The sequence below is a fragment of the Gossypium hirsutum genome, chromosome D01 (genome assembly GCF_007990345.1).
Source record: "Gossypium hirsutum isolate 1008001.06 chromosome D01, Gossypium_hirsutum_v2.1, whole genome shotgun sequence".
NCBI lineage: Eukaryota > Viridiplantae > Streptophyta > Magnoliopsida > Malvales > Malvaceae > Gossypium > Gossypium hirsutum.
The window spans coordinates 51,106,593-51,178,681 of NC_053437.1; the positions used below are offsets into that span (position 1 = coordinate 51,106,593).

The window sequence follows — 72,089 nt, forward strand, 5'->3', positions numbered from 1 at the left end:
CAGTTGAGATTACAAACAACACAACATGACATACCATACCAATATCCTAAAAGCAACCAACCAATGTGCCATTCATAGACACCACAATTATATTAAACATCAACAATTAAAACATGTAAACTTTGATCCATTTCTATCATAGCACTTCATTCATTCACAAGCCAAAACAAACCACAAGTGATCAATTCCATACATTTCTAATTGTACTTAGAAGATACCTATTTACAATCTTAATAAAGTACCTAACATCTTAGTTTAGTATTTTTGTCCTAATGTACCATAACAACCTATATAGCCACATATACATGCCACGACCCTAAAGAGAACAAGAACTACCAACAACGATGGATAGTGTGAGCCGTAGATTCGATCCGTCCAAAAGTCAGCAAAAATGATCTACAAAATAATGCACAGAAACATATAAGCTTAAAGAGCTTAGTAAGAACATAGCATATCTTTTAAATTAACATCAATTTAGTACAACACCTAATTTACTCAATTTGAAGTTACCCGAGTGTACACAGGGGCACGAATATGCTATTTAGGGGTACCAAAGTACAAACAGGGGCACGTATGTGCAATTTAGGGGTACAGAAGTACAAACAAGGGCACGTATATGCAATTCAGAGAATAATTAAATATAGGCATTGAGTTACATAACTATAATGTGAAAATACAAATAGAAATTCAATTACACATTTAAATACTATGAACTTACTTTGACAACTAGAGCGTAGAAGTATGATCGAGCTAATATGTGATCTTCGCCTTTTCTCAGTTCAGAGCTGGTTGAGATTTATCTTGATCTAAATAAATAATTATATTTAATTAAGTGTTTCAATCAATCTCAATTATTCAATTCAATCCAAAATTCACATTTATGCATAATTATAATTTTACCCCTAACGTTTTAACTTCTTTACAATATATTCCTTAACCTTGTAAATGGAAATTTATGCAATTTCATCCAAATTTCATGCTAGATGGTTCACCTAAGGACTCATATCAACCCACATAAATCATCAATTCAACATTTTTTCATGATATTTTACTACTTTTACAAATAAGTCCCTAAATGATAATTTCATCAAAAATCACTTTACAAAAGTTGTTTATTTAGCAATCAAGATTTATTTTCATCTATCAAACTTTAAAAATCACATAAATAAATTCATAGAAAAACCCCAATCCTTTAACAATTTTTCAAATTAGTCCCTAGGCTAGCTAAATTAAGCTATAACAACTTCAAAAACATAAAAATCATTAAAAACGGAACAAACTTCACTTACATGCAAACAAATTTAGCTTGGCAGAATGGAGCATTCATCCATGGAAGTCTTCTTCCTCAAAAATCATTTTTGGTTAAAAAATAAAGATGATACTTTGTTTTATTCATTTTGTTTCAAGTTTATTTACTTATTTACCTTATTAACCTTTAAAATCTTATGAAATTTCAATAAAACCATGCCATGTATGTCCACTAACCACACAAAGGGTTTAGTTACCATCAAGTCCTTTCACTTTAAAGTTTCATAGCTATTTGATACCTTTAACTAATAGAAATCTACTTTTGTATCTTTTACAATTTAGTCCTTTTTACTTAATTAAGCATGCAAACGTCAAAATTTCATAATACAATTTTAATACGATCCTACTAACACACCAAATTCATTAAAATGATAATAAAATAAATATTTTCACGTCGGATTTGTGGTCTCAAAACCACTATTTTGACTTCATTGAAAATGGGTTGTTACACAAACAAATTCTTACTCATATTTGACCACTGCCATGTTTCCCTATCTCAGTTTCATGAACTCTCTTTTCGTATTTTCTAGATATAATTGGCTAATATATTTATTTTAAAACTCGACCTAGAAGAATTTCAATTCACTTGATCTCTTGAACTTACCGATGTTAGAGTTACCCACCATTGATAGGCTTCCTCTTTAAGCATAGACATGACACATTTCAAGTAGTCTTCAACAGTATACAACAATTCACCAAGAACTCTCAAGGTATTTTCTAGCCAATACTCGACTTTGCAGGATCATCATCTTTCTTGCCTTTAAACTCTTCCACTCCGAAGTACATAGTAATTCATCAGAGGATGACTTACAAGCATCGTATTAGGACCTTGAGGACGAGGGGGTGCCACGGGAGGCACTACTAGAGGAGGAGGGTGCATTTGAGGTTGTGGAGCTAAAAGAGTAGCTCCCACAAAATGAGTGAACCATTAGTTCATCATTTGAAAGAAGGCATATTTTGCTTCACCCCTTAGCCCTTGCGAAATGGTCAAACTATGGGTAGCTCCCTATTCAGAAGCGGGAATATTACTTTCAACTTCATCATATACAACTCGATTGGATTTGATCGACATGATTTATCTATATAAGAAAACAGAGTCAATTCGGATCAGAAGGCATCACACTACCACAGGTTATTGTGGCATGTATTTGTAGACTCAACACAGGCTATGCTTAGTCCTAGAATTGACTAAACCGTAGCTTTGATACCACTAAATGTAACACCCCTTGCCCGACCTGATCGTTGGATTTGAGGTAAAGGTTGCTACATTTATTGACGGAGTAACTACAGTCAAATTCATGGTAAACTAATCATTCACACATACAATTCAATGTCAAACACATTCATTCCATATTAAACAATCCATTTTGAGTCTTAATCGAGCTTACGAAAGCTTTTTTGCCAACCCAAGCACGAAACATGACCAAATTGTAAAGTTTTAAAAGTTCAAGGCCAATGTCGTGACATCATCTCTTCCACATCGTGACGTCGCCAAAACTTTATGTCATGTTATGATGTCAGACCACTTGACATTGCGGTGAGGAAAGATGCTCATTAGGATAAAGACCCTGTTTTTGTTAAAATTGTACCATTTGCTACCTATTTTATAACTCTAACTATAATCATTCAATAAGTGCATTACATACCATTTCCAAATTACTTAAAACTTACCTAAAACATACTAAATAGGTTCAAACATACAATTTCAACTCCATATCAACTTCTAATATCAATTCATCAATTATGATTAAACATTTCGATACCATAAACCAATACCAACCAAATCATTCAAACACCTATATTTACCTATGTTACGTCATATTCAAACGTACCATTTCACCATAATTTCAAACACATATGTTCATTTTACAACCTAAAGCCTTTTAACCCTTAAACATGAATCAAATCAACCAATACATATCTCAAACATATCAATCAAACTTACCATTTTAACTAGGCATCATTTTAGCCATTCAACTTACCTCATCTTACCAATATAACATACTAAGTTGAAAAGGTTCAAATATCAACTTCCCAAAAACATCGAACATTGCTAATTCATGCATTAACCAAACTATTTTTCATGAACAGCATTCAAAATCATCACAGGCACCATATTCATCAAAAGTTACCAAAACTCATCGAGACATCTTATACATTAAGGTATATACCAAAACACTTATATACATGTCACAATTCTTGACACAAGATGACCAAAAAGCTACCGCAAAGAGGATAGTGTAAGCTTCAAGATGATCCAGCTTGACGTGTTTCGTAAGGTAACGATCTACAAGGAAAAGGGAAAACAACTAGGTAAGCATATAAAATGCTTAGTAAGTTCATATAGAAACTAAAAGCTTACCTTGATCACTTCAACATAAAAAATTATTCTATTTGACTACCAATTTAACTTTCCTTGGCACAATAAGACATATCTCTACATGCAACATCATCACAAATCAAATACGTTGGTTACGTTCTTAAATCGTAAACATTGTCAACATTCAAAATAAAATCATATAACAATTTAACATCAAGTATCATCAATACCATTTCATTATCATTTCATGAATTAAATTTCATTTCCAATCATTTGAACATCGTTGGGTGAAACTATAGTAAAATGGACTCAGATACACGAGAATGTAATGTTCACACAAGCTGGCAGTATTTTAGGGTTGCTCACACAAGCTAACATTTTAACAGAATTGCTCACACAAGCTGACATTATATCGAGGTTCCCCATTTGGGCTAAACCTACGATACATATAATTTGAGAATTTGCAAAAAATTCTAGATCTCATAATAACATGTAAAATCTCAGATTAATCGCGCGTATAACCATAATGGCTTGTCATACGTATCCTAACCATTTACTAAGTTCACTCAGGCATCGTTTCTGTATAACTGACATTATTAATTCCTGTACACAATTTCATTTCTCATTATGAGACATATATTCAGTCAACCATCTCATGTACATCCAGTTTTGTTTCCATATAACCAATATTCACATGAATTTACAAATCAGTCCATTTCGAGCCATTAGTGCCAAATTCACTAATTCACTTCCATCTAACACATAAATGTAATAGAACAAACTTTAACATAGTATAAAATAATGTAGTAAGTTTCATATGAACTTACTTGGTTAAAACACCAAACAAGCTGAAACTTTAAGAACTAATCTACAACTTTTGCTTTTCCCCGATTATCTTCACTTTGATCCAATTCTCGATCCATATAATTATTCCATTCAATTCATCAATATTAAACATTTATACATTATATCATGACATGAATTAACCTAGAAAATTTCATTTTTGATACCCCTAAAGTTTTACATTTTATTCAATTTAGTCTCTTAAACTGAAATAACCAAAACTTTAAATTTTGAGCTTCAACTTGAAAACTGACCTCAATTAAATTCATTATAGACCCTATACTACCTACTATTACTAGAATTTCACATCAATTTTATATTTTATTCACTTTAGTCCTTATGAAGAATACTAATTATTAAACTTTACAATCTAGTCCTTTTTCATGTTTTAAGCTTAAAATCTATCAATTTATCACCAATTTCTTCAATAGATCAACAATGGAAACTTTCAAAAACTTTAACAATTTTACAAATTGGTACATGAGCTAGCTAAATTAAGCTCCCATGACCTTAAAAACATACAGATTACAAAAAAAAAAAGACTTAGAATTCTTACCTAATCTAAAATTTTTCTTCTCATCTGGACTGAATGAGGTAGAAGATAAAGTTTAGATTCTTCCACTAACTTTAGTATATATAGTACAATTAAGCTTTAATTAAGTTAGGTTAATTAACTTAATTAATGACTAATCCCATCTTAGTGCATAAATCATCATTATCCACTAACACATATTTCAAAATGGTTAAATTGTCATTTTGGACCTTTGATTAATTAGAATTCAAGTCCCTAAATCTTTGGCCAATTAAAAACCTATAGCGATAAGACTTTTACAATTTAGTCTTTGTACCCTAATTAAGCAATTAATTCAACAAATTACTAAACCAAACTTTAATAAAATTTTATACCAACTCCGTAAATATTAAATATACAAACTCGGTTTACGAAAATGAGGTTCTGAAATCGCCTTTTTTGACACCACTGAAAAACCAAGATGTTACACAATCATGTTAGACGAAATTAGTTTTCGGCGGTTGGTGTCATAAATGGTGGTTCAGTAGGGCCCTTACATGGTTTATGTACAGATGTGCCTGAACCAAGGGGTTTTGGAGGAGTTCTCATATCGTGGTCAAGCGAGATGTTTGGCATGGAGTTCACACATTTGATGCTCCAAGAGGTGGTACAGGAGGGGTTTTCTCAAGGTGTAGTGCTTGGGCCTAGTTCATAAGGAATGGTGCTCTAGGGTATTTATCGAGGTGTTGGCCATGATTCTCAAGGAGTTGTGCCCAAAGGGTTAGGGGGTATAACAGTTACAAATTAAAAAGTTAAACTAAATTGTTGTTTCTATTTGGCATAATGATAAATTCAACTCTTAACATTTGCATCTTTTATCAATTTGACACTTATTCTTTTTTTTTAGCTAAATTTGGCCCTTAACCTTTTAAAAAAAGTTAAATTTGACTATCAACATTTAGAAAAAGAGTAAACTTATTTTTTAAAATGAAATACCAACTAAAACATTAAATTTTTAAACACCATAGTCTACATGACAATCCATGTGTACTTCATGCTAATTTTTTGAATTTTTTTGAATATTTATAATTTTTAAATTATTTGGTGACATGGCATATAAGACAAATAGTGTCATGTTAGCATGAAGTACATGTAAATTCTCTCGTGGGTTGCCACATTAACATTGTTAAAAACATAATGTTTTAGTCAGCATTCCGTTAAAAAACGAATTAACTCTTTTTATAAGGTTGAAGGTAAAATTTAATAAGTCCAATTGACAAAAAATACAAAAGTTAAAAATTAAATTTATCATTATACTTTTCTACTTTTATTAAACTTAGAATCATGAATCATGCTTTATAAGATCTTCAAATTAACTGCTTTGTAATAAATATAAGTCACAATTATAAATGTAACTTTTTTTAAATACTAGCTTTTATTACAAAAGTCCTACCAATTTCTTCCTAATTTTGTTGCGGCTCATATTGGTCTTCTCTTCTTTTTGATTTTCAATCCCAAATTCATATTTTCCATTGAAGCCAACAGAACAAGGTTTTATATTTGATTTGTTTGCAAGTGATAAAAAAATCATCCATTGTTATTGGCTAATAATATTTTTTCAAGTCCTTAATATAATATAGTTGCTAAGATTTGTGTTTGTGTGAATGTAGTGGTTGAGCTTGTGACAACATTAATAACCACAACATTCTTATACGACACTAATTTTTAGTTGATAGTTTGTTTTTTTTTCTTATTTCTTATAATATGTAGCAAAAATAGGTAATTAGATTAAGCAACAGGTACTTATTGATGGAAAAAACATGGTGGATTGCACGGCGGGATTTTAAAAATTTTAATGCATTTAGAATCACATTCGATAGTTAACATCAATAATCTAGTATTTGGTTGTGTTTTGATTTACTTTGACAAGTTAAAGAAATTAATTTGTAATTGAATTTAAACTACTCGTAGGGAATCGTACTCATTTAGGGAAACAACCATATTTTGAGTTATAGACTTCAAAATTAAGTGATTCAAAAACCGTTTCTAGGAGGACTCAAATATAAATGATATGGGACAAGTATCGCTTTAAAATATGGTCGGAAGGTCATGAAAATTCAAGTTAAAGTTACTCTTGTGAAACCCAACAATTAATCTCAAATATCTCGTAGGGGACTGCATTGCATTACGAAAACAATCATATCTTGGGCTACAAACCTAGAAATCAAGTGATTCAAAAACCATTTCAAAGAGAAACCGAAGATCTATGATTTGGGAACAAGAACTGTAACGTCCCTTACCCGTATCCGACACTGGAATAGGGTACGAGGCATTACTAGAACACATACACTTGTAAACGTATTTAACCGAGTTATAAATTTTCATCTAAATTAAAATTTTCAAAATTATTAACATGCTTTTATAATTTTTCATAAGATATCATCAAAATATTATGATCATAATAATTAGGGCCTACGAGACCCGATACATACTCATGCAATTTAATGCTTCATTTCTATTTCATTAAATTCGCAATTTCTCATGCTCACAATTTAAATCATATCATTAGCAATTTTCATTTAATTCGCGTACAATTTAATGTCATTAAGTTCAACACTAATACGTATTTACTATTTAACTCAACTTTTATCGATTATACCATTCTAACACATTTATGAAATTCTAAATTTTGCAATGAATATATCATTTTAGCTTATATAACAGCATCATCCTGGTATAAATACACTATCACTTATCCATTTTCTTTAATTCTTTTGGGTCCATTTGTCACTTACCATCCTTAATCAAATTAGGAAACGATTACGGAAAATTGAGTACTTCACTTTCACTTTGCCATAGTATAACTATGGTCTTACGTATGATCACTTATCACTTGTCCCTGATCAGATAAGTGTAGCTAGGCTACCACTTATCACTTTGCCACTTGATCAGATAAGTGTAGCTAAAGTTACCACTTATCACTTTGTCACCACTTATCACTTGTTCCTGATCAGATAAGTGTAGCTAAAACTACCACTTATCACTTTGTCACTTGATCAGATAAGTGTAGCTAAGGCTACCACTTATCACTTTGTCACTTGATCAGATAAGTGTAGCTAAGGCTATCACTTATCACTTTGTCACTTGATCAGATAAGTGTAGCTAAGGCTACCACTTATCACTTTGTCACTTGATCAGATAAGTGTAGCTAAGGCTACCACTTATCACTTTGTCACTTGATCAGATAAGTGTAGCTAAAGCTACCACTTATCACTTTGTCACTTGTCACTGATCAGAAGTACTCAAATCCGGCATTCCGCTCATTTTGATCATTTATTCAATTTTCGTATTTTTATTTTATTCTCATTTCAACACTAAATGTGTTAGCCAAATACACATATAGCATAAGCATTATAAGCATGGATGAGCACAACATTTATTCATGTATCACGCTTACCAACATGTGTTAATTCATAAACCATTCATGATATTTTTTTTATGCCAAATCATATACCAAATATACCATACAAACATACTATGAAACTTTATTTTCATACATGAGCTTAGACCATGACCAATAATGCACAAATATAAGCATCATTTCTATTTCATCGTTTATCAATTATAATCAAGAATATAACCAATTATACACAATTCATTCATATACTTTATTTTCCTCCTCCTCCTCTCCGTCCCACATCCCTGATGCATATAACACACTTAAATAGCATTATACATAATTTCACTATTCACTTATATTTAAATTCAAAGCTGTCTAGTCGAGTTACAGTCACTAAATTATTTTTATCTGGAGATAAAGAGCTCTAAACTAAGATCTGTAAATTTTCCCTGAAACTAGACTTATATATATTATTACCATAAAATTTTCAGAATTTTTGGTTCAGCCAAATAGTACAGTTTATTCTTTAAAGTTTCCCCTATTTTGCTGTCTGACAGTTCCGACCACTCTTCACTAAAAATGAATTATCTAATTGTACAGAATTCAGATGATATTTCCGTTTATTTACTTTGAAAATAGACTCATTAAGGATTCTAAGAATATAAATTATAACCCTTAATTATTTTTCTTAAATTTTTGATGATTTTACAAAGTCAGAACAGGGGAACCCGAATTCATTCTGACCTTGTCTCACAAAATTTATTATATCTCATTATTTAAAATTCTATTTCTTACACCGTTTCATCTATGAGAAACTATACTCAATAATATTTAATTTCATGTTTTATTCATCCTCTAATTCGATTTTCACAATTTATGGTGATTTTTCAAAGTTAACCTACTGCTGCTGTCCAAAACTGTTATAGTGCAAAACATTGATTACTAAGTCTATAACACTTACTTTCCTTCTCTACACTATTTCTCAACACTTGCTCTTATTTTCTCTTCACTAACATATCAAGAACATATAACCTTATATAATAAAACCCTACTTTAACATCAATCTCATACTTTTTCAATAATATCAAACTCAAAAATATATTGAAATCACGATGTTCTTACCTTGCTCAATTGACTTCAATCTTTAACTTTATTTTCTCTCTTCTCCAACCTCTATTTCTTGAATCTAACTTGATATTCTAGCTTCCCATAGTCTCCTTGTCAATTTTCTCTCTTGATGGCTATGGAAATTTCTTTGATTTCTAAGTGAAAATGGTAGATTTTTGGTGAAAAGACCAAATTGTAAAGAAAGCAAAACTTTCTTTCTTTCCCTCTTCTTCTCACGTTAATGCATGCAAAAATGGTGGGGATGGTTGCTTTTCATCCTTCTTTCCACATATATATATACTAAATAAATTAATAATAATAAAATAATATCATTTAAAAAAATCAAATTAAAATATTAATAAACTAATATTTATTTATTTATTAATCTAAAATATCTCCAACATCATCATTATCTTCTAGATTTCTCTCTCTTCTAATTGACCATTTTGCCTTTTATAATCTTTTAAAATTCTATCGTTGAGTCATCACTTAATTTGGTAAAATTGTGATTTAGTCCCTCAAACTTCTTCACCTTTTTCAATTTGGTCCTAATCCATCCATTTTTCTTAGTTTCTAGATCATTCCACCCTTAAAATATTTACACCATTGGTCCTTCAACTTTTTCATATTTACACTTTAACCCCTCAATTTTTGAGTATTTACTTTGGGTAACAAAACTTTTCTCACTTTTGCGATTTAATCCTTTCTTGAATTAATATGTTATAATATACTTCCCAATATTTCCATAACTCAAAATTACCCCTTTTTAGCACTTTATTTCCTTATTTTACTATATCAGAGATATTATATTATTTTCCTTACTGTAAAAATTTTCGGAGTATTACAAGAACCACCCAAAAATCTATCAGAGCATCTCGAAAAGTCTAGTCAAATTTGACCTACAAAATACTACAAGATTGATTTTGGATTCTCATGTAACTTCAATCTTTGCTCTTAACAAATGTTAACTTTGCTAACATTGCAGTCCATGTGGATGTCACATCAACAATTAATTAATTTTTTTAATTTAAAAATATATAATTTTTTATTTTTTTAAAAAATAAATTATATTATAATTTTTTAAAAAATTTTAAAAAATATCAAAAAATTAATTAATTGCTAATGTGGCATCCACATGGTAGTCACATATATGTTCATATCTATTTTAGGGTGATTTGACAAAAATCGCAAATTCAAGAGGTAAAAGAGACGAAAATTAAATGAATGACTAAAATGATTTTTTTGTAAAGTTAAAAGGTCAAATAAGACATTGTGCCTTTATTTATTTATTTGAAAGGCTGTAATCTAGGGCTAAGCAAAAAAATCAACCAAACCAAAAACCGACCCGAACTGAGGTATTTAGATGGTTTATGAAATGCAAGTTCAAAAACCGCGATTACTCGAAACCAAATTGAATTCTATTTTTTATTTAAAATATATTTAATTTTAAATTTTATGGTATAAAAATAAAAATTTTATATTTAAAATAATAAAAATAATTTAAAAGTTCTTGAAAAATTATTGTTTTTTAGAAGTATTTACGAAAAATACCTTTGAATTTTTGTCAAATAATAGTCAAAAGCCATAAACAAAGCTTATTTTATCAAAATAAGTTTAAAAAATCAAACCAAAAATTAATATGGGAAAACCAAGAACTGAACCGAATTATAATAGGTGGTTCAAAAAATCTAAAAATCTCGACTGAACCGAATCGATATCTCCTCTACTAGGTTAAATTCTGCTATTAGTACATGTACTTTGCAAAAGCTATGGATTTAGTCCCTATGCTTTTATTTGATCAATTTTAGTCCTTGTACTTTTCTAATTTTCAAATTTTGGTCTTGCCCTAAACAGTAGCATTTAAATTCATTTAGTTAAATTTAATTACTATTTTTGTACTATATGTACAGTTGTAGATTTAGTCCATTTTCTTCAACTAGGTCATTCTAATTCCCTATACTTTTCAAATTTTAAAATTTCAATCTTAACAAAAATGACATTCGATAATTCATTAACTGAATTTTAATGAGTATTATGTGGAAATAATAAGTTGACATGACATTACATATATAATAATATGTTTTGCACACCAAAATTTGAAAATATCATAATTTTACTTAATGAATTTAACAATTATTGTTTGATGAGAATTAAAATTTTAAAATTTGAAAAAGTAAAAAAAAAAACTAAGAAATGACGAAATAAAAATAGACAGGAGTTTTTATGAAAAATTGACAACAGTCCAAGCATCCGTGAAGATGATGGGCTTGGTCTCAACTTAAGCCCTAAATAGTAATGGCCTGATTTGGATCGTCGGTATTTAGAATGTACGATTAAAAGATAAAAAGACGTAAAAATTCAGAACTTGAGCAGACGAAGAACAGAAAATGCATTCTCTTCAATTCTCAGTTCCACTACTACCAACTTCCCGGTTCAAACGCCATTCCGTTCGTTGCGCTAGCGACCGCCAGCAGCTTTTTAACCGCATTGCCCCTGTTTATGATAACGTAACCCATCTTTCACCTCTCTATCCTTTTATTCAACCAGTCTTCTTCTTCTCGTAATTTTTGCCTTTGGTTTTGATAACATTTGCAGCTGAATGATTTGCTGAGTTTGGGTCAGCATCGTATATGGAAACGCATGGCTGTATCATGGAGTGGGTTGGTATTCAAATTTCTCCCCCTTTTTGTTTCGTTGAATTTTTATTTACCAAGCACTGAAACAGGGCCAAAACGGGAGATTCCCTCTTGGATTTGTGCTGTGGAAGCGGGGATTTAACCTTCCTCATGTCTGAGAAGGCCGGTGCCGACGGCAAAGTATGCTTGTTTTGAATTGTTTTATACCAAAATACAAATAGTATCTGAGGTGCTAAGTGTGTAGGTAATTGGCCTCGATTTCTCGAAAGAACAACTATCAATTGCTTCATCACGCCAATACTTGCTTTCAAAGGCTTGCTACAATAACATTGAGTGAGCACTGGTAAATCTTGTCGTTAACTAACTAGTATGAAAATGCTCTTTCAATAATGGAGGTCATAGGTGAAGTATTACAAACTTATCTTCTATTGTGCATAAAACCATTATAAGTTTTGTCTTATCATGACATAATTTGTGTTTGGAATTGAATCTAGATGGGTTGAAGGTGATGCACTCGATTTGCCATTTTCTAATGGTTACTTTGATGCTATTACTATGGGTTATGGGCTGCGCAATGTGGTTGATAAACGTCGAGCTATGCAGGAGATGTTCCGAGTTCTAAAGCCTGGTCTATAGACTATATACTCAAATCTTCTGTTTCTCTTGTTGGCATATAGGTTTTCTTTTTTAATTGAACTTGATGGAAAATTGAAAATACTTTAAAGGTTGCTTCTTTCTGCAGGCTCAAGGGTATCGATCCTCGACTTCAATAAAAGCATGCAGCCATTTACTGCATTGTTTCAGGTATACAGCACTGCCCCAACTTTTTAGATATTTGAACATCGTAAAGAGTTGCGGTAGTGACGAATGTCACCTTGCACTTGTTGCACATTAAGTTCAATTCTGAAAGATGCCATTGACGATCAAAAGTTTTTCTTTCGGAAAGGAATGGATGATTGATAATGTTGTAGTACCAACGGCAACAGTTTACGGCCTTGCCAAGGAGTACCAGTATTTGAAAACTTCCATTGATGAATTTTTAACAGGTTCATTCCTTCAATTGCCTATGTCTATTCATGCTGAATTATTTTCTTTTCACTGATGATTCGTTTTTCTAGATGTTATCAAACTAAGTCTTTGAAATCTAACTTCATTTAATCTTTGTTTAGAAAGTTGTAGATTCCCGTAACTAAAGTGTCTATTAGATCTATATCAGTAGCGTATTAGTCAGATTTTCTTTGTAAAATAGATGTTTTTCTTTGCAAAAATGAAACTACTGTATCCACACACGAAACTATGCAGTATGTATGGGTTCTCAGACTGTCGGAACCATTGATACGAAGTTTAGGGAGGATGTGATATGACAATAGCTTTTGAATAAATACTTGGCCTCTGTTGTAGGGAAGGAATTGGAGAAACTGGCCTTAGATGCAGGGTTTTCTTATGCCAGACATTACGAGATAGGCGGAGGCCTCATGGGGAACCTAGTAGCCGCACGTTAAAGTAATTTCATGCATTTGATGTTCGGTTTAGTTGTTGAGGAGGAAAGCATCTTCATGCATAGGAATTCCTAACCTTTTCTAAATGCAGTGTGGATTTTGTTGTTAAATTGAATCCTTAGTGTTATGATTGAGAAATCTACAAAAAGAATAATGCTTCAGTTTTGCATCAAATTTGCAATAAAGTTCATAGATTAGCTAAACAGGGCCTTGGATCTACTCCAAAGCGGTATCAAAACACCCCAACCCCAAGCCTCCTTGCCCAAAGAAATATACAAATCACCTATATAAAGGGTGAACATTCGATTGACTTGAGTCAAAAAATTTCAAGTTAGTCGAGTTGACAAATTCTATTTTAGCAATCGAACTCAATTTGAATTTTTTTTCGAATCGAGTCGAGTTAATGAATCTTATTATTTATACCCAATGTTGCGTTTATATAGACCGATTATTTAACTAGTGGACGAAGCACAAGATTATTTAACTATATAAACATTAACTTAATGGGTAAATATTTATCAAAACGACTTTGTTTTGCTATTTCTTATTTGAATTTTTGGATAACTCGAATTATGTAATTCATATTTGAGTTAAATTAATAATTTTTATTTTTTATTCGAGTTTATCCGAATAACTTCAACTATTTAATTCAAAATTTGAATTTTTTATCAAATTTTTCGAATTGAATCAAATTTTATTCACTTCTACCTATATATATGTAAGGAAGGTTGATCTTTGTATTGCTTATAACAAAACTAATAAATATTCAACATAATTTTTTTTTATGCATACGACAAAATTATCAGCTTTGATGACAATAATCTAACTATTTTGTCATCTATGATCTTTGAGCATGGATGGCGATATTTTTTAGAGCATTTGCTTTCTTTTTTTTTTATTTAGGGAAGCATTCGCTAAAATCTTTATCATGTAAAACGTGCCTTTTTAATCACTTCAATCAGGCGTGTTAATTTTTTTAAGTTATTTTATATATATTTAGTTTTTTTTTTTATGAATGTCAAAACATATAATATCAAATACTAACAGATGAACTGTTTATAAAACCTGAGGAATTAAAAATTAATATTTAACAAATAAAAATTATAAAATTACTAAAAAAACACATTTGGAATGAAATTGGATAAAAAGATGTCTAGGAGTATTTGAGTTTGGACTAGACCTGTCCATGGGCCGGGCGGCCCGGCCCGGCCCGCCCGATGGCCCGCCCGAAATATGGGAGGATTCGGGTAAAAATATAGGCCCGAAATATGGGCTTAGGCAAAAAAACGAGGCCCGTTTAAAAAATGGACCGGGCTCGGGCTCAACTTTTTTGGCTCGAGCCCCGCCCGGCCCGGCCCGAATATAATAAATATATTTTTTTATTTTTATTTTTTAATTTTAAAATACTTTAAAAATATTTTTTTTTATTTTTTATTTTTAAAATATTTTTTTCTGTTTATTAAAAATCGGGCCGGGCTCGGGCTTATTATTTTTTTCCGGGCCGGGCCGGGCCTAGGTAAAATTTTAGGCCCATATTTCAGGCCGGGCCAGGCCCGGGCCTAAGAGTCAGGCCGAAAAATTTTTTCAGGCTCGGCCCGAACTCGACCCGGCCCGGCCTATGGACAGGTCTAGTTTGGACTTCGGCATGTTCATGTTCTTTTTAGATGTGAAATAATTTTTATATTTTTTTATAGATTGATATATTTTTATGTTTTAAAATGAAAATAATAGGAAATCTAATATTTAAAAAAAATTTAAAAATATACACAATTACTAAAAAATACGTTCAGGATGAATCTAGAGAAAGTAACATTCAGATTCATCAAAATATGGACATTCATTTCTATATATTTATTTTGGACATTAAATAATTTATAATTTTTTTATAAATTTATTTTTTATATTAGATTTTACATATTTTTTTAATTTGAAATTTATAATAATATAAAAAAAATTAAAAATATATAAATGTACTAAAAAAGCAAGTCGAAAATCAATTTGGACAAATGAATGTTCAAGCTCTTCTAAATTCAAATAACCATTTCTCCATATTCAGTCTAGAAATGAAATAGTTTTTATAATTTTTATTAAGTCATATATTTTAAAAAAATAAGTTTTATATATTTTTAAATTTCAAGTAATAATATATAAAAGCTGATATTTTATTAAAAATTTTAAAAATATATAAAATTACTTAAAAACAATTTCAAAATCCAAACAAAAAGTTAATTCTCCAGGTAAAATAAATTTATATAGATTTTTTAATTTTTAATTTTTTTTATTATTAATTGTCATGTGTCATGATTTTAAGCTTGTCATGTACCAACTTTCTATTGATTACTAATGTCACGTTAACAAATTTTAAAAAGCCACTGTAAAGGTACCAAAATGTAGGAGTGTTCATTGGTTAACCGACTGGTTAACCGACTCGAAATAATATTAACCGAATTAACCGACCTTTTAAAATTTTTAACCGTTAACCGAACCGAAATTTTTTCAAAAAAATTAACCAAACTGAAATTTTTTCGGTTAATTCGGTCAGTTAACTGAATTAACCAAAAATTATATGTTTTTTATTTTTGGTTAAAAATTAACCGAATTAACCAAATTAACCGAATTACCCGAATTAACCGAATTGAATCCCTACATAATTAAATTATTTTTACACTTTTAGACTTTAGTTTTAGTTTTAGTTTTAGTTTTAGAATTTTATTTTTATTTATTAAATTATTTGTAATTTTTATGATTGGATTGGGTAGGGTTGAATACTTGGGTTTGGATTGGGTTTAGGTGAATAGTGGGCCTATTTATATATTATAGTTTTATTTATTAATTTTTTCGGTTAAACCGAAAAAATTCGGTTAACCGACCGATTAACCGAATTTGGTCGGTTAACCGATTTTTTTCGGTTTTACCCAAATTTTGCACACCCATACCAAAATGTGTCCAAGTCCAAAACAAAAAATTAAAGTGTCAATCGGAAAATTTAACTGCAACATATATGTTAACCTTAAAAAAAAAGAAAAAAAAAGTTGCAAAGAAATTGGGATCCTCTTTTTCAAAAATGCCGATTTTTTTTAAAAAAATCGAATTAGGTCAGTTTCTAGAAAAATTACGGGATTAGGCTTAAAATGTTTCTAGTTGGAAGCGTTTTCTTTCTGGTTCATTTTTTTAGGGTTAAGGTTTTGATTTTTGTTAAAGTAGGGTTAGGGTTAGGGTTTTGTAGATTTTAGTGTTTTATGGTTTAGGGTTAGGGTTTAAAGTTTTTTTATATTTTTAAGTTTTCTATATATTCTTTAGATTTTTTGTAATTTTTTGAGTTGTAAAGTTAATAATTATTTAATTTGATATTTACAACAATCGTATATTTGAATTATTCGAATTGTAAAATTTGATTCAATTCAAAATCAAAACTCGAACTACTTGATTAACTCTTAGTTTGTAAATTTTTATTTTTATTTTTTCAAATGCAATTGAGTTTTGATCACCTGTAGCTTACAGAGGTTGAGGTCGATCAATTTTTTTTAGAAAATAATATCCCGGAACCCCGAAATGCTTGATGGGTAAGTGGAAAATTGTAGGAGTTGAATATGGTAATGAGAAAACGCTCCATTCAAGTTGTTACCCAATAGATCATTGTGTGCAAACCAAAAGGTTGACTAACACATGAACTGTTTATAAAACCTCAGGAATTAAAAATTAATATTTAACAAATAAAAATTATAAAATTACTAAAAAAACACATTTGGAATGAAATTGGATAAAAAGATGTCTAGGAATATTTGAGTTTGGACTTCGGCATGTTCATGTTCTTTTTAGATGTGAAATAATTTTTATATTTTTTTTATAGATTGATATATTTTTATGTTTTAAAATGAAAATAATAGGAAATCTAATATTTTAAAAAAATTAAAAATATACACAATTACTAAAAAATACGTTCAGGATGAATCTAGAGAAAGTAACATTCAGATTCATCAAAATATGTACATTCATTTCTATATATTTATTTTGGACATTAAATAATTTATAATTTTTTTATAAATTTATTTTTTAAATTAGATTTTACATATTTTTTTAATTTGAAATTTATAATAATATAAAAAAATTAAAAATACATAAATGTACTAAAAAAGTAAGTCGAAAATCAATTTGGACAAATGAATGTTTAAGCTCTTCTAAATTCAAATAACCATTTCTCCATATTCAGTCTAGAAATGAAATAGTTTTTATAATTTTTATTAAGTCATATATTTTAAAAAAATAAGTTATATATTTTTAAATTTCAAGTAATAATATATAAAAGCTGATGTTTTATTAAAAATTTTAAAAATATATAAAATTACTTAAAAACAATTTCAAAATCCAAACAAAAAGTTAATTCTACAGGTAAAATAAATTTATATAGATATTTTAATTTTTAATTTTTTTTATTATTAATTGTCATGTGTCATGATTTTAAGCTTGTCATGTACCAACTTTCTATTGATTACTAATGTCACGTTAACAAATTTTAAAAAGCCACTGTAAAGATACCAAAATGTAGGAGTGTTCATTGGTTAACCGACCGGTTAACCGACCCGAAATAATATTAACCGAATTAACCGACCTTTTAAAATCTTTAACCGTTAACCGAATCGAAATTTTTTCAAAAAAATTAATCGAACCGAAATTTTTTCGGTTAATTTGGTCGGTTAACCGAATTAACCAAAAATTATATGTTTTTTATTTTTGATTAAAAATTAATCGAATTAACCGAATTGAATCCCTACATAATTAAATTATTTTTAGACTTTTAGACTTTAGTTTTAGTTTTAGTTTTAGTTTTAGTTTTAGAATTTTATTTTTATTTATTAAATTATTTGTAATTTTTATGATTGGGTTGGGTTGGGTAATTGGGTTGGGTTGAATACTTGAGTTTGGATTGGGTTTAGGTGAATAGTGGGCCTATTTATATATTATAATTTTATTTATTAATTTTTTCGGTTAAACTGAAAAAAATGGATTAACTGGCCGGTTTCGAACCGAATTAATCGTTAACCGAAAAATCAAAAAATAATTAACCAACCCCCAACCAAAAAAATTCGATTAACCGACCGATTTACCGAATTTGGTCGGTTAACCGAATTTTTTTGATTTTATCCAAATTTTGCACACCCCTACCAAAATGTGTCCAAGTCCAAAACAAAAAATTAAAGTGTCAATCGGAAAATTTAACCGCAACATATATGTTAACCTTAAAAAAAGAAAAAAAAGTTGTAAAGAAATTGGGATCCTCTTTTTCAAAAATGCCGATTTTTAAAAAAAATTGAATTAGGTCAGTTTCTAGAAAAATTACGGGATTAGGTCGAAAATGTTTCTAGTTGGAAGCGTTTTCTTTCTGGTTCATTTTTTTAGGGTTAAGGTTTTGATTTTTGTTAAAGTAGGGTTAGGGTTAGGGTTTTGTAGATTTTAGTGTTTTATGGTTTAGGGTTAGGATTTAAAGTTTTTTATATTTTTTAAGTTTTCTATATATTCTTTAGATTTTTTATAATTTTTTGAGTTGTAAAGTTAATAATTATTTAATTTGATATTTACAACAATCGTATATTTGAATTATTCGAATTGTAAAATTTGATTCGATTCAAAATCAAAACTCGAACTACTTGATTAACTCTTAGTTTGTAAATTTTTATTTTTATTTTTTCAAATGCAATTGAGTTTTGATCACCTGTAGCTTACAGAGGTTGAGGTCGATCAATTTTTTTTAGAAAATAATATCCCGGAACCCCGAAATGCTTGATGGGTAAGTGGGAAATTGTAGGAGTTGAATATGGTAGTGAGAAAACGCTCCATTCAAGTTGTTACCCAATAAATCATTGTGTGCAAACCAAAAGGTTGACCGACATTTACTCGGATACGTGACAACATGGATATTCGGGAGTAAACAAATCAACCAAGGTTATGTGGGTGGTGTAGGAACCGAGGACATACAATGCCATCAAGTTAGAGTCGTATAACCCGAATCATTGTTAAAGAAATAATACAGTGGTAAAACTAGGGGATCTGTGGAGGGCTTAAACTACACTTCTTCTATTTGACATTATTTGGAATAAGTTTTCCAACCTTTAAATAGATGTAGTCGAAACTCCTTATGTATCATTCGATTTTCAGCATTAGTGAATTTTCTTCTTCTTTACTCATGATTTTTTCCCGAAATGGTTGTCATATAAAATCTATGTGTTTTTATTTTTCTTTCTTATTACTTTGCGATTGTTTTATATTTTCATTATCGATGTTCAATTTTACAAACTGGTATCAGAGCTTTTTCAGGTTGCTTGTTTAATGGTGACAATGAAGTACGATATTTTGCTGTTGGATCACAACACCAGATTCGCGTTGTGGCAGGTAAAGATGTAGACAGTTTTTGCGCAGATGGATTTGGAGGATGTATTGCTAGGGTTAGATAAAATGTCTTCGACATTGACGGATGAAGAGAAAAAGCATATAGATTGAAAGGTTTTAACACAATTACAACTGCATCTGTCGAATGAAATTCTACAGGACATGTTGAAGAAGAAGACAACGCTGCATTATGGTTAAAGCTGTAGCAGCTATGCATGTCAAAAACCCTAACTAACAAGTTACATATGAAGTATACGTCTTTATGTTCATTGTTTGGAGGAAGGTGCGTCTATGCACGAATAGTTAACTATGTTTAAAGAAATTTTCTTATACATAGAGGCTATGGAGGTTCAGTATGATAAAAAAAGATTTAGGGTTAATTCTACTTTGTTCATTGCCCCTATCTTATTGAACCTAGATATAAAGTAAGACTGGCTGGAAAATGTTACAGTCAGATTCCAGGTATAGAATTTACAGATGTGTTTTCTCTAGTTTGAAGCATAGTTTGATTCGAGGCTTACTTGGTATTATGACCATGTATGATTTAGAGCTTGAGTAGTTATATGTAAAAACAATGTTCTTACATGAAGAAATTGAGGAAGATACTTACATGCAACAACCAAAGGGTTTTATAGTCTCAGAAAAGGAGGACTATGTTTACTTACTGAAAAAGTCCCTTTATGACCTAAAACAGTCACCAAGGTAGTCGTACAAGAGGTTTAATTCATTTATAACTACTCATGATTTCAAAAGAAATAGCTTTAACAGTTGTGTTTATTTTAAGAAAAATAGTGATAGTTCATTTGTATATCTACTCCTTTATGTTGATGGCATGTTGATAGCAGTCAAAGATAAAGGAGGGATAAGAAAGGTCAAAGCCCAACTTAGTGGAAATTTTGAGATGAAAGATTTAGGAGCAGCAAATAAGATACTTGGCGATTACTGAGTCTTGTAAAGAAGCTATTTGGTTAAAGGGACCCTTTAGTGAATAAATACCTTTAGATCAGTACAGTGTTTTGTGATAATCAGAGTGTCATCTTCCATATGAAAGATCAAGTATTTCATAAGAGAACAAAGCACATTGATATTTGGTATCATTTTGTGTGTGATATTATTGCTCGTGGTGATATTGCTGTGAGCAAAGTTAGTACTCATGATAATCTTACAAATATGATGACTAAGTCACTTTTTATAACCAAGTTTGAGCATTGCTTGGACTTGGTTGGTGTTCATTGTTGAAGAATACTCCTTTAGGGGTTTTATAGAAGAGGTGGGGAACTTGTTCGTTGAGAATTCGTATCAAGGTAGAGATTGTTAGAGTTGTGTGACTCGAATCCTTATTAAAAAATAATACAGTAGTAAAATTAGGGGACCTGTGGAGGGCTTAAACTACATTTCTTCTATTTGACATTGATTAGAATAAGGTTTTGCAACCTTCAAATAGATGTAATCAAAACTCCTCTTGTATCATTCGATTTTCAACATTAGTGAATTTTCTTCTCCTATCCCTGTGGTTTTTTTCCCAAAAATATTTCCAAGTAAAATCTTTGTGTTTTATTTTTCTTTCTTATTTCTTTGCGATCGTTCTACATTGCCATTATTCACGTTCAGTCTTACACGTCATGTCTATATCGACGGGATTATATAAGGACAACACTTCATTAACCAATTTATTATTTTTTTAACTGAAATATATTTGTTGATTTTTTTCATTCATACTCAAGTTTTTTGTAATTTGTAAATACGTGTTTTTATTACACTATAGAGAACAATATAATATACAATTTTATTCTATTTTTCTCATGTAGACTTGATTCAACAATATAAAATGACAACGATAACCAATTTTGATTAAAAAATGATATTTATTTAAAACATTTCACATCCAATATTGATATAATATTATCAACTATAACTTAGCTAAATAATTAAAATTTACATGAGAAGTACAAAAAGAAAATAATTTATATCCTCAATCAAAATGTGTGCCACAACGAGGTGGTTTTCGGTTGCGAGTCGAATTTCCTCTTCATTCAAGCTATATATCGGCCTCATCGTCTTCATCATTACATCCACCTTTAGGTACAGGTTGTGGTATCGACCTTTTATCTTCTTCGCTTTCATCCGTGGTTGATTGCAGAGTGCTTCTTGGTTGCCATTGTATATCTTCTATTCTAGAAACAAGTGGTTACGAAGATGGTCTACCTTAGTAGAACAATGACCCCGGAGGTGTTATCGACACCATAGACATATAACCATATTCTGTCCCATACACCAATGGCAAAACAATCAGACTTCTAGTCGGCACCCCTAACATAAATAACTTATATGTTATCGTCAGAGTCTGAAACGTCAATGGCATTGGCGTGTAATATGCCGGGGACGAAGGTAGTGGTTCAAAAATAAAACCTAGCATCAATATAGAAGAAAACAAATGTGGTGCTTGTCAAAAAGTGACGAGGTTTGTGAAAGCACCAGAATAAGTTGAGTCATATTGACCGGCTGGTGGTGTATCCATCAGTGTTGGTTTTTGCATTGGCGTAGATGATGGACCCGCCGCGTTAACTGCTCCAAACCTTGGATGCCTAGGCGCCCATCGTGGCTTCCTCGTATGACGTTGTCAACCCTTCATCTCTTCCGCTAATAGATATGGTTTACTATAGTATCTAAATCATGGCATGTACTCTAGATAGCAGGCTAACTCCGGGACGATAATGGCCTTGCGAGTAGATAAAAAGTCATACCTATTGTTCCAAATGTTGATATATTCCGCATGGAATATATGCCAATTTTCATTTGTTCTCTCCCGCAAGTCGATATGGTGCAGATCTTTGATGTTTTAGAGTGTTAGCGGAGTCGTTTTCCTAAATTCAAACTGCCACATAAATCTCTTTGATTCGTGCATCTCCACTGTAGTGTACACTACCAATGGCACCCTCATGTGTCAGATGTTGGGATTCACCAAGAATTCAAACAGAATGCATTCTTGAATTCTCGGATCGGAGTATGTTGTCCATTCAAACTATATTAAAATAATAAAAATTTTAATTATATATACTATTAATTTTTAAATAAACTACGTTAATATTATATAATTCAAATTTAAAAAATGCATACATTTGCTTCCGATCATTGATCTAACAGAAGTTGTATATCTTAAAGCTTCTCCGTAGTCCCACGTAACTCAGCACATGGTTCCACCTATTGAAATAATATGTTAACACAATAATTTAAAATTTAAATAATTTTATTATGATAAATATATTATCTAATAAATTTTACCTTGTTATGAATGAGAATGTATAAGGGTAGTTCGCTTGAAGACATAAAAATGGCAGTCAGTACCACACCCATAATTGCAGTAGTAACATGCAACCACTGATTTTATTTGTGGTTCCATCGTTCAACAGATCTACCGATACAATGTCGCAAACACAACTGACCCCCAACACGTCTAAAGTCCACGAGTTTTAGTAGTCACCTTAAACGGATAAGATTTCATGATTTATCAGGCATTAAGAGACCCTCGATGATCATAAAGATGTACGCCCGAGCGTGTTGTTCTCTTTAGACTTCACTCAATTCCGCATCAGCCCACCAAAATTTCTTTTCAACTAATTCATTTCTATTTAGGCTTCATAAATCGTGTCTGAAACCCTCCTAAAAGTTACTCGCATACACCTCTTCAATCAACTGTGACAACTAACCCAGTTACTACCGGCCCATCCACCGATAACCTGAGCAGTAACTGCACGTCCTCAAGTGTGACAATACACTCGTCTTATGGAAGATGAAATGTGTGCGTATCGAGTCTTCGCCTTTCCGCCAACGCGTTTACAAGTGTGGAGTCCAATTCACACCCCCTACCCATACGAGTCACATGCAAAAATCCCTCATCTCTCAAGTATGGTTCGATTAAGGACAGTAGAGGAGCGGGTAGCTTACAAATATACATCTCTAAAATCCGATCTTCCAACTATATTAAAAAAATACATATTATTAAATTTTAGTAGAACAAGAAAATATTTAAATTAAATTAGATTAAATATAATAAAAAATTCTTACCATTTGTAATTGATCAACCGAAATGTGCTTGTCATTCAAACGAATTAGAGATTTTTTCATTACTAATTTTAAAAATACGAAATAAATTGTAATGCAAAAATTAATTTAAAAAACCTTAATACAAATTTAATAAAAAAAGAGTTGAGAAATTAAGAAACAATTGAGAGAGAGATGAGTTGAGATGGAATTGAAAAAAAAATTGGGGTTTATATAGAAAAAAATAGCTGTTACTTGGAGGCGGTCGCTTCCAACTAAAAATTTTTAAAAAATCGACTTCATCCAATAATTTTTTTTAAATAATCTTAAGTATTTCACCCCATTATTTGTCTAAATCGGGCCACTGGGCCACTGTGTTTTAAAATTCAACGATACAAATTCAAACCGGCCCTCCGTTGCTTCCTCTTCTTTCTCATCAATTTGCTTGTACTTATCATAAACAATGTAGCTGACTGAATTAAGTGTTAGGGCTAGTTCTTCTACCCGGTGGAAAAACACTTTTACACCTAAAAGTGCTTTTGGGTGAAAAGTAAAGAAGAACACACTTCATTTGGGGTTAAATTTTCAACTTCTTTGAAGCACTTTTGGGCAGATGAAAAAGCAAAAATTTATAGCTTTTCAGCCAAAAAGTGCTTCTAAGCTGCTGTTTTACTTTTTTACCCACACACACAAACTGGTACTTTGCTCTCATCTCTTCTCTCATCTCTGGTTCTTTGTTCATCTGCTGCTTCTTTGATCCTCTGCTGGTGCTGGTTCTTTGTTCTTCTGCTGGTGCTGGTTCTTTCTTCCTCTGCTGGTTATTTGTTCCTCTGCTTGTACTGGTTCTTTGTTCCTCTGCTGGTGCTTTGTTCCTCTTCTCCACCACTGGTGAGTTTATCTTTTTTTTCATACGATGAGTTTTGTTGCCTGAACTTTTATGCATGATGAAACAGATGGTATTGGCTGCTAAGATAATGGACAAAACAAATTATGTTAGCATAGGGTTTCTGGAATCAAAACCCAAACCGAATTTTAACTCTTTCTTTGTTTTGGCTTGCTTTATTTATTTGGGGGGTGTAATACATGCATTCATCCTAACAAAAACTAAAAACATTGAGTTAAAATAGAAAACATGTTTCTTTGTCTCTGTGTCTCTCTCTATCCGTATCCATCAGTTCTGAAAACCCGGATTCGATGTTCTACCACTCCCACCAAATACAGCAATCCCTTAATGCAATCTTTGAGTTCCTGTATAACAACAGACCAATCAAGGTGGTAAAGCACAAACCTTCGCAAAGGAAACAAAACCTCATCTCTACGCGTGCACTTTTACTTAAAATTCAGTATTAAACCTCTGCTATAACAAAACACAATTCAACTACATTCTACATTTCATCATCTTCAATATTCATCAATCCACATGCAACATTTCTCTAGAAGATGCATTTTACAATGTTGATTCCGTTCCATTTCCTTAGTTCCGTTCCCTCTAGGTTACAAATTCATTAAGTATATCTCCAATTAAAGTCAAATCAATCTCATCATAGCTTCGAATTTGATCTTAAAAGAAAAAAACTCATTGCTTATTGGTAAATTTGATCTTATTCGAGATTAGAATCCTGCCAACAGGAGTAGAATAAAAAAAAGCATTGGAGCTTTGAAAATGACATTGGTGAGACCAGAGTGGAAGGCTTTAGAAGCTTTTAATCCTAGATGGGCAGCAGAATGGGATCTAAAAAACACAAAAACTGCACTAAGGGTGGCAACTCCGGTGTAAACTCCTATCAACATGCTATTGGTCATGTTAGGAATTTGAATGGCAAATGCCAGCCAATAGGTCGAAGTGGCCTGAAGAACAACAATGGTAAGTTGAGTTAAAATGCTTAAAGATAGATAAACGGATCCTTTTGAGATAGAAACATAATCCATGAATGGCTTCCATCCAACATCGCCGATCTCCACTTCTTCATCTTGTGTTAATTGTACTCCAGGCGGACCCTTCACCGAGATCTCCCCTTCACTGTTCTGTTTAGTTGGAGAACATCCGTTAAACATCACAGGAGCTAGCCCTTTTGATTCTCCTTCACCTTGACCATTCAAAGAACCTAATGTTGTTATGAATCTCTATGAGCATTCACAAGCTGCTCAAATGTTGTCCCAGCCATCAATAGCTCTTCATAGCTTCCTGATTGAGTAATTTGTCCACCATCCATAACCTAAGGAAAAAAAGGGAGAAATTATCCTTCTGAAAAACCAGAAAAACACATGAATGGATAAATAAATTATGAACATAAATTTGAACTTCGTGTTTACCAAAATTCTATCAACTTTAGAGAGAAACTCCACTTGATGAGTTACCAGGACAACAGTTTTCTTCGCTAGAGCAGTCATAACACAATCCTGCAATCATAAAAAGCTAACTTTTATCATACTGCAAAGAAAATAAATAATAGTATTATACATCAGAGTTCTATACTGAAATGAAGCTTTTTCATATTGAACAAAACAAAAGCTGTATGTGTATCAACAACACTGAAAGGGTCATCAAGAAGATAGATGTCGGCATCATTATAGATCACTCGAGCAAGTTGAATCCTTTGCTTCTGCCCTCCACTCATGTTAATCCCTCTTTGACCTATTTCCGTGAGATCACCATGATCAAAACTATTGATATCTTTATCCAGAGCACAAACGTTAATGGCTTTGTCATATTTGTCTGCATCCATCGGCTTTCCATAGAGTATGTTGTCACGAATTGTCCCACTCTGGATCCATGAAACTTGAGAAACATAGGCAATGGATCCAAACACGCTAACCTAAAACAAGCATTAAGGGAAAAAGAACTATAATCAGTGACAAGAAGACATAATGCTTAATGCATGTGCATGTAGGAATACTTGTTTTGCAACTCACCGTTCCTGAAAGTTTCGGCATCTCTCCCAGCATTGCATACAAGATTAAGGATTTTCCAGCCCCGACCGGTCTACAAACAGCTATCTTCTGCCTTCTTTTTATTTCCAACTCCACATTTCTAAGTGTTGGAATTGCAATTTCAGGAACCCAACTGAAATTTCCTGCTTCTACTGTCACACTTTTATCAGAATTCTGCAGGGGAAATCTCCTTACTTCATCATTCCTGAGTTCATCATCAAGAAGAAAAGTGTTGATTCTGTCAAAAGAAACTTTGACTTGTATAAATTATTTGCAAGAAAACAAACTGATCATAAAATTACGAATTGCAAATCTACAATAAATGATACAAAACATTATCTTATTATGCGATTTCCTTCCCCTTTCATTCCTCAGTTTCCTTCCCCTTAGGTTACAAATTCATAAATATAGCTCCAATTAAACTCAAAACAGAGATCAATCTCATCATAGCTATAAATTTAAATTATCTTATTCTACGATTTCCAAGCAAACGGAGCATAAAGTTACAAATCGCAGTCTACAACAATTTCATTAATCTTGAATCTAAAACTTCTCCATCCTGAAGCTAAGTAATAATCAATCCAAAACATTAGTAGAAAAAGGTTGGGGAAGAGACAAGAGAAAGATTATCAAGTGAAAGACAAACGCAGTTTAAACAACCAAAAGAATAAAAAAGATCTATGGAAATTTTTTTTCCTCTTATTCTGATTTGAAGATTACTTTTTGGTTCCTTTCTCACTTTCCTTAAATAAATTTCAATTTGGCAAAATGTATGAGGAGAGTGAAAAGAGCGAGAGGTAATGAGATTAATAGTGAAGAAGAGACCCTTTGAGAAGAAAAACGCTGAAAGAAAAGCTTTATTTTGGATCATCAAATAAAAATAAGAAATAAGAAAACATACCCTTTTTTTCCTTGGCGTTTGCTTGTGAGAGGAAAGATATGAAAATTATATTAAGAAATAAAATATATGAACTATTTTGGTAACTGTACGCACATTGGCATAATAGGAATTTTTTTAACCGTGGGATAAGATTTGTTCATACAAATGAACAATCAAACGGTGGCGATTACATTTGAAGATGGCATGTAATTTTGATTAAATGATGGCCCAATATATTTATTAAAAAATATATAATTTTGATTCAAATGGTAAAATTAGATGTAAAAAATATTATTTAAGTTTTATCATTTTACCATGTTAATCAATTTCTTGGATTACTTCATTATTATCATTATTACTGTTATTTGTTCATGTATATAGTTAAAATTTTGATACACATGCAAAAATATATACTTATGTCACATTTGATTTTCTTGATTGCTTTACTGGCTGAAACGAATCTGTTCGTATACACAATAGATGAGTACTTCGGCGGTTGAAGTTAGTAATGAAAAAGTAAAAGCAATGTGAGATAAGAGATTGACAGAAATATTTTGTGATATTTGTATTAAAGATATACTGAAAGGCAATAGGCCTGGTACTCATTTCACAAGAGATGGATGGTTGAAAATAATGACCAGCTTTGAGAAAGAAACGGGCAAGGGTTTTTCACAAAGACAACTTAAAAATAGGTGGGATGTCCTAAAAAAAGAATGGAAAGCTTGGAAGAAACTTAAAGGCGAAGATACTGGTTTAGGGTGGAATCCTATAAAAAGAACCATTGATGCATCGGATGAATGGTGGGAGAGTAGGCTCCAGGTACATTAATAATTCTAAATATTTTTTATTTTTTTTCTTATTTATGATGTTATTGATAATTATTGTTATTAAACTATCATTTTATATGTAGGTTGTGCCTGAAGCTAAAAAATTTAGAACATCGGGCATTGATCCTAAATTCGAAGGGAAGTTGGACCAAATGTTCATGTGGATAGTTGCAACGGGTGATAAAGCATGGGAACCTTCTTCTGGTACACTTCCTAGTGATTTTTTTGAGGATGTTAACAACGAAATACCTGAAGAGAATGAAGAAGAAAATATGAGAAATGATGTTCACATTTTAAATGATGTTCACATTTCAAATGATGTTCACATTTCAAATGATGTTCAAATTGATGGACACAGTCAAAAAAAGAAAAAAACCCTGAGATGTCAAGTTCACATTTTAAAACTGGAAGAAAGAAATTCTCAAAGCAAATTGGAGGGGCTGCAAGATTGTCAAGTCAAATAGAAAAATTATGCAATGCAGCTGACAGTATGAGTCAAGCCACATCTAGTTTGACTCCTATTATGGATCCATTTGGTATTCCACAAGCAGTCAAAATGCTTGACAGCATGTCGGAAGAAGTTCCAGAAGCTAGTCCGCTATACTTTTTCGCACTTAGATTATTGCTCAATAAGGACAAGCGGATTATGTTTTTATCAATTAACCCCAAGATTAGAGCTTTGTGGCTTAAGACGGAAATGAAGGATAGTTGAAAATTTTCTGATCTTTTAAGGTTCAAAAATATCTATTATATGACTAAACAACAATGCTAAACTAGTTTTATCAACAGTTATTTATGTTTGGTTTTTGGATATTGAATTTATGTTCTACTTATTTATGTGTAATCTAGTTTTGTTAAAAGTTGTTTATGTTTGGTCTTTAGATATTGAATTTATATTCTACTTATTTTTTACTAAATTAGTTTTATCAATAGTTGTTTATATGTGATTTTGGATATAAAATTTATTCACAGGTGATGAGTATAGTTGAGGATTATACCGGTGATGAAAGTGACGATGAAAGGGAAAAGAAAGATATTTTACAACGCATGGAATATTTTAACCGATTATTTGTTGTTGCATCTTCTTCCGTGCAATTATATTACGAGAAGTATATATTGAGGCAATCATGCATGGATTCAACACAATCAGGTGAGACATGGATCCGAGAGATCCTTGACGGTCAGGAATAACGTTGTATGATTAATTTTAGGATGTCTAAAATGGTATTCACAAGTTTGCTAAGAGTTTTGGAGACAAGATACAACTTGCAAGCTTCAAGAAACATATCTTCTACTGAAATGTTGGGAATTTTTTTATACATCTTAGGCACTGGTGCAAAAGTTTCCCAATGTCGAGAAAGATTTCAAAGGTCTGGATCAACAATAAGTCGACACTTTGCAGTTGTGCTTGAGAAAGTTTCAAGGATGGCCACTGATCTAATTGCACCCGAAGATCCTTTTTTTAGCTCAATACCTGAACAAATACGTAATGATTCTAGATATATGTCACATTTTAAGGTTAAAATTTAATTTTATATCATTATATTTTAATATATTTGGTCGACTAAAAATATGCACGAGATTAATATGATTATTTGTTCAATATTGCATAGGTGCAATTGATGGTACTCACATTGCGGCTATTCTTCCACCAAATGAACAAATTCCCTATATTGGAAGAAAAGGTATCCCGACTCAAAATGTTATGGCAATATGTGATTTTAATATGTGTTTCACATTTGTCATGGCTGGATGGGAAGGATCGGCACATGACACTAGAATATTTCTTGAAGCAATTCGAGATCCAAAATACAAATTTCCGCACCTTCCAAATGGTTAGATATTTTATTTATATGTGATTTTTTAAATAATAAAGTATAAGTTCTTTAATTGATAATTTTTATTAAAAAAATTCTTGAATTAATTGTTTGTTATATTATGACTTGTAGGAAAATATTATCTTGTTGATTCTGGATATCCTCAAATGAAAGGTTATCTTGGGCCATATAGAGGTCAGCGATATCATTTACCTGACTTCCGTAGAGGTAGACCGATATCTGGTAAAGAAGAGATATTCAATCATTCACATTCATCATTACGTAGTGTGATTGAACGAACTTTTGGTGTTTTGAAAAAAATGGGCCATTTTAAGGGATATGCCAAGTTATAGTTTTGAAAAGCAGACGATGATCGTTGTTGATACAATGACGATACACAATTTTATCCGAAAACATGTCAGCCGAAATGATGCAGATTTTATGGAATACGAAGATATTAATTGGCCATATGAGAATAATATTGATTCAGAAAATGCGCATGGTCGAGAAAATGATGATGATGATGATGATGACGACGACGATGATGATAGTGATGATGACGGTGAATCAAACAATTCAAGTGGTTTTGAAATGGAATTAACAAGAGATGCTATAGCTTCTAGTTTAATGAATTCACTTTAAATTGTAAATGCTACTGTAAAATTTTTAGTATTTATATTTGATATATAAATATTATCCCTTTTTAAAACTTTAATCCAAATATATGTAATATTTTAATTTGTTAGGTTTATGTTTTTTATGTTATGTTAATATCTAATATGAGTTATATATTCAAATACATTTTAAAATAAAATAATACAAATGTGTTAAAAGCATTAATTAAAAATAAAAAATAATTTTTAAAATGATACAATTGTGTCAATATCTAATTACAAATTTTTAATTATTATATTTAAATATTTAAATATAGTTTATATATTCTAATTAAATTTAATAAATAATTAATATTAATTACTAAAAATATTTAAAATTAATATTATATATTAAAATATTAACAATAAGTTATAATAAATTATTTTTTTAATATTTTTGCTAAAATATCATAATATTAACTAATTTGAACATTATTTAAATACATATTTGTTACTTTATAATATCATGTCTAAAATGGACATTTTATTCTTCAAAAATACTTTTTGACAACAATACCAAACACTCAAATTTCTCAAAAGCACTTTTCCACAGAACTTTTCAAAAGCAATGAAAAACTGGCCCTTACTCAGCTTAGATACACTAACTTACTTAAAAAGTTGGATTATAAATTAAATACAATATATTTATAAAATATTTTTAATAATTTTATCTTTTAAAATAAAATAAAATAAAATAAATTTCCATATACCAAAAGAATAAAATAAAATTACTTTCCTTAATTGAATAATGCCTTTTATTTTTACTCTGTAAAAATCCCATACTAAGATATAATTTTTTCAGTTTAGTAGTATAATATCTAATATTATTTTTTAAGTATTTGATTGAGTTGATGTTATTAATAAAAGTTTCAACACAATTAAAAAATTATCAGAATTTTTTTGTAAAATAATAAATATTATTTTTATATAAATTTAAAAATATTTAGATTTAAACTTAAAAGGCCTTTGAACTCATATAAATTGAAATCAAATTTTTATTTAATTTAATTAAAAAACATGTAAGATGGGTGTTAACTTGATAAAGTGATATAGGGAAGGGAGCAAAATGAGGGCCACTTGAACCCTTCAAATATCGTTCTTTTTGGCGACTCTCACTTCAACTCCCAAAGCGCTTGCCGTTTCCCTCTAACATTACTCCTTTTCCTAATAGCTTTACAAAATTTTCAATAGAATGAAAACACAAGTTGAGTTTTGGGTGTGAAAGCAAAACAGCATAATCAGGAGTGATAAAAAGAAAAAGAAATGCTTGTCTTCTTCTTTACACATAGTTCTTTCTCTCTTATCTTTTCGGTGTGGGATGATATTTATTATCTCATTTGGGGATGAAATTAAATTGCTTACCGACATAAAACTACTCCATACAGGGAAAATATATTTGGGATTGGGACCCATTTCCCATACCATACCATGCATCTCTATAATTCGCATCCATCCGCCAAAACAATGTAATTTTCTTTTTACTTACTCCTAACATGCCGGGGGAGTGAGGATCTTTGAATTGCGTGTTCATGGGTTTTCCCCTTTTTCTTTCTTCTTTTAGTTAATGCGTGGATCTTATGGGTTAAGCTATGTCTCATTATTAGGCCCATCCGTGTTTCAAGATTAAGGATTTCAACTAAAAGGAGATTTGAATAGCTTGGTTAGGTCTCGACAAACATGTCAGTATTAGAAGACCCACCGTATGCCGATCTATTCCTGTATACCATTTTTCTAGAAAGCAAACCACTCTCAAATATCTTTTGACACTTCCATTTCTATCCTCTCGTGCAACTTTATAATTAGATATTTGTAATTGAGAAATGATTATATATATTTTTAAATAAAGACACAAAACCCCTCAAGTATTATTATTTTTTATTTCAATCAAAAATTTATTTATTGATTTTTATATAATTTTATAATTATATTTACATAAATTTGGTTTTTTCCACCTACACTAGTGCCATTATCTTATAATGATTATGATCACATTTGATATACAATGATATTAAGCTATATAAATAATTTTTATCCTCAACTATTTTGATTAAAATGTTAAAGTTGGATTTTTGTTAAAAATGTATATTATAACTTATGTTGAGATTTATTTTCTTTTTTAATTAAAAACGTGTTTTTTTTCTAAAAAAATTGTGGCCCTAAAGGCTTCTTCTCTTGATGACATACGTACAACTATTTTATTTCTCTTTCTTTAGTTTTTATAAAATAATTATCAAATTACAATTTTGATCTCTCTCCTACGATTAGATCTGAAAATTAAATTTTATATTTTGATTTGACATAATTTGGTCCTCTACTTTAGGATGACATGATTAATCCAAATTATTAATAGCTTTAACTATTCCAATTAAAATGCTAACGTGAATTTAAAAAAGGAATGAGCTGTAAGATTAGCTTGAACAAGTTTGCAAGCTGGTTTGTTGATGATGATCTTCTTTGAGATGATTGTAACTTTAAACTTTGTCTTTTCGAGAGATTAAACTACTAGGTATGCCAGAAATTTGTACACACAATTTTCAAGTCAAAAGTTGACTTCAAAAATTTAGAGTCAAATTTATTGATAACTTTGTAAAAAAAAATTATAATCTTTAGGAATTTCTTAAATAAATCTTTTGAATACAAAGAAATTCTCCTTTGATTCTTCTTTTCAATTTGGCTTCGATCCTAAGATTGTCTAGACTTGGTCTTGAATGGATGCAAATTACTCTAAGGGTCATATTGACTTGCTCTTGAAACAAATTTGGACCTCCTTTTCAATTTATTTGGGCCGAAAGTGGTTTTCTTTGGAAACTACTTTTATCTCCCTTTCTAAGGTTAAACTGGATTATAAAACGATTTTTCTTCAAAACTGATGTGATGTTCTTTAGAACTTCTTCAAGTTCTTCGACTTTTTCAAAACTTGTGAATGTATAAAATGACTTAGGTGACCCTTTTTTATAGTGCCTATTGCTTGAATAAAAGAGAATTCTAATAGACATTACCTACTTAATTTGATTTTTCTACAAGAACTTAAACTTTTTTATTTATTATTTATCTATTATTATTTTAATTAATTAGAGATAAAATCATCATTTAATATTATAACATAATTATTTTATTTTTTAATTAGTGATAATATAAAATTTTATTATTTATCTCTTAATTAATTTAAATTAATTAGAGAAAAATAATTATAACACAAATATGATGTCATCATTTTTTATCATGGTAAATTTGGCTTCACCTATGTTAATTTCAACTTGACACGTGTCACTTCGTAATTGGTCTGAGAATTTCTTCAACTATACACATGCATGTATCTTTGAACTACGACGCGATTGAAGAAAAATGATAGTTCAAAGATACATGGAATGTTTTTTAGGATGGTTGATTATTTTTATGGGTTGAGTTGAGTCATAGGTAAATCAGTTGAATATGATATATTTTGTCTAAATTATCACCAATTTAATGGAAAAATTAATGATGTCATAATTTGAATAAAATTTTAATTTACAATGATTAATTTGGAGCTATTTTTAATACATGGACTAAAACTGAACTTTGCATAAAGAGTCCCGGTAGGCTTTAACCCAAGAGCAACAAGCCTAATCGAATAGGAGGTACCTAAACTATTGAATTTGTTTAAGGTAGATAGACAATTTTTTGATTGATCCGAGTATCTAAATTTTGATTCTATTATTAAAGTTGGTACTTGCTCGTTAGTATCGTTTAAAAAAACATATCAATCAATTAAATTCGTCACATCATCATCTCATTAGAATATGATTAAATATAAATTTTATTTTAATATTTATATTGATATTAAATAAAAATATCTATATTAATATTAAAAAAATCAATTTAATTTTGGAAAACCATAAGAAATGAAAAAGATCTGAGAAATATAAAAAAGTAGGAGGGGTAAATCTCGAAATTCTATCGAAAACCAAGGGGCAATTGTCGACTAACAATTTAAATATCATAAGTCGACGAAAGTCGACACTGTTCACGGACCCCACGCCTTGGCTGCCCTTTTCCCGATATCGCACGTGACTACCCCAATCCCGAACTTTGCTACGTTTTCTTACAAGCAAACCGACACGTGCCAAACGTTGATGATAAATTGGCATACACAACTGACGGAACTCTGGTCCTCTTTTTCCATAATTTTCATAGCTTTCACTCACTCAAAGCTTAAGCGCATTTGCTAATCACAAAAAAATAAATATTGATAAAATATTTCCTATTTTATTGTTCTTCGAAATCAAATCATATATTCTCAAATTCTCTCATCAGATTTTCGACTCTTTCAAGGTATTTTCACTAATTCCTTCTCTCAACGCCTCATCATTTTTACGAAATTATGGATTTTTTTTTCTTTGGGTTACTATGATTGATCGTCAAGTATGTGGAAATGATGCTACTAGAATCATTATAGTAATACTGTTTGTTTTTTTTTGCATGTTTTTTTTTGTTTTTCATACAGCAAAAAAAAAAAAAAAAGGAAGAAGCGTTATTAAAATTTTTAATTGGATTTGTTTCAAGTAACTGGCGAAGTTCTTGAGGGATACGAAGTGTTAACAAGGAAGATGAGTAATAGCGTGGGCCAGAATTTGATACAGCAGCATTTCCTCCGTCCCACGGTTTTAGAGCATCAAAGCAAGCTAAAAGGTTCTTCTGGCATCGCTTCAAATTCCTTGTGTGCCACTGCTTCCCTGAATCAATCGCTAGCTCAGCCACGCAAATATCAGATATCTACTAAATTTTATGGTAACAGTTTGAGTAAGAGGAAGCACAAATTAGCCATGGGGAGCCAACGCCCTCTGGCCTTCATCCCTCAAGCCGTGTTAGCCACCGATCCGGCTTCTGAGGTAAACGCCTTTTCTAGCCTTGCAGCTTTGCTTATGCTTTTTTTCCCCCCTTAATTTTAGAATTTTGCGACACACACTGACGCGATTATGGTGGTTTATTTATTTATTAATCATCAACGGAGCACCGGTTCAATTGCGAAATTACTAAATTACCTTGAGAGTGCTTTTGTCTTTTATTATATAATAAATCAAACTAAAACACCACTCACGTTACTATTGTAATCAAAATATGAATTAGTTTTTATGAATTTTTAATAAATATATTTGTTATATACTTTTTTTCACCCAGGTGTGCTATAAATCTAGTATATAGCAAATGGGATTAATCCTTCCTGTACCTGTTTTACCTTTAAAAATGAATATTCTGACAACAATAGTTGTATTCTGCATTTTTGGATTTTGATATGATCTTTCAATTATATATTAAAAAAATGCTGAAAAAAATGGCTGTAAATCGTTTAGAGCTTTTCAAAATTTTCTGCCATATTTTGAACTTTTTTTTTCCTTCGTTTTGCTAAGAAGATTATTTTTTTCTTTTCTTTTTTTGACATAAATGATACCGTTGCTACATATAGATAATTACAATCACAATTATGATTATGAATAATGCGTATCTGAATAGTTATAACCATAATTAACTATTAAAAGGTACAATCCAATTGAAATATAATATATCTGGATTTGCAATGGAATAAAACTAGATAACACACATGGTGGGATTTAAATCAGAATAAAATCTGAACCAAAACTCATGCATGATTTTAATACGGGGTCTAAATACTGAATTTTTGGTAGTAATAGGAGTAAGGATGATGATCCAAGTGGTGGTTGTTTCACTGTAGCAGTTAAATCTGCATCTTTGGATAAATAAAACATACACTTATCCAGGAAAAAGAGAATGTACTGCATTGCAGTTTAGCTTTTGTTTCATTTTTAGCCTATTGTTCTAAGTGCATATTATGCTAGTTTGGTCACTATCAAATTGAGTTGACTTTTTTCCCCAAAATTTATGCAAGGGATTCTTTCTCTGGGTCACTCTTTAACTGTTGAACTCTTAGACCAATTTACTACAACTTATACTCGAGCATGAAAGGATAGAAACCGGCTATAATATATCTTTGTGGCAACCTATTTTGGGTTTGAAGAAGCACTTGCATAAATTGCATAAAACATGTATTACAATCCATTGAAAAGAGGTTTATTGGATAAATGTACATTTTGTAATGTTCTCAGACATCTGAATCTTGCTTCCTGTTATCTTGTATATCCTTTCATAAAATGGTATTTGTTCCTTTCTTGAGTGGGGATACATAAACAAATATTCATATTTCTTTTGTGTTTGTTTGAAACAAAACCGATTATATCTGATCTGATTTCCTTCTGATGATATTTGTATGGCACAGAATTTTGTTGCATTGTTTATCAAAAATTTTTGAAGAATTCTTATTTTGCTGCAGAATCTCGGAAAATTCAACATCGACGGGAATATTGAATTGCAGGTAGTTATAGCTTGGTGCTAACTAATTTTGCCAAGCTATATGCTTCTCATAGACTGCTGGTTTAATTGACTTTAGCTTGGAATTTGAAGCTCCTTTCTGTCTTATACCGGCTAAAAAATCACCCATTTTACTTGACCAGGTTGACGCTAGTGCTCCTACTTCAGGGTCTATCACAAACGTAAATTTTAGAGTCATGTATACTAGTGACTCTTTGCTCTTGCACTGGGGTGCAATACGTGGTAGCAATGAGTAAGTTCACTTCTACTGGTTGATGGATTATGTTAACCTTACATTTGATTTTGATTTTCAAGTTCTGATATTGAGTTTCAGTATATGGCCGTTTGAGAAAGCTCTGCTCTTTTTTTCTCTTTGTTGACAGCAAGTGGGTACTTCCTTCACGTCAACCGGAAGGGACCAGAAACCACAAGAATAGAGCCCTAAGAACTCCATTTGTGAAGGTTAGTGCCGAAAAGTGACACAAAAAATTTAGTTTTGACCCGTCCTAACAGATTTATCTACATATTGCATGATGCTTTTGTAGTCTGGCTCCAGTTCATATTTAAAGTTAGAAATTGATGATCCTCAAATACAAGCTATAGAGTTTCTCATATTTGATGAAGCCCGAAATAAATGGTAAGTATCTGTTGGTTTTGTTTTTACTAAGTTCATAGCATTTAGAAGGGCTACTTAAATAAATATGCTGTTTTCTCTCCCCGTATTGCTATTTGCAGGATAAAGAATAATGGTCAGAACTTTCATGTAAAGTTACCACAGAGGAAGACATTGGTCTCAAACATTTCAGTTCCTGAGGATCTTGTTCAGGTTCAGGCGTATTTAAGGTGGGAGCGAAAGGGTAAACAGATGTATACCCCTGAGCAAGAAAAGGCAAGTAATAAGTTTAATAACCATACAGTTTCACTTCCGCATTTCAGTTTGTTCTTCTTTTTCTGGTCCTTTCATCTTGTTTCATTATTCTTGCTTCTTTTGGCTAGAAGTGAATTTATTGAATTTTGATATCCTCTTCCATAAGTTTCATGCTCCCTCATTAATTAGCCCATTGAAATAGGTTTCAGGCTTTATCTTTTTCTTTATTTATCCTAAGAGTTAACCGTCAATGTTTCATGAATTAATTAATACTTAAAACGAATTTTTCTTCGTTCTTCAAAAAAAAGAAAACTAATTTTTCTTTGTGTGCCATAATATAAGCAGCTCCAGAGATGTGCTTTTAACAGAATGTTTCTATACAGTGGAGCAATTTATTATGCATCAGATAAAATTTTAAGACATGCCCCACTACTGGTGACAAAAAGTTTTGGCTGCAATATCTTAAGAATTCAAGAAATAGTCTAAGTTCTTGTTGTAATTGCATTTTAGACTTTTCAATTAGTGGAGCCATCTTAAGAGAAAAGCAGGATTATCATTGATCAATGCAGATATGTAAATCATGAATTATAGACTTCTTTTTTCCTTTGAATTTCAAAGCAGTATGAAAGAGTACTATCAGTTTTATATCTCTTTACTTGTCTCAAAGAACTTTCCTTTGCCATAGGAGGAATATGAAGCAGCTCGTGCAGAGATATTGGAGGAAATATCCAAGGGTGCTTCTGTGGACGACATCCGGTCAAAAATAACAAAAAAAAGTGGACAAGAATATAAGGAGACTGCTATTAATGAAGAAAATAACAAGATACCTGATGATCTTGTCCAAATACAAGCCTATATAAGATGGGAGAAAGCAGGGAAGCCGAATTATTCACCGGAGCAACAGCTTGTAATTTTCCCTTCTCCTTCTGGACTTTAAGAGTTTTTTTTTTCAAGCTCTTTTTTATTCAAGCAAATTGGACTATTTGATTGCTCATTTTATTTCAGAAGGTTAATGAACCTCTGTCTTGCCATACTAAATACTGACTGAAGCAATGTTTCAATATATTAGAGGGAATTTGAGGAAGCAAGGAAAGAGTTGCAATCTGAACTAGAGAAAGGTGCATCTCTTGATGAAATCCGAAAGAAGATTACCAAAGGAGAAATAAAGACTAAAGTGGCAAAGCAACTGCAGAACAAAAAATATTTTAGTCCTGAACGAATCCAGCGCAAGCAGAGGGACTTGATGCAGCTTCTTAATAAGCATGCAGTAAAAGTGGTAGAAGAAAGTATCTCTGTTGAAGTTGAACCAAAACCATTGACAGCTGTTGAGCCTTTTGCTAAAGAAAAGGAGCTGGATGGCAGCCCTGTTATGAACAAGAAAATTTACAAACTTGGTGAGAAGGAGCTTTTGGTAAGATAAGAAGTCTCTTTAATTCTGCCTTCTGTCTTTCACATGCAAAAACTTTTGAAGTTTGACTACTTCCAAATATTCCAGGTACTTGTAACCAAACCTGCTGGTAAGATAAAGATTCACCTAGCTACTGATTTGGAAGAACCTCTTACCCTTCACTGGGCTCTATCTGAAAAAGATGGAGAGTGGCTGGTAAGATTCCTTAAACTATAACGATCCTTAACAAGACATTGAACTTTGGGATTTAATTCAGAAAAATTTGAGACTAGTTTATGTGAACCATTTTCAGGCACCACCACCTGCTGTTCTCCCTCCTGGTTCAGTTTCTTTAGAAAAGGCTGCTGAATCAAAATTTTCAACAAGCACTTCTGGTGATCTTCCTAAACAGGTTCACTAAGTAGATTTCAATCTTGTCATGCGTGCCTTAGGACTGAAGTCCAATGATGCACATAAATTGGATTTTCTGTGATTTAAAATATAATAAGGTTAAAGACTGTCCCCATATTTATATCCTGAAATCTTATTTAGGTGCAATGCATTGAGATGGAGATTGCGGATGGCAATTTTAAAGGGATGCCATTTGTTCTTCTGTCTGGTGGGAAGTGGATAAAAAATAATGGCTCTGACTTCTATGTAGAATTCAGCCAGAGATTCAAGCAAGTTCAAAAGGTTGTTTCTTGATTTCGACCAGGAAATTTTTGGGTCCATCTACATGTTTTGAATATGTTATCAGTTATTTTCAGTTTGAAGTGCCTTCTCATATGATTAACTGGAGTTTTCTTGTGAAAACAAGGATGCTGGTGATGGCAAAGGTACTTCAAAGGTTTTACTGGATAGAATAGCTGCACTGGAGAGTGAGGCGCAAAAGTCTTTTATGCACCGGTCAGTGAACTTCTGGGACTTGGACTTCAATTTCATCACCAACTATTTCTCATTTATGATATTGCTGAGTTGGTTATTAGGAATTTAGTTATCTTTATAGCATTCAATACAAGTATAATTTGCATTATAGCTTCTGGAAATCTACAAGGGAGATAGTTTATGAGAACATTGTGTTTGGAGTTGTATCTTCTTTCCTAGAAAATGCAGATAATCTGTCCATATTATGGGTATATTATTTATAGATAAAGTTTTTTACTCAAATCAAGTAATCACATTTTAATGCCTTCTGTCCTTGAACATGGTAGAGCTCTTTAAATCTTGCCTTTTTTCTCTCAAGCACACACAAGCCGCTGTTGTGTTTCTTTTGGCTCCCACTTGTCTTGATATGGTTCCATGTGTGACTGGAGGTTGAAATTTCACTCATCAGTTTAGTCAAGTCCTAAAATCTTTGAATTTCTCTCATTATACTCATATTTTACTTGAAATGAGACCTTAATAGTTTTATGTTCAGTTTTCCACTGTTCTTCAAGTAGTAAGTCTTGCTGTGTCCCTTTTTCAGGTTTAATATAGCGTCAGACTTAATGGACCAAGCTAAAAATATCGGTGAATTGGGTCTTGCTGGGATATTGGTGTGGATGAGGTTTATGGCTACAAGGCAGCTCATATGGAACAAAAACTACAATGTGAAACCACGGTATGCTTTAAATTAATTACAAATTTTATGCTGTGCATGATGATCATGTGAATGCAAATGTAATTGTTATTTTTGTTTTGTGCAGCGAGATAAGTAAGGCACAGGATAGACTGACTGACTTGCTACAGAGTATTTACACCACTCATCCACAGCATCGGGAGCTTTTGCGCATGATTATGTCTACCGTTGGTCGTGGAGGCGAAGGGGATGTGGGACAAAGAATTAGGGATGAAATACTGGTCATCCAGGTCAATCTTGAAGAACATGTTCCTATCTTTTCTGGTTTTCTTGTTTTATTTTTACTTGAACTAACTGTTCTCATTCTATCCCAGAGAAACAACGATTGCAAGGGAGGAATGATGGAGGAATGGCACCAGAAGTTACATAATAATACCAGTCCCGATGATGTTATAATCTGTCAGGTATCAGATACGTGAATTCAGTGAAAATTCTTTTTTAGTTTCCATCAGCTAACAGAACATATGCTTGCAGGCATTGATTGATTATATTAAAAGTGACTTTGACATCAGTGTCTACTGGAAGACCCTAAATGAGAATGGAATAACAAAGGAGCGCCTCTTAAGTTATGATCGTGCTATCCATTCTGAACCAAGTTTTAAGAGAGATCAGAAGGATGGTCTTTTGCGTGATCTTGGACATTATATGAGAACCTTGAAGGTCTGTTGCTTAAACCTTTATGGTTGTATTCATTATAGTTTTCCTTTTTTCATTGGCACCTTATTGTGTGAATGGGATATTCTTGTAGGCATCCATTCACTTCTAAAGACTATCATTCTGTTCCTTAGCTGTACTTTTTTCTCATTATGTTTCTTCTGCTTTCCATTATGCTGGATTAATTTTATTCAATTTCTTCCCATTGGCTTATATATGAGGTTGCATTTTGTTGATAGTTTCTCTCTAATTATCATTTATGCATAGGCGGTTCACTCTGGTGCAGATCTTGAGTCTGCTATTTCTAATTGCATGGGCTACAGAGCGGAGGTAATATTAGAAGTAAAGTGAAATTTCCCAGATGAAGTATTATTGTCAGCCTTTTACAGGAGCTTTCTTTGTGTTCAGGGTCAAGGTTTCATGGTTGGGGTGCAAATAAATCCTATACCTGGCTTGCCATCAGGATTTCCAGTATGTTTAACTTTAGCTTCAGTTTTATTTCAAATGTTCTATTTTATTTTAATTTTTTCCCTGAAAATGTTTATCAAATATTTAAGATACACTCATAACAGGACTTGCTTCGATTTGTTCTTGAACACATTGAAGACAGAAATGTAGAAGCCTTGCTTGAGGTATGTAACATTTGATCGGAAATGTATAATCATTGTTCCCATTTGTTTCCTCGGATAGACTGATTTTCAACCCCTCCTTTCACAGGGCTTGCTTGAGGCTCGTCAAGAGCTTAGACCACTGTTGCTCAAGTCTACTGGCCGTCTAAAAGATCTATTGTTTTTAGACATTGCCCTTGACTCTACTGTTAGGACAGCTATTGAAAGAGGTTATGAGGAGCTGAATAATGCTAGACCAGAGGTAAATCCTTCATCTTCCCCACATCCTATGTATCTTACATTTAGTATTTCTTTGCAATGCTGTTCCCGGATTTGTATATTTATTTCATGGCATAGTGGATGATCTTTGTATATTTATTTCATGGCTTCTTGTGCATTGTGCAGAAAATCATGCATTTCATCACTCTTGTTCTAGAAAACCTTGCGCTTTCTTCAGATGACAATGAGGATCTGGTCTATTGTTTGAAGGTAAATTACTGTCATACAGAGCTATGGTTGTGTTCTTATTTCTTAAGGGCATCAATAGATTCTAAAATTAAAACTTTTTGGGGGCAGATCTGATTGCTGACAACATTTACTCATCTGTGCCAAAGATTCTATCAAAATGTATTTCAATTTGTGATAGCAGATGAAAGGATCCTTGTAGCTTTGAAGTTAGACTTCAAGCTTAACTTTTGGTAAAAGTATATGTTACACGATAACCACTCTTTTTCTAGTGCTAGGTTGCTTTGTAGAGTTCAATAGCTACAATAGTCCCCTTTTGCAAGTTCAGGAGATTTGGAAGAGAGCATATTGAAATAGTATTGAAGAAAAGAAGCTTGCCAAGATTGTTAAACATTGTATATACTGGTTGGAATTCTTTCATGTAGTTCTTCTGTGGAATGGTTTGACAGTCCATTGCTTGAAGCCTTAAAAACTTGAATATTTCACTCCACTTTAACACAGTGCCAGATAGATACTGATTCACTAAGCCAATCTTCCCTCTTCCAGCACTAATGGTTAGCCGCACCATGAAAAAATTAATTACTACCATATTTATGTGCATGGATTGCTTACTTATGTACTTTGCAGAAAGATAACGTTAAAGAACACCATGAAACTTTTTCTTTATGGAATGTAATCTCAGAGATGTCTCTGTGACGTTTAAATCATGGATGATAACTTCGACTTCATAACGTATGCAGGGATGGCACCATTCCATAAGCATGTGCAAGAGTAAAAGTGCTCACTGGGCATTGTATGCAAAATCAGTACTAGAGAGAACTCGCCTTGCACTGGCTAGCAAAGCTGAGACGTACCAGCGTATTTTGCAACCATCAGCAGAATATCTTGGCTCATTGCTTGGAGTAGACCAGTGGGCTGTATGTTATTATAGATCTCGAATTTGGTCACCGTAAATTTTTATGCTGTTACTAGATGTTGATCTCATTATAAAATAGAAAGATAAAGCATATTCGTTGAATTTTCTTCTAGATCAACATATTCACAGAAGAAATTATCCGTGCTGGATCAGCTGCAACTTTATCCTCTCTAATTAACAGACTTGATCCTGTTCTTCGAGAGACTGCTCATCTTGGCAGGTTGGTATATAATCATTTGTCTGCTGACTCATTATTAGAATATATTGGCAGTGAAACAAATTTTATGCTACTATACCTAGGCTTAATCATTTAAGAAGATTTTTTCATGGAATTAAGACATGATTCTGTCACTTATTGGAACTTACTAATGCAACTTTTCTGTCCTGCAACAGTTGGCAGGTTATCAGTCCAGTTGAGGTTGTTGGATATGTTGAAGTTGTGGACGAGCTGCTTTCTGTGCAGAATAAATCTTATGATCGACCTACTATTTTAGTGGCAAAAAGTGTAAAGGGAGAGGAAGAAATTCCGGATGGTACGATTGCTGTGTTGACCCCTGACATGCCAGATGTTTTGTCACATGTTTCTGTCCGAGCAAGAAATTGCAAGGTGATTACCTGGTGCTTTGAGATTTCTTTGTAGCTGATAATTTATTGTGCGTTTAAGATGGATATAATACCAACTGCAGGTTTGCTTTGCTACTTGTTTTGATCCTAATATTCTGGCTGACCTACAAGCAAAAAAAGGGAAACTGTTGCGCCTAAAACCTTCATCTGCAGATGTAGTTTATAGGTACTGCTATCTCTAACTTAATTCTGAATTTGTCTAACGTATCATGAAACCATGACGTGAAGTTAAACAAACCTCTTGTTTTTATACTAGCAAAGCTAATTTGAATCTTGCTCCTTTTTTCATGCATTATTCAAGTGAGGTGAAGGAAGGTGAGCTAGTTGATTCAAGTTCAAGCAACTTGAAGGGAGATGGTCCATCTGTCACTTTGGTCAGAAAGCAGTTTGTTGGTAAATACGCCATATCAGCAGAGGAGTTTACACCTGAAATGGTTAGGCTTGCAAAATCTTACTCTTTTTATCTCCAAAACTTTACTTTGTTCTTTCTTAACCTACTGAGTTACAATGAGATTGAGTATAGAATTTTTTAAGCTTCTGTGTGTTCCTGAACTATGTTTATGAATGGTGCACATCTAATTTATGCATGGGGACATTTTTCTGTCCTAGGTTGGTGCTAAATCACGCAACATCTCATATCTAAAAGGAAAAGTGCCATCTTGGGTTGGGATTCCCACATCAGTTGCCCTTCCATTTGGAGTATTTGAGAAGGTTCTTGCAGATGAAGCAAACAAGGTTAGACTAATTCTGAACTTTAACCATCTCCCTGCTTTCTTAACTCATACATATATGCATTTTTGTTTACGGTGACTTCATTTGGGGGTTATATTTCCATTTTGGAATGTTATCTAAGAGCTTTTTAGCAATTTCTTTTTTCATTTTTAGTTTTTTGGAAACATGTTTGTGCTGCTTCCTGAAAATGAAATATTCTAAAAATGTTGGAAACTTGTTTTCATTTTCAGCTCAATATTCAGGAAGGTTTGAACAAAAATATTAAGTTCAAAAAATGAATTTGGGTATAAAAAAACCCAATGTAAAAACAGGCTGGTTTTGGTCATAGCTTTTTTTTAAGCTCAACCTTGTCCTGTTCGTTTTACCATTGGTTGTACAAATCTTTGAGATATTTGTTCTTTTCAAGAGAGACCGATCATTATGTGTAAAATTTGAGTTGGCTCACGAGCTTGGACCGTGCTAGACAGTTGGGCGTTTCTTGGGCAGTCACAAAGCTTCTTAATGCCCGGAACGACCCCTATAAGGTTCAAACCTTGGACATGTTTAGTATTTACATATTAATATAATATCATATACAAAAATGAGTAGTAGAGTGGTTTACCCGCATCTTTTAGTACAGAGGTTTAAATTCCAGCACTTGCAACTGCAAGTTTCCCTTTTGGTATTTAGCCCTTTTTGTACCAAATTATATTATATATATCTTCATAATAAAAAAATAAACAAAAACAATTACTTTATAAATAAAATAATAAATTTAATATAAAATAATTAATTCAAAATTTAGTAGTTACACAGTATATAATTTTGTTTTAGTAAAAGAATGATGATAAATATAAAAATAATGATGATAAATTACCTGAAAATATATTATATTCAAAATCTAATATAATTTTAAGTTAAAATTTTATAATATTAGTTAATATATAAAATATAATTTTAATAACTTATTAATTAATATTACTATTAAGTACCATCATTAATATTGTAAAATATTAGCCCAATTAATATTAATAATTAATAATTACATAAAATTTTAAATAGAGTTATGTAATAATTCCAGTTATAACTGTAAAACATATATTCAATAGGTGTTGTGACCCACACCCAAGGTTTGAATCTTGAGGCACACCCTTCTCTTCCAGAGTATCAGAAAAAAAAAATTCTATGCATTAATAGAATCATAAACTGCCCTTTATTGTTCTTTAATTTTTTTTTAATAGAATCATAAAATTCTATGCATTAATAGAATCATAAACTGCATTAAAATAATACTCGTCAATACAATTTAAATTATATATTCTGTAATAATTTACATTAATATGATTATACATTATGTTCAATAATTTTATTTTAATAATATTAAATTCTTAGGAAGTGGATCAAAAGTTGCAAATTTTGAAGAAGAAGTTAGGAGAAGGAGACTTTGGTGCACTTGAGGAAATCCGTCAGACGGTTCTGCAGCTGAGGGCACCATCCCAATTGGTATGTATTTTACTAGTTGAACTTGAGATGTTTCTTCTGCTAAGATTTCAATGCTTATTTGATAGCAATCATAGCATCACCAGCTTGAAACAATATTTTGTTGAGTTGTTCTCTGGATGAGAAGTTTTTGATTGTCCAAATCCTTTGCCCAAGAAAAATTTCCCTTCTGCATTCTCCTACGGTTGTATCTCCATGTGAATCTGAATTTTCTCAATAATTTTTTGCCTCCCTAAGTTTATTGTATCTAAGAAAATGATTGCACTTCTGGCTAGGAGATCTCTTTCACAGGCATTTGATCAGATTTATTTCAATTTCTCATTTATCTTCAGGTGCAAGAGCTGAAGACCAAGATGCTGACTTCTGGCATGCCTTGGCCTGGAGATGAAGGTGAGCAGAGGTGGGAGCAAGCATGGACTGCTATAAAGAAGGTATACCATTTTTTCTGCAAAGAAAGAGCTTATGCCTCTAACACCATGTTTAGATAAACAATTATAAAGGAAAAGAAAGGAAAAATGTAAAGGGAGGAATGTTATGGAAAGGAAAGAAAACAATACGTCATGATTTTTTTTCCAATTACATCCTTTTTATAAACAATTTATAAAAGATTAGAAGGACAAAAAGTATGTTTCACATCCAATTTTCTTTTCAAGGGAAAGTAATGGATACTCAACTTTCTTTACTTTCTCAACTTTCTTTACTTTCCCGTGTTTAAATAAAATAACTTATCCAAACGAGAGAAAGGTTCTTGTTTTCCTTCCCTTTACTTTGATCCTGACATAGGGTAAATTTTGATTCTACAACATGCCATTTCATTCGAATAGTTTTTTATCTGTAATCATACTCCTCTACATGCAATTGTAGGTTCACAATGAGCAATGTCATTGTTCTTTACGTTTTACTTGCATCCAAACAGGAGAAGGATGCCTTTTGTCTTTCTCTGCATTTCAGTTTTTTTTCTCCAATTTCCTTTTCTTAAAATTCTGTGATCCATACACTACGTTTTTTTAGCATTCAGCCACGTTAACTTTTTACCTGTAACTAGGTCTTTTAAAATTTGTTCCTTCTATTCACATAGTTCTTAATTTAATTGCTTTGCTGGCTTGTAGTCACAGATTTCCATTTTGATCTATAGCACTGACATATTTGTTTTATGCTTTCAATCTAGGTATGGGCTTCAAAATGGAACGAGAGAGCATATTTCAGCACCAGGAAAGTCAAACTAGATCACGACTACCTCTGTATGGCTGTCCTGGTTCAGGAAGTAATCAATGCTGACTACGCATTTGTTATTCATACTACTAATCCATCGTCAGGGGACACTTCAGAGATCTATGCTGAGGTATGCATCACATTTATCAATTTTCTATCATGATCTCTTGTTATTTTTTCCCCTTGAGGAAGAAAAATGAATTATTTGATCTCTGTTTGACATAGGTTGTCAAGGGACTTGGAGAAACTCTTGTTGGAGCTTATCCAGGTCGTGCTTTGAGTTTTGTTTGCAAGAAAAACAATCTCAACTCTCCTGAGGTAAAACATGCCTGCATATTTAGTACTGGGTACAATTAACAAAGTAATGCAGAATAAGATTAACCATCAGTACAATTCCCTTACCATCATATTATTGAAAAAATTATATTTGATCACAAAGCAACTAATCATATTCTCCACTAATGATTTCCGACATATTTCAGGTTTTGGGATATCCAAGCAAACCAATTGGTCTCTTCATAAGGCGTTCCATTATCTTCCGATCTGATTCTAATGGTGAAGATCTAGAAGGTTATGCAGGTGCTGGCCTTTATGACAGGTAATCTCCTTCCAAACTCCCTTGCAGAAAGCGTGCAGTGTGCTTATTATTTGATGTGTTTGATTTTTCCTTTCGTTGGGACTGAACTGTCCTTTAATGGAAAACTGTTCCATCTTTCTGAATTGTTAGTGATCAATGTCTATTATTTTATTCTTCCGGAGATGCTCATGAAGTGAACATTTACGGCTGAAGGAAGCAGGGTCCAATCTGCCTTATTGTTTTTCATGCATGGGGCATGGTTAGATTTTTATATAGTAACTGCTTTTCTAGAGCGTAGAGGAATCTCCAGATGGCCAATACTAGCGCATCTAAAAGTCTAGCACTTGTTCTTGGCCTTTGCAATTCGGTCTAACAAAGAAATTTACTTCTCATATGATCTAGTTCACCTAATTCTTTTAAAAAAAAACTTTTGCACGTACGCTTAATAACACCAATCTTTTTTGTGCAGTGTGCCAATGGATAAAGAAGAGAAAGTGGTGGTTGATTACTCATCGGACCCGTTGATAAACGATGGCAAGTTTCAACAAGCAATCCTTTCTAGCATTGCTGGTGCAGGAAATGCCATAGAGGAACTGTATGGATCTCCACAAGACATAGAAGGTGTGATCAGAGATGGGAAGGTGTATGTTGTCCAGACAAGACCCCAGATGTGATCCTCTCATTTGTTTCATTTTAGCATAATTATATTCTTTGGGCAGTGTTTTTTTGCCTATGCCGAGGTTGTAAAATGAGTAAAACATACAACACTGAAGAAGAGGTGAAAATGAAATAAAAACAAAATGCATAAAGAAAGAATAAATAATCTAAACCGCAGAACTAAAAACTTGTTTGTACGTGTATGCATACATTATATGAAGATGTTTTGTGGGGTCCTATTTTATCTACTCTTAAATTTAGACCTTTTACTTCTTTTCTTTTAATTGACAAGACTATTAGATAAATTTTTTCTATTCAGATATTGGATTCTATAGTATTTTTAAAATTAAAAATTAGCTTAAGTGGGGGAGGAGTACTGGGATTGAGAGAGCTAGACTGAGAGTCACAGTTTTGGTCGAAGCAAAATGTAAGTTTTGTTCATGTGGGCCTAAACACATTCATTTGTAGTTATTTAATCAAGGTATGATGCCGAGAAACAGCCTTATCATCTGCCCGTACTACTTGCTTGACAATATTTTTACCTAACTTAATATTAAAATTATCCTAAAATATATCATTTTTATTATTAATTTTTAAGGACATAAATATTATATTCTCTCAATCATATATGATATCTTATTTAATTTAATTTTAATTAAACTACTTAAAAATAATAGAAAATTTGGGAAAGAGAGTGCCAACATGTTGAAACCTTTTGCAGGAACAATATATAATCAAAAGTGAAATTTGAAAATATTGAAATCAATAGTTAAACACTAAAAAACTGATAAAAATTATAAAAATGATGAACATAGAAAAACTGAAACCCAGTCATCAAAAATTAAAAAGCCTAGAAAAACATTAGAAATTGGAATTTGGGATGATTCAATTAAAAAAAACTAAAAGTTATTTGAAAATTATAAAATAAGAAAACATGTTCATTTTTTTAAAATTTTTTTAAATTTTTTACTAATTTAATTATAGTTAAGTTAGAGAAAATACTAAATATGGTGAAGTGTATAATGATAATTTTATATTTTTAAAAGTTGATGTGAAATTATTTTATTGGTGCCTAAAATCTCTAGTTGTTAAGATCATCTTTTTATAAATGATAATAATGTTAAAAAGTTATACAAATTTAATAAAAAACAATTTTTTTCAAGTTATTAATTTTTAAAATTATAAATATAGTTTTAAATTATTAAATTGTTTTTCAATTATTATCATTATACATAATTAATAAATTTTATTCAAACATAATATTTTATTATTCTGAGCAAATGTAACTTATTTTGGTCTAAATTTAGTAACAAATAAATTAATCTATTAAAGGTATGGACTTAATTTATCATGCTAATTGCATAATCAACAAAATGTGAGGGACCAAATCTGGAATTAGCCCATTATCCATTTCCCCAAGGTGTCACTATGCCAATATCCATAGACACTCTTTTTATGTATAGTTATATAGATTTGAGAGTTTAGTTGAAGATATTAAATTAATAATTATATTATTTCCAAAAATTAACTGTTTGAAAAGGTCACGTTTGGCTCCAATTAACTTTATTTTTTAAAATAAAATTGTATTGAGAAATAAATTAAAAATAACATGTCTTTTCAGTCCAAATTATTTGACGATTCCTTGATTTTTGTCCGTTACATATTAGTCTTGTAGGTCCATTTGAATGGGCGCTAAGTTTTAGCGAGGTTAAAAAAGAAACTCTGTTTGCTCTTGGTAGCATGTTTGGTTTTATTTTGTCTTTTGGTATTCTTGTTTTTTTTTTTTTGAAGTTTTTTGAAGTTTTGTTTCGTCTTTTTTAATTTTTTTTATGTTAGTTTTGGCGAGAAGACAAGATGGAGAAGGAAATGGAAGGCTTAAATATTAAAGATGAAGAAGATGCTTGAATTTCATTGCCAATAGATCGGGAGGGGCAACAATCGACTTACAAGTTTTGTTTGGTTGGTTGTTTCTTAACATCAAGTACTGTTTATTTCCTAGCTATGAAAAATACTACGGTAAATCTTTGGCATCCCTTAAGGGGAGTACTTGTAGAGCCCAATTTTCGCCCGGGCCCAGGCAAACAATAACCAACCAAAAATAATAAAGTTCAAGTCCATATTACAAACTCAAAACCCCTAGCCCAAATAATACTCAAGCTTAATAAGCCAACTCTACCCCGAACGGCCCAAATCCCTAGACCGTTTACAGAAACTCGGCCCGTAACATAAACACTTCAGCAAACCTTAGGGCGCCGCTCTTGCCTCCACACAGCCCCAGCGCCGTATGCCTCCTCGCGTGCCCACCACGCGCGTGCCTCTGGCCCTTTCCACGTCACCATACGAACGACCTCTTCCGTACGATGGTTGCACCTGCAAAAACACGCAGCAAGAAAAGCAGGAAGAGAACAACAGCAGAGCAAATAGGCTAGCAAAAAATAATAGAAAAAAAAAGAACAGAGCAAAAAATATATCTCTATTTTGTAATTTTTTTTTCGGCTATATAAAAACCCATTTTTCAGAATCTGTGGAGGACACGCATATTGTAGGAGAAAAACGAAATCAATACACAAGGAAGGTTTTCTTTTTCTCTTTTCTCGATTGGGTTCCTTTTTCTTTGCCTTTTCTTTTTTCTGTTTTGCTGTTAGCCCTATACATAAGCATATACATATAATAAGAGGGAAAGGAAGTACTTACCTCGGTGACCCTGTCGTCGTTCTCATCGGTTTCGTGGATACCAGAGAGGCTAGGCACGATTTTAGCCTGAGAACGGCGCAAAAGGAGAGGGGAAAGGCAAAGTTTTTTCTGTTTTTTTTAAGTGGCCGAATAACCTTGTTTAGGGTTTTAAAATTGGTTCTTTTGGGGTGTTGAAACGGTGTCGTTTGGGGCCTGAATCAGTGGCCACCAAAACGGCGTCGTATTTGCATACCCGCACGTCCAACCCGACCCGAACCAGCTAGATCCACGCGTTTTGGCCACTGGTGGTATATTTTGGCGCTTAGTCCCTCGCCTTTAAAGCGCATCCAAATCAGTCTTTTTATTTTTTTTAGATTTTGCCTGATATGTCACTGTTGTTTCATTTTGGTCCCTTCTGCCAATATGCGTTTTGAAGGGCGGGGAATATTTCCCATTTAATCCCTCATGTAATGCACAGGCTTCATTTTGCCTTCTAATTTCCTTTCCTTTTATCTATTTTTAGATTTTTTTCCTGAATCACTGTTTTAATACCAATTTAGTCCTCTATTTTGTTATTATTGCTATAAAATTGCTTAGTTAATTATTATTACCTTTGTTATTATTGGTATTACTATTATATTAGTTCATATGTTCACTTTTTTATATATACGTAATTTTTTTATATCTAATATACTAGTATGTTTTTTACGTTAATCTAATATTATCTATCTATTTTTAATAATTTTATTTTCATGATACATTTTTAGTTTTTATGTATATACTTTCATGTTTTAAATGTCAATAATATTTTTGTGTAATACTATTTCATATGTATATATATGCACCATTTATACTAAATTATTTTGTTGTATGTATACGCAATATATATTTAATTTCATATTACTATACATATACATATTTTTTTTCTATTTCATAATATGGATTTCTTTTTAAATACTCTATTATATATTTTGCTCATTTAAACTCTTTTTATATTGCCATATATACTATTGTATGAAGCTTTTCGTTCTGTTATTTATTTCAATTAACTTATGTATATTATCTTATAAATTTTTATAATATTGACAGTCAAATTCATTCACGTTTTACTTATTTTCATTGATATTTTATATTTCAAACCTTTGTGTATTTCGTTTGAATTCTTTTATTTATACAATTTTCAATTCTTTTCTTTGTTATGCTTTTGAATTAGTGTGCATGATGTTTCATTCGAGACTAATTTTCCACGTCGTTTAGCCTTTAATTGTTAATATTGGTATGGATATTATATGGGATTATTGCTTGTGTATGTAAGTATTACGTTGAAAGGTTATTTGTATTCATTAGGGTACACTTTATCTTACGAATTATTATTTTGCATCATCAATCCATCTCACTTTATTTGTTTAAAAGATTACGTTTAATATTATTTAAGTATCAAAACCAATTTATTCAAAAATCTTCAAGATAAAGTAAAGTTCGGTATTTGGAACCTTCGAAAGAATTGAGCCCTAACGTATTGGGTTCCAAATTTCTTCGTTGAATCTAAATGATCGAGATTTTCCTTTAATCAAAACGCCAATAAAAAGCTCATTCTCGAGAATTCAATACGTGGTGTCCTAACACATTGGATATGACATATTGTTTTCTCGAAACGAGGATTTTTTTCTAACGAATGAATAAAGGCAATATTCGATATTTGGGATATTTTGAAATCGAGCCCTAACTTACTGGGTCTTGCTTTTCTCATCTAATCCAAATAATCGGATATCCTTCTCAAAATGCATGGGTTTTAAAAGTTAAAAGATAAACCTAATTTTGATGATTGAATTGTCGCACCCTAACTCACTGAGTGTGGTAATTTATTCAAAATGAGTGCATCTTATTATTCACCGCGATTTATTCAAATTCAAGATAAAGGGATCACATTTTAAAATCTTTTCAAAATTTCGACATTAAGACATTAAACAATCGATTCGGTACCAATTTTGGGTGTTACGAGGGTTCTAACCCTTCCTTGTGCGTAACCGACTCCCGAACCTGTTTTTCTCAAAATTCGCAGACCTAAAATTATTTTAAAGGTGATCCGATCACACCTCAATAAAAGATCGGTGTCGACTCCAATTTTCATTTTTTCAAAGTCGATCCCTGTTTTTCAAACTTATAAAAGATGGTTTCGACAGTACTGATATTAGATTTAGGAGAAAAAAGGTTTCTTTTCAAGTTTTTCCATGAGATGGATATCAAGCATGTAATGGAAGGGCCCATAGACTTTCAATAATCACTTATTGATTAATCATTGTTTGGAGAACAATGAAGACCCAGTGCAAGTTCCTCTGGTATTTTCACCTTCATGGGTTCAGGTTAATGATCTTCCTCTCGATTTCTTTTCAGAAAGTGTGGCAAAACAACTGGGGAATTTTGTTGGATGTTTTGTAGAGTATAATGTGAAACCTCTGAGTAAAGGATTAATGAGTTTCTTGCATTTTAGAGTAGAGGTGGATATAAGGAAGCCATTGAAAAGAAGAAAGAAGATCATGTTATCCTTATCAAATTCAACTTATGTCTCCTTTTGATATGAGAGGTTGACTTTATTTCATTTTCTTTGCGGGCGATTAGGACATAATGATAAATTTTTCCCTGTCCGATTAACAAAAGGGGATGAGGTTTTAGAGCTGGGATGGAACTCAAATCTGAAAGCACAATTTAGAAGAGCTGTGGTTGAGAATAGCGTCTGGTTTAGGAGGTAAGGGATGACAAATTTTGGGAAAAAAATCTAACAAGCCATGATTTGGGGAGAAATCAATGGGAGAATGTTAGAAGAGATTTAAGATAGAAAATAAATCCAATATTAGGATTTAATTTAGAGGGATTTACTAAAAAATAGAAATGAATTCTATGAGATCTTCCAGTGGTGTGGGCCAATTTGAAATGGACCATGATATTGAGGAAAGCTTGCCGCACAGTTGGACAGAAAGAAAAGGCCCAAGATAATCTTTTTGGACTCTAGCGTTTCAGGAATGGAAGATTCGATGGGTACCACGAATGAGCAAAACAATGTTTGTTCCCTTATGATATCGATGACCCGACCGGGAACCATGAAAATGATAAGTTGAAACGTTCGTGAATTGAGGAGTACGTGGGCGATTCGAAGACTTCATCACATGCTGGAGATCTACAATCCCCAAATTGTCTTCTTAATGGAGACTAAGCTGAATAGTGATCGAATGGAAAGGGTCTGAAAGCGATGTGGATTTTCTAATGGAATTAATGTTTCAGCAAATGAAACGAGAGGGGGGCTTGGTTTAGCTTGGAACGAAAATGAATTGGTCCAGTTGCGAAGTTATCCTCAAAATCACATTGATGTTGAAATTTTGATGGATGGCAATGTTTGTAAATGGAGATTAACCGGATTCTACGATTTCCCGGATGTGTGCTTTAGAGAGGAAGGGTGGAATTTATTACAAAGTTTAAGTTGAAATCAAGACTTGCCATGGCTTGTATGTGGAGATTTCAATGAAATTTTATATTCTTTCAAGAAATCTAGTGGGGTGCCAAGAGACGAAAGATGGATGGAATGTTTTCGGAGAACACTTGATAATTGCTGATTAATGGATGCAAGGTATTCTAGACCTTAATTCACTTGGGAAAGAGGTAACCTTCCTAAAACTAATATTCGAGAATGACTTGATAGGGGGTGGCTAATGTTGAGTGGTTTGATTTGTTTTTGAATTTCTCAATAAACCACTTATCGCATTCTTTTTCTGATCATTGTCTCATTTTAATCAAAACCGATCAAGGGGATCAGTAAAGAAGCTGAAAGAATTTTAATTTTGAATTGTGGTGGGTCTTGGAGGAATCCTGTGAAAAGGAAGTAAGGCGTATTTGGGAGTTGAATCCTAGTTTGGTTATGGAGAAACTTGAAGCACTTTCAGCTGGGCTAAAAAGATAGGCAAAATGTATAAAAAGCAAGTGAAACGAAGTTTCTAAAGGCTTGCAAGACAAGTTGGGTCGGTTGTTGGAACTTGATAGCGATGATGATACATTGGTTGAAATAATCGATATGAAAATCCATCTTAATATGGAGATTGAAAAGGAAGAAGCTTATTGGGAGCAAAGAGGCAGGACAAACTGGTTGAAAATGAAAGATAGAAACACCAAATTCTTTCACAGTTTCACATCCCAAAGAAGACGTTCAAATCGTATCTGAAAGTTAGTGGATGAAATGGATAATGTAGCCACGTCAAAAACCAAAGTGGAAGAATTTGCACGCAAATACTTTACTAATATTTTTGCATCAAGAGGAGTGGGCAATATAGAACACATTCTGTCATGAGTGGATACTTGTATAACAGCAAAAATGAATCAAATGCTATTGGCCAATTATACAGATGATAAGGTGGTTTCGACATTGAAATCAATGGGTCCAACAAAAACTACAGTAAGAAAATTACTACAGTAAGAAAGTAAGATAGTATCACTGATATAATAAAATAAGGAAATAAAATGACAAAAAGAGAAATTTTGAGTTATGACAACATTGGGAAGCATATTATGACATATTAATGCAAGAAATGACTAATTCGCAAAAGTGAGAAAAGTTTTGTTGCCCAAGAGTAAATACTTAAAATTTAAGGGGTTAAAATGTAAATATGAAAAAATTGAAGGATCAATAGTGTAAATATTTTAAGGGTAGAATGATCTAGAAACTAAGAAAAATGGATGGATTAGGACCAAATTAAATAGATGAAGACTTATGAGGGACTAAATCGTAATTTTACCAAATTAAGTTATGACCCAAGGATAGAATTTTAAAAGATCTAAAGGGTAAAATGGTCAATTAGAAGAAAGAGAAATCTAGAAAATAATGATAATGTTGGAGATATTTTAGATTAAATAAATAAATAAATATTAATTTATTAATATTTTAATTTGATTTTTTAATAATATTTTATTATTTTATTTAGTATATATATGTGGAAAGAAAGAGGAGAAACCACCATTCCACCATTTTTCTCATGCATTAACGTGAGAAGAAGAAAGAAAGAAAGAAAGAAAGTTTTACTTTCTTTACAATTTAGTCCTAGAAATCAAAAGAATTTCCATAGCCGTCAAGAGAAAAAGATAACAAGAAGACTATAGAGAGCTAGAATATCAAGTTAGATTCAAGTAATAGAAGCTGGAGGAGAGAGAAAATCAAGTTAAAGGTTGAAACTAATAGGACAATGTAAGAACATCAAGATTTCAATATATTTTTAAGTTTGTTATTATTGAAAAAGCATGGAAATGATGCTATATTAGAGTTTTATTAAATAAAGTCTTATGTTCTTGATATATTAGTGAAAGGAAATAAGAGAAAGGGATAGAAAATATCATAGAGAAAATGAATAAGGAAGTTATAAACTTAGAAATCAATATCTTGCATTAAAACAGTTTTAGACAGTAACAGTAGTCCAACTTTGAAAAATCACCAACAATTGTGAGAATCAAATTAGAGTATGAATAAAATATGGAATTAAATATTATTGAGTCTAGTTTCTCATAGAAGAAACGGTGTAAGTAATGGAATTGTAAATCATGAGATATAATAAAATTTGTGAGACAAGGTCAGAATGAATTCGGATTTCCTTGTTCTGAATTGGATAATTTATTAAAAATTGTATAAAAATAATTATTGGTTATAATTTATATTAAAATCCTTAATAAGTTTATTTTCAAGAGAAACAAATTAGAATATCATCCGAATTTTGTACAAAGAGATAATTAATTTTTTGTGAAGAGGGGTTGAAACCGTCAAATAGTAAAATAGGAGAAACTTTAAAGAATAAACTATACTTATTAGTTAAACCAAAAATTTTGAAAATTTATAGTAAGAATTTATGTGAGTCTAGTTTCAGAGAAAATTAACGGATCTCAATTAGGAGTTACGTAGATAAATATATAAATAATTGTGTGACTATGACTCAAGTGGACAGCTTTGAATGAACAAATAAATAGTGAAATTATAGATAATGTTAAATAAAAGCATGTTATATACATTAAAGATGTGAAATGGAGAGGAGGAGGAGGAGGAGGAAAATATATGATTATTCAACTAGCATGAATTTTCATTAAAAATGGCTAATTTGCATATTTTAAGTTCAGTGACTAAATTGAATAAAAGTAATATTTTAAGGGTAAATTTGTAAAAATGTTAAAAAGTGACTAAATTGCATGAAATGAATTGTTTTATTATTTAAATTAATAAATTTAACAAAATATTAATTTAGATCAAGATTGGGTGAAAATTTGAGGAAAATAAAAAATTACCAAAATGTCCCTAAATTTTGGTATTTCTGCAATTTAACTTGGTAAGTTCCTGTAACTTGAATTATGTTCTTAAATGCTTGAAATATATTTTTATTGATGTGAATATGATTTGGATGTTTATTGTATGATAATTGATGAAGTATTGATATTCTTGGTAAAAAGGGAAAATAAATCCCGGTTAAATGAAAGAAAAATTCGATGGATCTCTGAAAAGGAATTGACGGTAAAAAGAATCTAGCCCGGACGGGTAATCCTATCTTGATATAGCCCTCCCGAAGAATATGTGGAAAATAGATTTAGCCCGAACAGGTAATCCGAATTAAGGTCTGAATTTAGCCTAGACTGGTAATTCAGATCCAAGCTCATTAGAGTAATTGTCATTGCAGGGAATTTAGCCTAGACTGGTAATCCTGACAATACTCTATGAGTTTATATTACAGGGGATTTAGCATGGACTGATAATCCCGCTGTAAGGATGAGGTTCGCGGGAGTCTCCTATCTGAAATGGAAATGTGCGCACATGAATATGAATTGACGGACCCAAATTTGTACACTAAAGTGTACCCCTAAAAATTCATCGAATTTTTGAGAAATTCAACGAGATAAATATGAGAAAATAATAAGGGTAATAGAAAACATGGAATTGAATTATTATTGAAAATATAATATCGAATTTAATACTCAATTTGGATGGAACGCGGGATTGAGTACAATCGTTCTGTGGAAAATGATGAATTGACGGATAAGACCATAACTGGGTTATGGCACTATGAATGTAAAACCATGGTCGGACCATGGCAGTGTTTATATGTGCAAAATCATAGTTGGACTATGACACCAAAGAACGATGTACTCATATTCGTAAGTCGTTCTTCAATTCAGAAAGAAACGGTAAAAGACTTATGTGATTGAATTAAAATATTTATAGAATATTATTGGTATTGATCTGAAATAAATGTAATCATTGATATTTAAATGATATAACGGGTAAAATTCTGAAGTGAGATAACATAAGTTTGAAATGAACTATTACTGGTATGTACGCTAAATTCATGAAAATGATGGTACAGGAAATATCAAAATAATGAAATGAATGATATATGCCTATGAAGAAACGATAAGGGAATGATATGTTAATGACTTGTGTGTCACGCATATGGAATAAGCGTGGAAAGTAAAGAAATGCAAATGAAAATAAATAAATTATGAAGAGTTAAATTTATATAAAATCCTACTAAGCTTAGGATAATATATAAGTGATATTGTGGATTTATTCACCTTGTGAGTTATTAAATATAGTTGCATGAGTATTGTGGCATTAATAGTGGATTATTCTTGATATGTATAGATTTTATATTTGAAAAATGATCTAATATGGTTAAAGTCTATACAAGCTTACTAAACATTAATTTCTTGTGTATTTGCTTTATTCTACTTTTCAGATTATCAGAAGCTCAATTAGGTTGGAAGCTTGTTGGAGATATATCACACTATCTGTTGGTTCTATCGGTAATTTTGGATGATTTGATTCTGGTTATAATGACATGTATAAGTTAATTTGACCAACGTTGGCTCATTAATATTTTAATTTTGGTTGGTTTCAAATATGAATGCTAGATGAAATGAAATGACTGAAAATTAATTTGAAAATTTCGATAATGCTCCGTAACCCTGTTCTGGCAATGGATTCGGGTTAAGGGCATTATATTCCCAGCGCTAATTTTCCAGAAATTTTGGAATATTGTAGGAAGAGATGTAAACGACTTCTGCCTGGGAGTTCTAAATGGAGTTACGAATATGGAACAGCTTAATGCTACTAATATTGTGCTTATTCCTAAAATTGCTCAGCCGTTGAATGTGAATAATTTTAGGTCCATAAGTCTTTGCACGGTTCTGTATAAAATTATTTCTAAAACTGTTGCGAATCGATTCCAACAAGTTTTAGATTATTGCATTGACGAAGCCGAAAGTGCATTTTTCCTAGGGCGTTTGATAATTGATAATGTCCTTGCTTTTGAAGTCTTAAACTCTTTTAAGCAAAAAAGGAATGGGGAAAAAGGCTCTTTCGCCTTGAAATTAGATATGAGCAAAGCTTACGATCGAATTGAATGAGGTTTTTTACAACATATGATGTTGAAGATGGGTTTTGATAGAGTTTAGGTGAATTTTATTATAAAGTGTATCAACTCAGTTTTGTACTCCATTGTGATTAACAGAAAAGAAGCACAAAAGTTCTTCCCCATAAGAGGGCTAAGACAAGTGGACCCATGAAGCCCTTATCTATTTTTGATTTACAGTGAAGGTTTGTCTTCCTTAATGAAATTAGCTAAAAGGGAAAGGGAGTTGGGAGGTGTCAAAGTGAGCAGATGGGGACCAAAAATTTCACATCTCTTGCTTGCTGATGATTGTATTATTTTTGGGGAAGCTTCAGATAAGGGGCGAATGTCCTTAAACTACTACTCCAAGAGTATGAGGATGTTTCGAGTCAATGTGTAAATTATGAAAAATCGACTATTTTCTATAGTTTGAATACTTCTGAGCAATCTAAACAAGCAATAACGTAAATCTTACATGTTTGTGTTTTTACAAACTCAGAAAAGTATTTGGGGATTCCTAATTTGGTTGGTAGAGGGAAGAAAGAGGCCTTTCAACTTCTCAAGGATCGGATGAGATGTAAAATTGATAGTTGGAGCACCAGGTTTCTATCTCAAGGAGGTAGAGAAATTTTTATAAAATCAATTTTACAAGCCATTCTGACTTACACGATGGCTTGTTTTTTTACTTCCGATCTCTCTTTGTAATGAAATGGAAGGCATAATTGCGAATTTTCAGTGGCAAAAAAGCATGGGAAGAGAGGTATTCATTGGTGTGGATGGAGAAAACTTTACAATTTAAAGGAAAATGGTGGTCTAGGGTATCGGTGTTTAGCAAAATTCAATATTTTGTTACTTGCAAAACAAGGATGGCGGTTCATTAATTATCCAAATTCCTTGTTAGCGCATACGTTAAAAGCTAAATACTATATTGAAACTGACTTTCTCAATGTAGGATTAGGGAGTATACCTTCATATACTTGACGAAGTATTTGGGCTTCAAAAGGAATTCTACAGGATGGAATGTGGTGGCGAGTGGGAACAAGTACTAACATCTCAATTACGAAGGCTACTTGGGTTCTAGGCTTTTGTTAATTACAAAGTATGAATGAGTGATCTTATCCCAGATTCAATGATGGTGGCAGATATAATTGAAAGGGATTCAAGGCAGTGGAATGAAGGGCTAATTCATAATACCTTTTCTAAGATTGATGCTGAAAGAATTTTAAGAATTCCTTTGGTGAGGATTGCACATGAGGATTTTCAAGTGTGGAAAGGAGAGGTCTCTGGTGACTATTCTGTCCGCAGTGCTTATAAATTGCTTCTACAACAATCAATGGACCCTAACCTTCTACTTGAACAGACAACATACAGACAGTTTTACAAAAAATTATGGGGCCTACAACTACCCACCAAATTGAAAATTACATTCTGGAGATGCTCGAAGAATTATATCCCTACTCTATGTAATTTATATTACAAGCGGTTATCAAACGAAACTGTTTGTTCTAAATGTGCAGATTCAACAGAGACTTTAAAGCATGCTTTTAGGGACTGCCCTGCGATCAAGGAGATTTGGCGACAATTACAATGTGCATGGCTTAGCTAATTTGAAAATCTGTGTTTTCTGGATTGGGTTACCTGGTTCTTTGAAAATTTCAGGGCTAGTGATTCAGGGTGCAAATGGAAGAGTCCTGGGTTCTAGAACTGTTCTCAATGATAACATACCTTCGGTTTTTACAGCAGAGGCCCTGACTTGTATTTAATGTCTTCAAATGGGACTGGATTTGGGTTTCACTACCGTGGAGATAGAAGGTGATGCCTTGTCTGTCATAAAAAAAGCACAGCAGAAGGATAATGACAAATCAAAAATCCATGCCTACATAAAAGACTGTCAAGGGCTTAGCAGGAGTTTTCAAATATGCAAGTTCAAATACGGGGAATGTTAAAAAATGGAGTGGCTCATCTACTTGCGACGGAGGGTTTGAGACAAAAGAAACATTGGAATATGAGGAGGTCGAGAGAGAACGATTATGCAGCTTGCCGATCTGATGGGTGAGTAATCTGTCATGAAAATTGGAGAGATGGGGGATCTAAAGAGATGGAGGAAGCAGATGAACAGTTCTTGAAACTTTGAAAAGAGAAACCATTAAAGTTGGAAGCTTTTTCTGTTTGTGTTTTCAGGAGTCGTGCTAATATTAATTGTACCTGTTACAATTTGGAGGCTTTCAGAGCATCTCCTGCCTTTTCGCGGGGTTGGGTCATATAATTGGGCCTACTTTTTTGCCTTTTATTGGGCTACATTGTGTTTGGTGTTCTAATAATAATACCCAGCAAATTATTAAAAAAAATTAAAATCAATAATAGAATATGTGTTTGAATTCAATTAATGGCAGTTGAATGAATCATAATGAGAAGTATATTATTTAAAGGTATAAATATATAAAGAAAGTGGTATTTTATTTAATACTTTTGAAGCTAATAAATAAATATTTTTAAAAATATTTATAGAAAATAATAATTAAAAAATTAGTAGTGTATCAACAACATTTTTATTATAAATATAATAAACAATTAAACTCTGTTAAAACTATTTTTTGTAAAAAAAATATTAAAAAAATAAAATATACATTAAAAATTTTATATTATATAATATTTAAATTTATTAAATAAAATATTAAAATGATAGAAACTTTATATTAAATAATAACTAAAATTATATTTATAATAATTATTTTAAAATAAAGTGGGGTACAATAATAATTTTACCCTTGAAAGGAGTTCCAGTTGATTCAGAGTGACTACTACTAGAAAAAATAGAAATAGACATTAGAAGTTTTTTTTACGCAATTTAAAATCTTTTATGTTTACGGGGTTTTATTTAGAGAATAGTCTGTTAAAAACTTAGTAGAAACTTGAAATAATAAGGGAGCAATGCCTACTTGAAGTGTCATTGCGATAGAAAATAGGAATGAAGACAACGAAATATTTATTTAGTTCGATTTCCCTATGTTTACGGGGCCTTGTCTAAAGATGGAAAAATCTAAAACACCCGATGGATTCTTAGAGCGTATTATTTTTGCTTGAAAAGTGGATGTAGGGTGGAGCGGGATAGATTTTTTTCTTTTGGATAGTGGGTATGGAGTGGTTATCGTAATTGCTTCCCTCACCCCGGCCCGCTCTATTGTATGAAATTACCATTTTATCCTTTTATATATAAAATATTAAAGGGTAAAAATGTAATAACATAATATAGAAAAATATATTTTATGTTTAATTTTTTTTGAAGAATTATGTTTATATATTTACTTGAATTTAAAAAGATTGGAAAAATTAAAGATAAGTTGCAAAAATTAAATTGAAGCGGAGCCAGGTGGGGCGGGGATGGATGCATCCAATATCCATGAAGGTGGTAGTTGTTTTCAAGATTATATATCCATAATGGAGAAGGGCAGGTGGTGGTGAAGATCGTGCCAATTGTGGAGTAGTAGTGGATTTAGCAATATTCGCCCACACCCTGCTCCATTGCCATCCCTAGCTTTGCCCGAAAATAATCTCTATCTTTCAACCTCGTACAACAAGTGATTTAAGTTCTATCACACACTAATATAACAAACCTCAGTTCTACATGTAAGATCTAGATCACTCTCCCCTAAATTTTTCGTTTGAAAACTTAGTGTATAAACCAAGTGACTCACTTGTTTACTTACAAAATGCATTCACAATAACAGATTCCTATTGAACAAATTAAATGCTCAACTCTCCACACTTCTAACTTACACAAACCTCTAATATATAAGAGTTTTAAGGATTATTGTAACACCCTATACCTGACCCGATTACTAGATCCGGATATAGGATGTTATAACACTTAACTACTTAACATAACTTTTTTACAACTAGTGAAAATGATATTGGATGCACTTATTCTTTATTTATAATCTTTTCTAAACTAAAAGATTTGAATGAAACGTTTATTAATTGTAACAAACTCTTAAAAGTAGTATAAAGTATTACAACTTAAATCTTTAGTGAGATAGATACTTAAAAGTAGTATAGGATGTTGAATTCCTCGATTTAAGAATTTTGGACTTCCTTTCAGATTTTGGAGGATACTTTTCTGATTCATGGCAGATAACTATACGCTAATCTCTAACTTGATCACCTTGTACACGTTCCATTTGATTGGTGGGTCATAGACTTCGGACCTTATAGCTTATCCTATTTCACAATTGCTTGAAGATAGAAATTAAATACATTTCTTAGAATGATATACCTAGGGGCACTACTCTCGGCGGATTCATATATTGGCTCTAGCGGCTGTCGGAATATTAGTCATGTCGTAACTTCACGTCGATCTAGACAACGAACTTGGTTCGATGAAGGTAATATTTTAGACCACTTAATAGAAACTCAAATAGCTTCAATACAAAATGGGAAAACTTCTAGACTTGGCGGACACTTACACCACCTATAATTACATATATGCTAAGCTCTCCTTCTGACTTAACGAGTTACTATGGTGGATCTATCAATCGAGTACATTGTTGAAGACTCTTTCAGAAAATGCCTCAAAGGCATACCTAGATTTCACCACAAAGGCGAATTAACAACTCACCATTTATAGGGTTATAGAATTTGCCTGACAAACTTTCCAGACATTATGCCACATAGGCTTTATAGGTTGTAACACCCCTAACCTGTATCCATCGCCAAAATAGGGTTACGGAGCATTACCGTACCATAATAACTTTAAACATTCATTTCTAGACAGTAGATAAACCATATCATAAATCATTCAAGTACGTGCATATCGTCCCTTATTTAAGCCATCGAGGCCTTAGAAACACTTTAGAAATGATTTGGGACTAAGTCAGAAATAATTAAAAAGTTTAGGAAAAATTCAGAAAATTTGAACTGCAGGGGTCACATGGCTGAGACACACGCCCGTGTCTTAGGCCATGTGGACATTCGAAATAGGGACACACGGCTGTGTTCTAGCCCATGTCTGTGCTCGTGCAACTCACTGACTTGTATCACACGGCCAAGCCACATGCCCGGGTGCTAGGCCGTGTAACTTTTGAAATGCAACTTTTAAGAACCTACAGAGGACACACGACCATGCCGCATGGCCGTGTGTCACACACGGCTGAGACACGCTTGTGTCTTAGGCCGTGTGGACAATAAATAGGCTAAATTAAAAAAATTTCTTTCACCCAATTCAATTACACCCTTACAAGCTATTTGCACATATGACCAATGTATTAAAACATATTCAAACATGCATAAAATGACCAATTTCAAATAACCAAATTCCATTGAACCAATATGCCATAAAGGCACCTCAAACACTTACATTAAGCATACCTAAACATGTGCATATTTAACCATTTATCAATAAACTTGTTTCCATATCAAAACATGCCTTAAATGAACACTTTTCAACCATGCCAACACTTACCACTTTGTCCATAAACCATGCTTCAATTTGATCTTATAAACACCAACCATTAAGCATCAAAGTACCAAAAGCACACCAACCATCAAGGAATCAAAATTGTATAGGTTTTGTAAGGCCCAATATTTGCCCGGCCCGTAATAAAAATAAAATCAAAATAAATAAAAACCAAATCACAGTCCAAATACATGGGCCCAACGTGGCCCAACCCGTTTTAACCTAAACTACCCAAACACTAGCCTAGCCCAAACCTAATCCAGCCCAACCTAGCCTAAAACATTCCCAAACGCCGAAACCCTAGTCTGCTTCAGCGGCCGCTGCTGGCCCAACCACGCACGCCTCCGTACGGCCACCTCCGTCCATGCCACGTACGCCTAGCTGGCCTCCGTACACCAGTACCTGCAACAAACACAAGCAAACGACACAATACAGAGAGAGATTTTTGTATTTTTCTTTTTCTTTTTTTTTCTTTTTCGCAGTTTCGGCTTTAAAATCAGAGAGAAAGCCTTTTTATTTTTTTTGGAGAGAGACATTGAATACAAAAAATAGCAAGGGAATATCAATAGAAAAAAATCAAAAAAGCAAAAAGACTGAGTTTTTTAAGGTGATTCCCTTTTTTTTCAAAGTTTTTTTCCCCTCTTTCTATCGTTCTGTTCTTGTTTCTTTTTTGATATATTCAAAATAAAAAGAAAATAAGAGGATCTTACCTTCGCAAAGGCACCGACAAAGCCCTGTTCACTCTATTCAAATTGGAGCCGGAGGGGGTTTCGCATTTCAGAGGCGATAGAGGGGAAAGATTCAGCTTTTAGATTTGTTTAAAGTGGCTAGGGGACTAATGATTTAGGGGTTTTTTTGTGGCATTTATACTATTGAAACGACACCGTTTGGGCCTTGCTTCAATGGCACCAAAACGGTGCCGTATAGAGCTATACCCGATGATCCGGTCCAACTGCGGCAAGATCCGCGTGTTTGGTGTGGGGAGGGGTAATTGCGTGCCAAGTCCTTCTCATTTTGTGTTGTATTTCAATTTGGTCTTTTGAATTTCTTTAATTTTAAGCAATACAATTTGTCATTGATTTCATCTGGGCCCAGATTAGATGCCGCGTTTTAGAGGGGCGGGGATTATTTCCCGCTTGGTCCCCCAAGTAATCCGCGCATTACATTCGACCCATTTACTTTATTTTATTTTCATTTGGTTCTTTTAATTCTGTTTTTAATTTAATTTAATCCCTTTTGTATTTTTTATCAATTAATTTAGTAATAATATCATTATTATTTATTAATTCTAGTATCATTCGTATTATCATTAAACTTTTCATTTCATATACATTACTTATTTAGATTAATGTATGTATATTATTTGGTATATTACACATATATTTTTATTTACTTCGAAATTCATTTTAATATTATAATTTCACATAGTATTTCTTTTTATCTTCCTTTACATCTATTTCAAATTCGGTCTTTTGAATTTCTTTAATTTTGAGCAATACAGTTTGTCATTGATTTCATCTGGGCCTAGATTAGATGCTGCGTTTTGGAGGGGCGGGGAATATTTCCCGCTTGGTCCCCCAAGTAATCCGCGCATTACATTTGGCCCCTTTACTTTATTTTATTTTCATTTGGTTCTTTTAATTCTGTTTTTAATTTAATTTAATACCTTTTGTATTTTTTATCAATTAATTTAGTAATAATATCATTATTATTTATTAATTCTAGTATCATTCGTATTATCATTAAACTTTTCATTTCATATACGTTACTTATTTAGATTAATGAATGTATATTATTTGGTATATTACACATATATTTTTATTTACTTCGAAATTCATTTTAATATTATAATTTCATATAGTATTTCTTTTTATCTTCCTTTAAATCTATTTCAAATTCGTCTGTATATATACATTGTTTGTGATAAAATTTTGTGCATGTGATTTATTAGAAATTTTCAATTTCCGCCCTTGTATGCTATTCATTTTTTAGTTTATTTCAAAGATTGTTTATATTAATTTATTTGATATTCCTTTTAATTCTTTAGCTTTTAGTATTAATATCTACCAACATATAATATGAGATTCTTACCATTGTTATATTGTATTGTTCATTTATATTTATTGATTGTTTGACATTCATTAGTATACGTTTTAGTTTATGAATCATCATCTCGCATTGTACATCATTATTCAATCTTTTTTATTTCATTCAAAAGAATTACGTTTAATATCATTTAAGTATCAAAACCAATTCATCCAAGAACTTTCAAAATAACGCAACACTCGAAATTTGGAATCCTCGAGAGAATGGAGCCGTAATGTATTGGGTCCCAACTTTCCTTGTTGAATCTAAATAATCGAAAATTTTCTTTAATCAAAACACATAAACCAAAAACTCATTTTCGGGAATTCGATACGTCGTGTCCTAATGTATTGGATGTGACATGTCGTCTTCTCGAAATGAAGATTTTCAAAAAGTAACAAGGGCTATATTCAATGCTAGGAATTTTGAGAAATTGTGCCCTAACGTATTGGGTTTCAATTTTTCATCTGACTTAAAGCAATTGAATATCCCTTTTTAATTTCACCGCAAGAGTTCTGAAAATCAAAAGACTAGCTTATTCTCGAGGACTAAAAATGTCGTGTCCTAATGTATTGGGTGTGACATTTTATCACTCTGAGACGAGTAGGTCTTTAGCATTCGTCTCGATTTATCCAATCATCTTTTATAAAATTAACATTAATAAAAAAGAAGGATCGTATTTTAAAATCTTTTCAAATTCTTGACACTAAGACATTAAACAATCAATTCGGTACCAATTTTGGGCGTTACAAGGGTGCTAACCCTTCCTCGTGCGTAATCGACTACCGAACCTATTTTCTCAAAATTCGTAGACCTAAAATCGTTTTCAAGGTCATCCGATCACGCCTCTTTAAAAGATCGGTGGCGACTCCAATTTTCATTTTTAAGTCAACAACAACTAGCTTTTTTGTTTTCAAAAAAAGTGGTTTCGACAGCTTGGCGACTCCACTGGGGACATTTAGAGAGTCAAGCTGCAAAATTGATTTTTTTTCTTATTGTCGAAAATTGAAAATTTGATTTGAAAAATTATGATCCTGCCTTTGCACTTGTTTGTATGATCACTGTAAATCGAGTTTCATATCTTGGCATCATATTGCATAAAGACTGTTTAGTCTTACCCTTTTAAGTGGGAGTGAGAAACTAGTCCTTCGTGAGGTTTTCACCTCCATGCAGGATAGTGGACCGCTTCCGGGATACATCCGTACCTATGTCTTCGTGAGATTTTCATCTCCGTGCAGCCATAGGGAAATGTATTCTCCTGAACTGGACTCGGTCCGTATGAGCCTATAATGGGTGAGAATCGAGGAATCTACTGGTTCGGGTACCTCAACTTTAGAACCGAGCTGCATATAGAAAAACCTAGGAGCGTACCCTTGATCGTACTGCGGAAACCCTAGCGGTTGCCCCGATAGGTGTTTGATTCTTTTTTTATGTACTTGAAGTTGTGTTTTTATGTTGCACTAACTTATGGTGTTTTTTGTTATGTTTGCATGCCATTTCATATTCAAAAGAGTGTCGATTCAAGTTCGATTACTAAATTAGAAAGCTTGGCATGGAGAATGGATTTCTTGATAAAGTAGAGGACAATGCTGCTGTCCGTATGTGGTCAGAGAAAACACAATCAGAGAAAGAAGATAGTCTAGCCGGGGGGAACACATCGGAGTTATGGGACTACACCCGTATCAGTGTAACGTAAAATAGCCTTCAGGAATTAAAGGTAATATGAGATCATTGGAATGACAAAAATAAGCAATTGTTCAACTCTAGTTATGGGGATTTGTCGTATCTACTCGACATTAAGGTAGACGAACATTTGTTCCGGGCCTTCGCTCAGTATTGGAACCGCGCATATAGTTGTTTTACCTTTGGAAGGGTTGATTTAGTGCCCACTATAGAAGAATATGTCGCTTTGCTTCGTTGCCCGAAAATCCAAGTTGATAAAATATACTCTAGAGCCGTTAATGTCCCAATCTTTGTAAAGAAGTTGATGAACCTCACCGGAATGAGTGAGCAGTAGGTCACAGCACGGATCAAGCAGAAGGGGGAAAGCAAATGCCTCCCTTGGAAAAGCCTGCAAGAGCTGATTTTGGCACACCCTGATGCGAGGAAAAAGGTCGACTTTGCTCTGAGCATTTATGGGCTAGTAATTTTTCCTAGGGCCCTAGGCACGTAGATGAGGCGACCTCATGTAACACCCCTTACCCGAGACCGTTGCCGAAGTCTAGCATGAGACGTTACTTGACTTAATTTAAAAGTTTAGGGCATAAAAATTTACTTTTAAAAGTTATTTCACTGTTCCTAATAAAGTTGTCCACCTGCGCAGCAGTCACCAAATTAATTAAAACTCAAGCTAAAAAGCTCAAAATTTAGCTCTGTAAATTTTCCCTAAAACTAGACTCATATATCTTTTTACCATAAAATTTTCAGAATTTTTGGTTCAGTCAATTAATACAGTTTATTAGTTAAAGTCTCCCCTGTTTTAGTGACTGACTATCCTGACCTCTTGTCACTAAAATTAAATTTTCTCTTTGCACAGACTTCATATGGTGCTTCCACTTATTTCTACTGAAAATAGACTTATTAAGAAATCTATAAATATAAATTATAACTTATAATTCATTCTTTAAAATTTTTAATGAATTTCTAAAGTTAGAACAGGGGACTTCAAAAACTATTCTTACCCTATCTCACTAAAATTCAAATATCTAAAAATATATAACTCTTTTTCTTACTCTATTTCTTTCATGTGAAAGTAGATTCATTCAGCTTTAATGTCATATCTCACTCAACTTCTAATTCAATTTCCACCATTGTTGGTTGTTTTTCAAAGTTAAATCAATGCTGCTGTCCAAAAACTATTTCGTTGCAATTTTTTTTAAAAATTCAATATAACCCCTTTATAATTATCTAACCTTCCCTGCAAATTTCAAATCACAACCAATTCCAGTATTTCAACTGCTTCATTTAAATACTAATGAAGTTCAACCAATCAACCATTTCAAACTAAAAACATGTATATTTCAATGTCTAACACAACCATCACATTCAAATTTACTTTGCATACTTAATCATTCATTCTATTACTTTTTACTTCAATTCCCTATACATGCCATATAAATCCAAAAAGTTGTTTAACAAAATCTACTGGAGTAAATCTGGATAGTGTGATTCTTGATGTAGATTCGATCCTCCAAATGTATAAATACGTCAATCTACATGAAACAATAAACACACACAAGTAAGCTTATAGAAAGCTTAGTAAGTTCATAGGCACAAAACATAAACCTTACCAAACATTTATACACTTATACATTATACACCATTACTAAATTTACCTGTCAACCACAATCTTTGGTGAGTTCCTTGGTATAAACTCACTACTACTTTTTCTTTTACCATAATTCCTTTGGGCGCATTTGTCACTTACCATCCTTGATCAAAATTAAGGAACGGTTACGGAAAATTGAGTACTTCACTTCCACTTTGCCATAGTTTAACTATGGTCTTACATATGATCACTTATCACTTGTCCCTGATCAGATAAATGTAGCTAGGCTACCTGTAATACCCCTAACCCGTATCCTTCTCTAGAATAGGGTTATAGAGCATTACCGGAGTTTACAAATTAATTTTCAGACATTTCATTTCATTTCATCAAGCATTCATATTTATGACCAATTAAAATAAAAAAATTTATGAGCTAACATTAACCAATTTAACTTATACAAGTCATTATAACCAGAATCAAATCATCCAAAATTACCAATAGAACCAATGGATAATGTGATATATCTCCAACAGGCTTCAAACCCAATCGAGCTTCCGATAATCATTTAAATGCATCAAATAATTATACATATTACCAATAATAATTCGATTCCAATAATAAAACACACACATATTTATAATATTCATTACCAAATAGCATTTACTTCAATTAAAATTATATAGAATATAGCTCATACGAGCTCATCGGACTAAATTGCAGAATTACCAAAATTCAGGGACATTTTGGAAATTTTCTATTTTTCTCATATTTCCACCCAATATTGTTCTAAATTTCATTAAATTTTGTAATTTAGATAAATAACCAATCCATTTCATGTAATTTGGTCACTTTTTGACATTTTTACAAATTTACCCTTAAAGTTTCACAT

General features: G+C 32.1%; 5 protein-coding genes and 1 long non-coding RNA gene across 8 annotated transcripts; 4 read left to right on the forward strand and 2 right to left on the reverse strand.

Annotated features, from left to right (window-relative positions):
* The first annotated feature begins 11,838 nt into the window (after window positions 1–11,838).
* Window positions 11,839–13,827, forward strand: LOC107921369 (2-phytyl-1,4-beta-naphthoquinone methyltransferase, chloroplastic). The gene is made up of 8 exons (XM_016851237.2): window positions 11,839–11,996; window positions 12,085–12,149; window positions 12,215–12,305; window positions 12,370–12,458; window positions 12,620–12,753; window positions 12,868–12,929; window positions 13,072–13,171; window positions 13,527–13,827. Exons 1-8 carry the CDS (start codon window positions 11,877–11,879, stop codon window positions 13,625–13,627), a joined length of 762 nt encoding a protein of 253 aa, XP_016706726.1. The 5' UTR covers window positions 11,839–11,876; the 3' UTR covers window positions 13,628–13,827.
* Window positions 13,828–24,359: 10,532 nt separating this feature from the next.
* On the forward strand, window positions 24,360–31,208 carry LOC107922301 (putative nuclease HARBI1). Of its 2 annotated transcripts, none has more exons than XM_041087376.1 (5): window positions 24,360–24,937; window positions 29,660–29,837; window positions 30,015–30,173; window positions 30,301–30,522; window positions 30,637–31,201. In XM_041087376.1, exons 2-5 carry the CDS (start codon window positions 29,663–29,665, stop codon window positions 30,855–30,857), a joined length of 777 nt encoding a protein of 258 aa, XP_040943310.1. In that variant the 5' UTR covers window positions 24,360–24,937; window positions 29,660–29,662; the 3' UTR covers window positions 30,858–31,201. The 2 variants fall into 2 exon arrangements, with proteins under 2 accessions (XP_040943310.1, XP_040943311.1); XM_041087377.1 differs by having other exon boundaries at window positions 24,376–24,937; window positions 30,015–30,205; window positions 30,637–31,208.
* LOC107922302 (ABC transporter C family member 8) lies at window positions 25,636–27,931 on the reverse strand. The gene is made up of 5 exons (XM_041087378.1): window positions 27,882–27,931; window positions 26,963–27,185; window positions 26,583–26,865; window positions 26,363–26,449; window positions 25,636–26,265 (listed from the first exon to the last, which is right to left on the reverse strand). The coding sequence occupies exons 2-4, from the start codon at window positions 26,993–26,995 to the stop codon at window positions 26,379–26,381; spliced, it is 387 nt and encodes a 128-aa protein (XP_040943312.1). The 5' UTR covers window positions 26,996–27,185; window positions 27,882–27,931; the 3' UTR covers window positions 25,636–26,265; window positions 26,363–26,378.
* LOC121203229 (L10-interacting MYB domain-containing protein) lies at window positions 28,060–29,483 on the forward strand. The gene is made up of 3 exons (XM_041086389.1): window positions 28,060–28,066; window positions 28,393–28,679; window positions 28,771–29,483. Exons 1-3 carry the CDS (start codon window positions 28,060–28,062, stop codon window positions 29,149–29,151), a joined length of 675 nt encoding a protein of 224 aa, XP_040942323.1. The 3' UTR covers window positions 29,152–29,483.
* A 4,032-nt stretch (window positions 31,209–35,240) lies between the features above and the next one.
* Window positions 35,241–49,554, forward strand: LOC107922015 (alpha-glucan water dikinase, chloroplastic). Of its 2 annotated transcripts, none has more exons than XM_016851840.2 (34): window positions 35,241–35,468; window positions 35,700–36,025; window positions 37,483–37,524; window positions 37,664–37,773; window positions 37,904–37,982; window positions 38,066–38,157; window positions 38,256–38,409; window positions 39,074–39,295; window positions 39,458–39,799; window positions 39,884–39,991; window positions 40,089–40,187; window positions 40,328–40,468; window positions 40,593–40,681; window positions 41,241–41,375; window positions 41,461–41,623; window positions 41,708–41,797; window positions 41,868–42,053; window positions 42,315–42,377; window positions 42,456–42,518; window positions 42,620–42,679; window positions 42,765–42,917; window positions 43,061–43,144; window positions 43,861–44,037; window positions 44,150–44,256; window positions 44,430–44,643; window positions 44,723–44,826; window positions 44,962–45,094; window positions 45,270–45,395; window positions 46,764–46,874; window positions 47,204–47,302; window positions 48,040–48,213; window positions 48,309–48,401; window positions 48,566–48,681; window positions 49,130–49,554. In XM_016851840.2, exons 2-34 carry the CDS (start codon window positions 35,744–35,746, stop codon window positions 49,332–49,334), a joined length of 4,416 nt encoding a protein of 1,471 aa, XP_016707329.2. In that variant the 5' UTR covers window positions 35,241–35,468; window positions 35,700–35,743; the 3' UTR covers window positions 49,335–49,554. The 2 variants fall into 2 exon arrangements, with proteins under 2 accessions (XP_016707329.2, XP_040943313.1); XM_041087379.1 differs by having other exon boundaries at window positions 35,266–35,468; window positions 35,641–36,025.
* A 1,645-nt stretch (window positions 49,555–51,199) lies between these two features.
* On the reverse strand, window positions 51,200–52,240 carry LOC107921854 (uncharacterized). Its single transcript, XR_001691115.2, has 2 exons — window positions 52,012–52,240; window positions 51,200–51,687 (listed from the first exon to the last, which is right to left on the reverse strand). It is a non-coding gene; the product is annotated as an uncharacterized lncRNA (long non-coding RNA).
* Window positions 52,241–72,089: the final 19,849 nt, after the last annotated feature.

What these genes read in the sequence shown, in the direction of transcription:
- LOC107921369 (XM_016851237.2), top strand. Translation starts at nt 11,877, where the DNA reads ATGCATTCTCTTCAATTCTCAGTTCCACTACTACCAACTTCCCGGTTC. An exon ending in AGGCCGGTGCCGACGGCAAA is followed by an intron (nt 12,306 to 12,369) that starts GTATGCTTGTTT and finishes CTAAGTGTGTAG; the next exon opens with GTAATTGGCCTCGATTTCTC. An exon ending in GTTCCGAGTTCTAAAGCCTG is followed by an intron (nt 12,754 to 12,867) that starts GTCTATAGACTA and finishes TTCTTTCTGCAG; the next exon opens with GCTCAAGGGTATCGATCCTC.
- LOC121203229 (XM_041086389.1), top strand. An exon ending in GGTGGGAGAGTAGGCTCCAG is followed by an intron (nt 28,680 to 28,770) that starts GTACATTAATAA and finishes TTTTATATGTAG; the next exon opens with GTTGTGCCTGAAGCTAAAAA.
- LOC107922301 (XM_041087376.1), top strand. Translation starts at nt 29,663, where the DNA reads ATGAGTATAGTTGAGGATTATACCGGTGATGAAAGTGACGATGAAAGG. An exon ending in CTCAATACCTGAACAAATAC is followed by an intron (nt 30,174 to 30,300) that starts GTAATGATTCTA and finishes AATATTGCATAG; the next exon opens with GTGCAATTGATGGTACTCAC. An exon ending in ATTTCCGCACCTTCCAAATG is followed by an intron (nt 30,523 to 30,636) that starts GTTAGATATTTT and finishes TATGACTTGTAG; the next exon opens with GAAAATATTATCTTGTTGAT.
- LOC107922015 (XM_016851840.2), top strand. Translation starts at nt 35,744, where the DNA reads ATGAGTAATAGCGTGGGCCAGAATTTGATACAGCAGCATTTCCTCCGT. An exon ending in ACGGGAATATTGAATTGCAG is followed by an intron (nt 37,525 to 37,663) that starts GTAGTTATAGCT and finishes TTACTTGACCAG; the next exon opens with GTTGACGCTAGTGCTCCTAC. An exon ending in ATTATATGAGAACCTTGAAG is followed by an intron (nt 42,054 to 42,314) that starts GTCTGTTGCTTA and finishes ATTTATGCATAG; the next exon opens with GCGGTTCACTCTGGTGCAGA.
- LOC107922302 (XM_041087378.1), bottom strand. Translation starts at nt 26,995, where the DNA reads ATGCTGGGAGAGATGCCGAAACTTTCAGGAACG. An exon ending in TGCCGAAACTTTCAGGAACG is followed by an intron (nt 26,866 to 26,962) that starts GTGAGTTGCAAA and finishes TGCTTGTTTTAG; the next exon opens with GTTAGCGTGTTTGGATCCAT. An exon ending in TCTTCTTGATGACCCTTTCA is followed by an intron (nt 26,450 to 26,582) that starts GTGTTGTTGATA and finishes TTATGATTGCAG; the next exon opens with GATTGTGTTATGACTGCTCT.